The sequence below is a fragment of the Pan paniscus genome, chromosome X (assembly GCF_029289425.2).
Source record: "Pan paniscus chromosome X, NHGRI_mPanPan1-v2.0_pri, whole genome shotgun sequence".
Taxonomy (NCBI): domain Eukaryota; kingdom Metazoa; phylum Chordata; class Mammalia; order Primates; family Hominidae; genus Pan; species Pan paniscus.
In genome coordinates, this window is record NC_073272.2 from 101,134,314 (window position 1) to 101,184,896 (window position 50,583).

At 40.2% G+C, this 50,583-nt stretch overlaps 1 protein-coding gene and 1 pseudogene across 6 annotated transcripts; one reads left to right on the forward strand and one right to left on the reverse strand.

The window, feature by feature from the left end:
• Nucleotides 1–343: 343 nt before the first annotated feature.
• On the reverse strand, nucleotides 344–2,195 carry LOC134729768 (protein kinase C iota type-like; annotated as a pseudogene).
• Nucleotides 2,196–13,464: 11,269 nt separating this feature from the next.
• ARMCX1 (armadillo repeat containing X-linked 1) lies at nucleotides 13,465–17,604 on the forward strand. 6 transcript variants are annotated; one of them, XM_008962770.5, is made up of 4 exons: nucleotides 13,465–13,557; nucleotides 13,868–13,921; nucleotides 14,465–14,529; nucleotides 15,713–17,604. In XM_008962770.5, exon 4 carries the CDS (start codon nucleotides 15,835–15,837, stop codon nucleotides 17,194–17,196), a length of 1,362 nt encoding a protein of 453 aa, XP_008961018.1. In that variant the 5' UTR covers nucleotides 13,465–13,557; nucleotides 13,868–13,921; nucleotides 14,465–14,529; nucleotides 15,713–15,834; the 3' UTR covers nucleotides 17,197–17,604. The 6 variants fall into 6 exon arrangements, with proteins under 6 accessions (XP_008961018.1, XP_014198985.1, XP_054962738.1 ...); XM_014343499.4 differs by having other exon boundaries at nucleotides 13,535–13,557; nucleotides 13,871–13,921; XM_014343500.4 differs by lacking the exons at nucleotides 13,465–13,557; nucleotides 13,868–13,921; nucleotides 14,465–14,529 and adding exons at nucleotides 14,822–14,863; nucleotides 15,344–15,416.
• Nucleotides 17,605–50,583: the final 32,979 nt, after the last annotated feature.

A 50,583-nucleotide genomic window follows, 5' to 3' on the forward strand; every position in this document is an offset into this window, starting at 1 on the left:
AACCCTGAAGTGATTTAACACAGAATGACAAAAATTATGGGAGGTTTATGATGTAATCCCACTATGTGCCTTAATGCAACTGATACTTTTTAAATGCAGTGGTTTTCTTTGTTTTTTTTTAAACAAAAAAAATAACTTCATTACTCATCTGTAGGCCTTTTAAAAACTGAAAAACCAGTTCAACTAAATTTTGACATGATTGTCTGGAAGCTAGTATTAATTTATTTTTCATAGTAAAAAAGATGTAATAATTGATTCATGTAGTCTACGAGAGAAGATACTGGGTGTTTTTTTGTAGGTGGCAAATATAAAATGGTTAATTGTATCCAGGCTGGCAGCAAGTTTATCCATGCATTAAATGGCAACATGAGTAGAATACATGGTTGAAAAATGAGGATCGGACACATTCTTCTGCAGACATCAAAAGAGGATTGATATACTCAAAACCTTCAAATTCAGACTGATCAATCTTTCTCACAATGTCATCGACATCTGGAGTGAGCTGGACAGGTTCATTAGTAAACTGAGAATCAAAGTTGTCCAAACCAAATTCCCCAGAAATATTTGGTTTAAAGGGAGATACCACCTGTTTTTGCTCCATCATATCCCAATCAACATTTTGGAAGAACGGGTGTCCCTGAATATCAGCAAATCCTGTTTGAGGATGACAACCCAGTCTTTTCTTAGGGTCCTTGTTAAGAAAACTCTTCAGAACACTTTCAGCTTTTACAGACAGAGAACGTGGTATGTGAATTTGTTTTTCCACAATAACTTGGAAGAGAGAATCCTCTGTGTTCTGGTCAGGGTTATCGGAGCTCCCAACAGTATCAAGTGGAGTCCTTCCTGCCATCGTCTCAAACATTAGCACTCCAAGAGCCCACCAGTCAACACTGAAACCATAATCTCCTCCTCTTAAAATTTCAGGAGCAATGTAATTAGGAGTACCACAGAAAGTGCTGGTTGTATCTCCTGGCCGTAATCCTTCCTTAACACATGCCGTAGTCAGTGAGTTTAATGTGGCCTTCAGAGTCTAGTAATACATTGTCCAGTTTCAAATCTCTATAAATTATCCCTCACTCATGAAGATAATTGAATGCTAGACTGATTTCTGCAGAGTAAAATCTGGCATGTTCTTCAGGAAGTTTTCTTTGTCGCTGCATATGAAACATTAGGTCTCCTCCATTTACATACTCTATAACAAAGAACAATCTGCTTTCTGTCTGAAAGCAAGACTGCAGCCCAACAAGGAAAGGATGATTGGATGCCTGCTCAAACACATGTTTCTCTGTCTGCACCCAATCAATATCCTCATCATCATTAACAAGCTCTTTTTTCACAACTTTCATTGCATAAATACGATATGTTTTTGTTTTTTTTTTAATGGAACCAACAGTACTTTGGCTTAACTTCCTCTTCCTATTACCTGGAGCAAATCAAAATCCTGAAGACCTAGACTGGATGAAGCTTTGCCACTTTCTCTGGTGTTCATTGCCTCTTTTTCTTCACCAACTTGATCCAAACTCTCATGACTTGAAGGACTATATGGAATTACTGTCTGTGCATGGTCAGAATGCATGGATGACTGATCCATGGGCATCACTGGTTCCAGTGGCAAAGAATGCCGCCCACATTCAATTGTGAGGAGTTTATGGCACTTCTTATGAACCAAGAGTTTGCAGTTGATACACTTATATCCTTGGCATCCAAGTCCCCATATTCAGTCTGTGCAGATGGCACAGTGAGCACGCCTGTTGAAGCACTTGGCTTGAAAAGTGTGTCCATTGGCACAATAAAGCTTTCTCCAGTGACGTGCACCTCTACGGTAGATGGATTTATCTTCTCTTGGACAAGGCATCCCGGGACGTTCTGGTACACAAGGGAACACATGAATCAAGAGTTCAGAGTCCTTGTTTAGCTCATAAAGTCTAAAGGCTTCTTCTAACTCCAACTGAGATGATACTGTACACGGGTCTCCTTCCTCGTCTATCCATTTCATGGTGAAGAGCTGTTCGTTGTCAAAAGAACATGTCTCGAAACACATTGTAAAGGCCCTCAAAGGAGATAGAAGGTTCAAAATGTGTTATCATGATATCCCCGCGGTAGTACGCTTTCACCCAGACCTGGTGGGAATGGTCCCCACTGCAGCCGCCTGCGACCGTGTGGGACATGGTGCTGCTGTCCCTCTGGGTCGGCATCTCCTCACTCCCCCGCCTCAACGCTGGAGGCCGGGGGTGCGGGGGGGGGGGGACTTCGGACGCCGTGGGGGACCTCGCCTCCCGCGCCTGTGGGAGAACCGCGGCCATCCGCCCACCTACCTGCCCACCTCACCCGCAGCGCCGACCCAAGGGTCGCCTCGCCCAAGCAGCCCAAAGATGGCACTTTAAATCAGTGAGCTAAAGAGGGGATTATTTGATAATTAGCATTAGGACAATTTGCTAGCCATTTGGAAGAAAATAATTCCGTATGGACCAAAAATTTAAATATAAAAGGAAACATAAAAATTAGGAGAAAACACAGATCTCCCTAAGCAGGACACAAACCTCAAAAATGTAAAGAAAAAAGTTGGTAAATTTTACACATCTACAACCATCTGATCTTTGACAAACCTGAGAAAAAAAAGAAAGGGGTAAAGGATTCCCTATTTAATAAATGGTGCTGGGAAAACTGGCTAGCCATATGTAGAAAGCTGAAACTGGATTCCTTCCTTACAACTTATACAAAAATCAATTCAAGATGGATTAAAGACTTACATGTTAGATCTAAAACCATGAAAACCCTAGAAGAAAACCTAGGCAATACCATTCAGGACATAGGCATGGGCAAGGACTTCATGTCTAAAACGCCAAAAGAAATGGTAACAGAAGCCAAAATTGACAAATGGGATCTCATTAAACTAAAGGGCTTCCGCACAGCAAAAGAAACTACCATCAGAGTGAAGAGGCAACCTACAGAATGGGAGAAAATTTTTGCAATCTACTTATCTGACAAAGGGCTAATATCCAGAATCAACAAAGAACTTAAACAAATTTACAAGAAAAAACCAAACAACCCCATCAAAAAGTGGGCAAAGGATATGAACAGACACTTCTCAAAAGAAGACATTTATGCAGCCAAAAGACACATGAAAAAATGCTCATCACTGGCCATCAGAGAAATGCAAATCAAAACCACAATGAGATACCATCTCACACCAGTTAGAATGGCGATCATTAAAAAGTCAGGAAACAACAGGTGCTGGAGAGGATGTGGAGAAATAGGAACACTTTTACACTGTTGGTGGGACTATAAACTAGTTCAACCATTGTGGAAGACAGTGTGGCGATTCCTCAAGGATCTAGAACTAGAAATACCATTTGCCCCAGCCATCCCATTACTGCGTATATACCCAGAGGATTATAAATCATGCTGCTATAAAGACACATGCACATGTATTTTTACTGCGGTACTATTCACAATAGCAAAGACTTGGAACCAACCCAAATGTCCATCAATGATAGACTGGATTAAGAAAATGTGGCACATATACACCATGGAATACTATGCAGCCATAAAAAATGATGAGTTCATGTCCTTTGTGGGGACATGGATGAAGCTGGAAACCATCATTCTGAGCAAATTATCACAAGGACAGAAAACCAAACACCGCATATTCTTACTCATAGGTGGGAATTGAACAATGAGAACACTTGGACACTGGAAGGGGAACATCACACACAGGGGCCTGTCGTCGGGTGGGGGGAGGGGGGAGGGGTAGCATTAGGAGATATACCTAATGTAGGAGGGAGGAGCCAAGATGGCCGAATAGGAACAGCTCTGGTCTACAGCTCCCAGCGTGAGCGATGCAGAAGACGGGTGATTTCTGCATTTCCATCTGAGCTTTGAAGAGAGCAGTGTTTCTCCAAGTACGCAGCTGGAGATCTGAGAACGGGCAGACTGCCTCCTCAAGTGGGTCCCTGACCCCTGACCCCCGAGCAGCCTAACTGGGAGGCACCTCCCAGCAGGGGCACACTGACACCTCACACAGCAGGGTACTCCAACAGACCTGCAGCTGAGGCTCCTGTCTGTTAGAAGGAAAACTAACAAACAGAAAGGACATCCACACCAAAAACCCATCTGTACATCACCATCATCAAAGACCAAAAGTAGATAAAACCACAAAGATGGGGAAAAAACAGAACAGAAAAACTGGAAACTCTAAAAAGCAGAGCGCCTCTCCTTCTCCAAAGGAACGCAGTTCCTCACCAGCAACAGAACAAAGCTGGATGGAGAATGACTTTGACGAGATGAGAGAAGAAGGCTTCAGACGATCAAATTACTCTGAGCTACGGGAGGACATTCAAACCAAAGGCAAAGAAGTTGAAAACTTTGAAAAACATTTAGAAGAATGTATAACTAGAATAACCAATACAGAGAAGTGCTTAAAGGAGCTGATGGAGCTGAAAACCAAGGCTCGAGAACTACGTGAAGAATGCAGAAGCCTCAGGAGCCGATGCGATCAACTGGAAGAAAGGGTATCAGCAATGGAAGATGAAATGAATGAAATGAAGTGAGAAGCGAAGTTTAGAGAAAAAAGAATAAAAAGAAACGAACAAAGCCTCCAAGAAATATGGGACTATGTGAAAAGACCAAATCTACGTCTGATTGGTGTACCTGAAAGTGATGGGGAGAATGGAACCAAGTTGGAAAACACTCTGCAGGATATTATCCAGGAGAACTTCCCCAATCTAGCAAGGCGGGCCAACATTCAGATTCAGGAAATACAGAGAACGCCACAAAGATACTCCTCGAGAAGAGCAACTCCAAGTCACATAATTGTCAGATTCACCAAAGTTGAAATGAAGGAAAAAATGTTAAGGGCAGCCAGAGAGAAAGGTCAGGTTACCCTCAAAGGGAAGCCCATCAGACTAACAGCAGATCTCTCGGCAGAAACCCTACAAGCCAGAAGACAGTAGGGGCCAATATTCAACATTCTTAAAGAAAAGAATTTTCAACCTAGAATTTCATATCCAGCCAAACTAAGCTTCATAAGTGAAGGAGAAATAAAATACTTTACAGACAAGCAAATGCTGAGAGATTTTGTCAACACCAGGCCTGCCCTAAAAGAGCTCCTGAAGGAAGCGCTAAACATGGAAAGGAACATCCGGTACCAGCCGCTGCAAAATCATGCCAAAATGTAAAGACCATCGAGGCTAGGAAGAAACTGCATCAACTAATGAGCAAAATAACCAGCTAACATCATAATGACAGGATCAAATTCACACATAACAATATTAACTTTAAATGTAAATGGACTAAATGCTCCAATTAAAAGACACAGACTGGCAAATTGGATAAAGAGTCAAGACCCATCAGTGTGCTGTATTCAGGAAACCCATCTCACGTGCAGAGACACACATAGGCACAAAATAAAAGGATGGAGGAAGATCTACCAAGCAAATGGGAAACAAAAAAAGGCAGGGGTTGCAATCCTAGTCTCTGATAAAACAGACTTTAAACCAACAAAGATCAAAAGAGACAAAGAAGGCCATTACATAATGGTAAAGGGATCAATTAAACAAGAAGAGCTAACTATCCTAAATATATATGCACCCAATTCAGGAGCACCCAGATTCATAAAGCAAGTCCTGAGTGACCTACAAAGAGACTTAGACTCCCACACATTAATAATGGGAGACTTTAACACCCCACTGTCAACATTAGACAGACCAACGAGACAGAAAGTCAACAAGGATACCCAGGAATTGAACTCAGCTCTGCACCAAGTGGACCTAATAGACAACTACAGAACTCTCCACCCCAAATCAACAGAATATACATTCTTTTCAGCACCACACCACACCTATTCAAAAATTGACCACATACTTGGAAGTAAAGCTCTCCTCAGCAAATGTAAAAGAACAGAAATTATAACAAACTATCTCTCAGACCACAGTGCAATCAAACTAGAACTCAGGATTAAGAATCTCACTCAAAACCGCTCAACTACATGGAAACTGAACAACCTGCTCCTGAATGACTACTGGGTACATAACAAAATGAAGGCAGAAATAAAGATGTTCTTTGAAACCAGTGAGAACAAAGACACAACATACCAGAATCTCTGGGACACATACAAAGCAGTGTGTAGAGGCAAATTTATAGTACTAAATGCCCACAAGAGAAAGCAGGAAAGATCCAAAATTGACACTCTAACATCACAATTAAAAGAACTAGAAAAGCAAGAGCAAACACATTCAAAAGCTAGCAGAAGGCAAGAAATAACTAAAATCAGAGCAGAACTGAAGGAAATAGAGACACAAAAAACCCTTCAAAAAATTAATGAATCCAGGAGCTGGATTTTTGAAAGGATCAACAAAATTGATAGACCGCTAGCAAGACTAATAAAGAAAAACAGAGAGAAGAATCAAATAGATGCAATAAAAAATGATAAAGGGGATATCACCACCAATCCCACAGAAATACAAACTACCATCAGAGAATACTACGAACAACTCTACGCAAATAAACTAGAAAATCTAGAAGAAATGGATAAATTCCTCGACACATACACCCTCCCAAGACTAAACCAGGAAGAAGTTGAATCTCTGAATAGACCAATAACAGGAGCTGAATTTGTGGCAATAATCAATAGCTTACCAATGAAAAAGAGTCCAGGACCAGATGGATTCACAGCCGAATTCTACCAGAGGTACAAGGAGGAACTGGTACCATTCCTTCTGAAACTATTCCAATCAATAGAAAAGGAGGGAAACCTCCCTAACTCATTTTATGAGGCCAGCATCATTCTGATACCAAAGCCTGGCAAAGACACAACCAAAAAAGAGAATTTTAGACCAATATCCTTGATGAACACTGATGCAAAAATCCTCAGTAAAATACTGGCAAAACGAATCCAGCAGCACATCAAAAAGCTTATCCACCATGATCAAGTGGGCTTCATCCCTGGGATGCAAGGCTGCTTCAATATACGCAAATCAATAAATGTAATCCAGCATATAAACAGAACCAAAGACAAAAACCACATGATTATCTCAATAGATGCAGAAAAGGCCTTTGACAAAATTCAACAACGCTTCATGCTAAAAACTCTCAATAAATTAGGTATTGATGGGACATATTTCAAAATAATAGGAGCTATCTATGACAAACCCACAGCCAATATCATACTGAATGGGCAAAAACTGGAAGCATTCCCTTTGAAAACTGGCACAAGACAGGGATGCCCTCTCTCACCACTCCTACTCAACATAGTGTTGGAAGTTCTGGCCAGGGCAATTAGGCAGGAGAACGAAATAAAGGGTATTCAATTAGGAAAAGAGGAAGTCAAATTGTCCCTTTTTGCAGACGACATGATTGTATATCTAGAAAACCCCATTGTCTCAGCCCCAAATCTCCTTAAGCTAATAAGCAACTTCAGCAAAGTCTCCGGATACAAAATCAATGTACAAAAATCACAAGCATTCTTATACACCAACAACAGACAAACAGAGAGCCAAATCATGAGTGAACTCCCATTCACAATTGCTTCAAAGAGAATAAAATACCTGGGAATCCAACTTACAAGGGGTGTGAAGGACCTCTTCAAGGAGAACTACAAACCACTGCTCAAGGAAATAAAAGAGGATACAAACAAATGGAAGAACATTCCATGCTCATGGGTAGGAAGAATCAATATCGTGAAAATGGCCATACTGCCCAAGGTAATTTACAGATTCAATGCCATCCCCATCAAGCTACCAATGCCTTTCTTCACAGAATTGGAGAAAACTACTTTAAAGTTCACATGGAACCAAAAAAGAGCCTGCATTGCCAAGTCAATCCTAAGCCAAAAGAACAAAGCTGGAGGCATCACACTACCTGACTTCAAACTATACTACAAGGCTACAGTAACCAAAACAGCATGGTACTGGTACCAAAACAGAGATATAGATCAATGGAACAGAACAGAGCCCTCAGAAATAACGCCTCATATCTACAACTATCTGATCTTTGACAAACCTGAGAAAAACAAGCAATGGGGAAAGGATTCCCTATTTAATAAATGGTGCTGGGAAAACTGGCTAGCCATATGTAGAAAGCTGAAACTGGATCCCTTCCTTACACCTTATACAAAAATCAATTCAAAATGGGTTAAAGACTTAAACGTTAGACCTAAAACCATAAAAACCCTAGAAGAAAACCTAGGCATTACCATTCAGGACATAGGCATGGGCAAGGACTTCATGTCTAAAACACCAAAAGCAATGGCAACAAAAGGCAAAATTGACAAATGGGATCTAATTAAACTAAAGAGCTTCTGCATAGCAAAAGAAACTAACATCAGAGTGAACAGGCAACCTACAGAATGGGAGAAAATTTTCACAACCTACTCATCTGACAAAGGGCTAATATCCAGAATCTACAATGAACTCAAATAAATTTACAAGAAAAAACAAACAACCCCACCAAAAAGTGGGTGAAGGACATGAACAGACACTTCTCAAAAGAAGACATTTATGCAGCCAAAAAACACATGAAAAAATGCTCATCATCACTGGCCATCAGAGAAATGCAAATCAAAACCACAATGAGATACCATCTCACACCAGTTAGAATGGTGATCATTAAAAAGTCAGGAAACAACAGGTGCCGGAGAGGATGTAGAGAAATAGGAACACTTTTACACTGTTGGTGGGACTGTAAACTAGTTCAACCATTGTGGAAGTCAGTGTGGCGATTCCTCAGGGATCTAGAACTAGAAATACCATTTGACCCAGCCATCCCATTACTGGGTATATACCCAAAGGACTATAAATCATGCTGCTATAAAGACACATGCACATGTATGTTTATTGCAGCATTATTCACAATAGCAAAGACTTGGAACCAACCCAAATGTCCAACAATGATAGACTGGATTAAGAAAATGTGGCACATATACACCATGGAATACTATGCAGCCATAAAAAATGATGAGTTCATGTCCTTTGTGGGGACATGGATGAAATTGGAAATCATCATTCTCAGTAAACTATCGCAAGAACGAAAAAGCAAACACCGCATATTCTCACTCATAGGTGGGAATTGAACAATGAGAACACATGGACACAGGAAGGGGAACATCACACTCTGGGGACTGTTGTGGGGTGGGGAGAGGGGGGAGGGATAGCATTGGGAGATATACCTAATGCTAGATGACGAGTTAGTGGGTGCAGCGCACCAGCATGGCACATGTATACATATGTAACTGACCTGCACAATGTGCACATGTACCCTAAAACTTAAAGTATAATAATAATAAAAAAAGGAGATATACCTAATGTAAATGACGAGTTAATAGGTGCAGCACACCAACATGGCGCTTGTATACATATGTAACAAACCTGCACGTTGTGCACATGTACGCTAGAACTTAAAGTATAATAAAAAAAAGAAAAAAATGTTGGTAAATTTTGTAGTGTAAAGATAAAAAATTCTATATAGAAGTCCAAAAAATTATAAATCGGGAAAATATTTATAACACTTATTGAAGTCAAAAGACTCATTTGCTTAATTTGCAGAAAGTTCTTATGTATTAGTAAGAAACAGATGAACAACTTAGTAAAAAAATGAGGAAAGACAGTACACAGAAAGATAAATACAGATGCTTAACAAACCTCTAAGAAGATGTTTAATATCACTTATAATTAAATAAATTAATTATTTGGAGCACAACATGGAATTCATATATATATATCTATCTATCGATCGATCTATATATATATAAATTTAAGAGGTGAAAGTTGGCAGCATGGGTAAAATTTAAAATGAACACCCATTTTGACACAATTATTTTACTTCTAGGAATTTATCTTGAGGAAATTATATCATAGTTGCCAAAATATATATAGACAGAAGTCTTCACTGCGGCATCTTTGTAATAGATAAAGATTAGGAAGAGGCTAAGTATCCATCAGTAAAAGATTGGTTAAATTCTGGTAAATCCACGCTTCAGAATATTAGTGTGTCTGCTAAAAAGATTCACATGATATATCAGGTGAAAAAAATAGTTATGCAGAATAATATGCATAGTATAATCCCAAATTATTTTAGAAAGATATATGTGTACACACACACATAATGTATCTACATATATTTTTTAGTAATATATGTGAAACAACAACAAAACCTGGAAAGAGTCACCTGAAAAATTAACAGTGGTTTTCATAGGATTTATCCTAGGATTGAAGTAGATTGGTTATCACAGTAGTTATCAGAGGGGTGGGGAAGTTGAGATTTTTTATTTTCTGTTCCCCTCTTTTCCTAGTTACCACCTGCTTTTCTTCGTCTCAGCTGAAAACTTCACTCTCTCTGCCCCAGCAAGGAAACTTTCCCTGATCCTCAGACTATGCCCCTTTTTTAAAAACGATATTAACAGAGGTTTTTTCCTTTACAGTATTTTTCTGTGTGTGTGTGTGTGCGTGTGTGTGTGTGTGTGTGTGCGCTCATTTTATTAAGGTCTTATTTCCACCACGAAAGAAGAGTCTGTGTTGTTTTTGCTCACCAATACATTCCCCATAAGCTCAGCACTTGTGGCCGCTCTCCCTATTTCCTCTCCTTCCCAGTATTATGATGTGGACAATTTAATTTTCCTCAGTCTTATATAAAGGGTTATAAAAGTACACCTTTAGGCATCCCCCAAATCATCCATACACAGATGAAGAAGAACACATGAAAAACAAACAGCAAATGTCAGGTTGCACTAAACAATGAAATACTAAGGACACTCCCATTTTCTTCAAGAATAAGATCTGGAGGCCCTCAATCACCATTATCATTCAAACTAGTTCTGCAGGTTCTGGTCAATGGAATACATGCAGAAAATAAAAGAATAAAGAATATAAATACTGGAAAAGAAGAAATGAAAAATCATCATTTGCAGATATTATGCATGCATACCTGGAAAACCCAAAAGTATCAATGAAAAAACTATTAGAAATAATAAGAATGGTCACTAAAGATAAATATATCATAATTAATTACTTTACCTGAGACAAACAATTACCAGGTAGAATGTGTAATCATAATGGGAATGTCATTCATATAAACAAAACACAAACATAATAAGAAATGAGTATAAAGAAACATCACATTTATTGAAAATCTCAAAAGTTGGCATGGATAGAAAGACTCCATTTTTAAAGATATAAATTCTCCAATTAAAGTGCAGATTTATTGCAAGTACTGCAGTAAATGTCAATTGTTTTGTTTTGCATATTGTTCAACTTGGAACTTGACACATCCACATACATATACTGTATATTTGCAGGAAGAAAGGTCGATATCATTGAAAGTGCTTGGTGGTAGAATAGGCATTGCAGGGCAGTTTTGCATTCTACTCTACAGATTTCTGCACTTAAAAAAATAAGTATATAACTAGAGACAGAGAAGAGGGGAGAGGAATAGACTTTCTTTTTCTTTTTTTTTTTTTTTTGAGATGGAGTCTTGCTCTGTTGCCCAGGCTGGAGTGCAATGGCACAATCTCAACTCACTGCAACCTATGCCTCCTGGGTTCAAGCAATTCTCCTTCCTCAGCCTCCCAAGTAGCTGGGACTACAGGTTCGTGCCACCATTCCCGGCTAATTTTTGTATTTTTAATAAAGATGGCGTTTTACCATGCTGGCCAGGCTGGTCTCGAACTCCTGACCTCAAGTGGTCTGCCAGCTTCAGCCTCCCACAGTGCTGGGAAGGAGTAGATTTTCTATTGAGGGGATATATAGCTTTTTTTCAGGAAAGTATTAATAGTTCTTAGTTATTTTTTAAAAGTCATACATGCCTGTGAGAATCTGATGAAAGCTATGGCTCCTATCTCCACGAAAATGAATATACGTATGACCACAATTGCAGGTGGTCCACAAGGTTGTCCGTGTGAGAATGCCTACTCTGGGTTAATCCGTGGGGATTGTTCCTTAGGCATACATTTGGCTGAGCGGACACCAAGGTGGATATGGACTGGCAGGCAGTAACTCTGCAACAAGATTAGGTTCTCTTTTTAAGGAAGCCAGAGGCAAGAAGCCCAGCGGGCTGCACCTCTCAGGTCAGGTGGTGGCAGCACACAGTATTAGGAGCAATGCTCACTCAGGCACCATGAATAAGGGCAGAGGGGTAGGTAGGAACAGAAAGCCCTTCAATGCATTGCTGTTACCTCTGTGGGAATTTGGGGAAGGAAGGGAAGGAGCCAAAGGTATTTACTCTGATTGGTCACCTGAGTAAACGTGGCATTTACCACCTTGGTCACTCATCTATATATATTTTTGGAGTGAACAATAGATGGGTGCCTGAATACAGGGGATGAGAGGCTATGGAATGTGGAACGGTGGGAGGGCAGCACCTTCTTCCGCTCTTGACAGGGCAGGAAGGATTAGAACATCGCTGCATCCCTCACACCCTCAGGTGCCTCAGCCTTGGTAGACTGGAATTCAATTCAGAGGCAGGTGATCAGAGTAGCCATCGAATCACAAGAGGTTCATATAACAGTCGGTCAAGACTTTCGGACGTTAAATACATGCTTTTCTTTAATTTAACAAGACAGGGTTGTGTTGCTTTAACTTATCAAATTGCAAGTTGATTCAAAAATAGAAAAAGTAAGGAATTATTTGTGTAAAATGGCCAAGATTAGACAACTGGTCGTCTCTTTGTGGAGTAATTCATAGATCATGTAAAAAAAATCCATTTTTTTAAGAGATAGAGGCTTGCTCTCTGTCACCCAGGCTGGAGTGCAGTGGTGACATCATAGCTCACTGCAGCCTTAAGCTCCTGGGCTCCAGCAATCCACCCACCTCAGCCCACTTTTCAATTTTAAAATGAGTTATTTTGTTTTAAAAGCTACTAATTGGCTGTAACCAGTAGAAATATTTTCCTACTGTTACAAATAAAATAACGAAATTAATGAGGCCTTTTGGGTTTTCTCTCCCGTTTAAACTCTCCACTCAAAGGAAAATAGCATCATTTTATTTTCTCAATATAAAAGTAATGCGTTACTGATTTAAAAACAAATGAGCAGAAAAGTTTAAATAAGACACTCCCACGATCTATCTCCTTTTCTAACATCTTGCTCCACATTTTACAGGGGTGCAGAAGAAATTGGACATTCATGACTTGTGATGAGGGGAGGTATAGAGAGAGACAGTTGGACTGGGACTAGAGAAGATAAAAAATTATTCCTCGAAGAGGAAGAAAAGGCCAACGGACACGGGAGCAGACACAGCCTCTCCCTGTAAACCAAAGAAAGGCAAATTCACCACAAAGAGAAGCTACTTCTAGTCTCCGGGGTTGGCAAAGAGGAAAATGAGTGGCAGGACCTGATGTGTCAGGGAAGGAAGGGGAGGGCCGGCTTCTGCGGCGCTGCTGATGGGAGTGGTAATTGGGGTCCTGATCTCATGGTTGACGTGGCCCTCACGTGAGCTGGAGCCGACGCGTGCAGACGTCCTTCTAATCCTAGTCTTCGTTTGGTCCGGTTGCACTCTTCCTATCGCCCAGAGGGCGAGAGGGCCTGTGGCCTGGGGGAAGGAGGACGAGGTTCTGCCTGGATCCCAGCAGGTTTGTGTGTGGATGGGCGTTGCCAGGGGATCCCTGCGGCGCGGGCAGTGAACCGTGGAGGCCGAAGGGGGAGCACAGTTCACTTTCTCCAAACCCTTGCAGTATCCCTGGCCCTTTCTAGAACAAAAATGGTAGACCTTGGGGCCGGATTCCAGGGGCGACCCCAGACTCGGGCGTCGTGGGACCTTTAACATCCAGGGCCTTGAATCAGGGAGGGCGGATATTCGGATTCATGTCCTGTGTGCTGGCCCATCTACCAAGCCAGAATCTTGGGGCTGTGCGTCTGACAGTCATACCCCTTTTCTTTCAGTAGGACGCTGTGCCATTTGGGAACAAAGGAATAGTCTGCCTGGAATCCTTGCAGGTCAGTGTAAAGCTGGAGCTGTCCCGTGGCGCCCAGAAGGACTGGGATGACTGAGGTCCTTGCCTTAACTTGGGCCCTTTACCGACTCTCAAGCAATCTTCCTGCCATTTTTTTTTCTTCAGTAAAAGAGGATGTAACAGTGCCTGCAGGAAAAGTGCTTGTCATTGCGGGTAGGGTGCGTTGGGGAGAGGGATAGAAGAGATCGGTTGGTTTTGTTTTTCTCCTCGGATTTTCCATATCCCCCCTCGCCCCGCCCCGCTTCCAGTGGTTTGAAAGGGGTGTGGTTTTGCTGGGAAAATGGCCGACCGCTGGGGCTGCGGGAGGGAGTGAGGGCCGGGGGCGGGGACGGGGGTAGGGGAATACTACCAAGCAACAGGGCTGGTGTCAGCGGAGTCCAGAGAAGTGAGGGTAGGGTGAGAAACAAAAAGGTAAAATCCATTGACAGCCAGGACCCTGAATTAGGAGAAGTGGATATTGGGACTCCCCGAAGTGCTTTTCTGTCCGCTGAGCCTTCAGTTTCTGCCTTGTTGCCTGTGTCTGCAGATCTTGGGGCCGGAGGCCAGTCCAACCCTTGGAGCAGGAAGAAACGCAAAGTTGTCAAGAACCAAGTAGGTCATAATAAGGGTGATTGCATTATTTGGGGGTGGAGCATGGTGGCGACTGCAACTCGAATGGGCCCGTGGACCCCTTCCATATCCCCCTCCTTCCCTCTTATCTACACCATTTCGGAGCTTGCAAAAGAAATTGCTCTGCAAGTACAAGACAGGGAAGAAAATAGCTGAGAAGGGGTGGGCGTCAAGAGAGTCCAGGGGTTGGGAGGACGTTATTCCAAATTACTGTTTGGGGTACAGGGTCCTTGGTGTTGGTCCGTCGACCAAGCACTCACTTCTGAAGTTTGTCAGTCTTGAAGGTTTAGTGGAAGCGGAAACCGAGGTGAGAGAGGTAAGAAATTGCTCCGGAGCAGAGGTAGTTGGTATAATGACACGGGGTGGGGGGGGTGGGGGGGCGGCGGTGTCCTGGTACCTTTGAGATGGAGGAGTTGGCGGAGGCAAGGGCGGAGTTGGAGACCTTTAGGCATTTCACGCCAGTACGGCTTTTAGATATTCTCACTTCATTTTGTTACAAGGAAAATGTTAACGATGAAAATGTGTGGCGACATCTTCGGAGGATGCCAATGATGGGAGTAGGGGTGGAGGTGGAATGGAGGGTTAGAGGAATCATCGAAGGAGGAAGAGGGAGGGAGATAATGAATTCCAAAGCCGCAGCTCTGTGAGGAGAGGAGGGTAACCGAAGGCGGGAAACATTGGGCAAGGCAGTTGTAAAGGGCTAGGAATTCAGAAGAGGGATGTGTGTCCCGTCCCGGGTGAGATCTATATGTACCCCGAGCTCTCAGTACCCCTCTCCCCGCGCCCTTGTCTGCAGGTTTGCACGAAGCAGTGTACTTGGAAGCAAGAAAGAGAAGGAAAAAAAACTGCCTGGACCTCTGTGGGTGCATGTGAGGGCGCCACTGTTCACAGGACATCTGGAAGGGCAGGGATGGCAGGGAACTTTAACGTTCTGGGGTGGGGTGGTGGAACGTGAGGTTGGAGAGTCTTTAAGCGGGGAAAATTTCCAAACTTAGCTTCCGGGTGGAAGAAAGGAATCAGTGATCTAGATATCAAGCCCCGAGTCTCTGCCAGTATCTCTGTATTTTTGTACGTTTGTTTGTTTTGTTGTTGTTTCAGTCTGTTTGCGTGCAAAGACACAAAAGGAGGAGGAGCCTGAAATCTGAAATGCATCCTTTATTCGTAGGTCGAGCTGCCTCAGAGCCGGCCAGCAGTAGCTGCAGACTCCGCCCGCGACGTGTGCGCGCTTCTCTGGGCCAGAGTGAGCCTGTTTTGTGCTCGGGTTAAGAGATTTGTCCCAGCTATACCATGGGCCGCACTCGGGAAGCTGGCTGCGTGGCCGCTGGTGTGGTTATCGGGGCTGGTGCCTGCTACTGTGTATACAGACTGGCTTGGGGAAGAGACGAGAACGAGAAAATCTGGGACGAAGACGAGGAGTCTACGGACACCTCAGAGATTGGGGTTGAGACTGTGAAAGGAGCTAAAACTAACGCTGGGGCAGGGTCTGGGGCCAAACTTCAGGGTGATTCAGAGGTCAAGCCTGAGGTGAGTTTGGGACTCGAGGATTGTCCGGGTGTAAAAGAGAAGGCCCATTCAGGATCCCACAGCGGAGGTGGCCTAGAGGCCAAGGCCAAGGCCCTTTTCAACACGCTGAAGGAACAGGCAAGTGCAAAGGCAGGCAAAGGGGCTAGGGTGGGTACCATCTCTGGGAACAGGACCCTTGCACAGAGTTTACCCTGCCCAGGAGGCAGGGGTGGAGGCTGCCACCCCACCAGGAGTGGATCTAGGGCCGGGGGCAGGGCAAGTGGAAAATCCAAGGGAAAGGCCCGAAGTAAGAGCACCAGGGCTCCAGCTACAACATGGCCTGTCCGGAGAGGCAAGTTCAACTTTCCTTATAAAATTGATGATATTCTGAGTGCTCCCGACCTCCAAAAGGTCCTCAACATCCTGGAGCGAACAAATGATCCTTTTATTCAAGAAGTAGCCTTGGTCACTCTGGGTAACAATGCAGCATATTCATTTAACCAGAATGCCATACGTGAATTGGGTGGTGTCCCAATTATTGCAAAACTGATAAAAACAAAAGACCCCATAATTAGGGAAAAGACTTACAATGCCCTTAATAACTTGAGTGTGAACGCAGAAAATCAGGGCAAGATTAAGACGTACATCAGTCAAGTGTGTGATGACACCATGGTCTGTCGCTTGGACTCAGCTGTGCAGATGGCTGGGCTAAGACTGTTAACCAACATGACTGTGACTAATCATTACCAACATTTGCTTTCCTATTCTTTTCCAGACTTTTTTGCTTTGTTATTCCTGGGAAATCACTTCACCAAGATACAGATTATGAAACTAATTATAAACTTTACTGAAAATCCAGCCATGACAAGAGAGCTGGTCAGTTGTAAAGTACCATCAGAATTGATTTCCCTCTTTAATAAAGAATGGGATAGAGAGATTCTTCTTAATATCCTTACCATATTTGAGAATATAAATGACAACATAAAAAATGAAGGGCTCGCATCATCCAGGAAAGAATTCAGCAGAAGTTCACTTTTTTTCTTATTCAAAGAGTCTGGAGTTTGTGTTAAGAAAATCAAAGCACTAGCAAACCACAATGATCTGGTGGTGAAAGTAAAAGTCCTGAAAGTATTAACCAAACTCTAATTTGGAGTCTGTCCCAAACAATATTGAGGTATTTGCAGTTGGTACGATGTGATTTGTAAATTCTTTGTTTTTCATTGTGCGTATATGGTAAAGAGATCTTTTCAGCTGCTATTTTGGAATAATGACTGTCATATATCATAACAGTGACTGATGTTGGTTGTAACGGTTGGGTTTAGGATGAACCATTTTAAGGATGCCAAATGAAATATTAGTATTTGTACACAGAAAGAATTTATTGATTTGATCTTATTACCTAGATTGAGATTTTTTAATCTTTCCTCTACCTAAACTGACAATGAATTGGTTATACATCATGAATAAGCTACACTTTTATATTAGTTTATATTTGTTATTCTAAGACTTGTGTTTCATCAATAAAGTTGTGTTTTAAGCAGCAGAAAAAAAAAAGACGTTGTCCTTGTCCTTGAGTTTATGATCTGTTTGGAAAGGTAAGATATATGGAAACTAAAACAAAGAGATATTAACAAAACCGGGAGACCATCAGTGCTTAGAGGCAGCAGAAACAGCTGCAGGCCACAGTGCTCAAGGAAAGTTTTGCAGAGGAGAACTCTTAAGTAAGCTGGGTGTGAAGGATAGGATACAAAAAGTCAGAAGGGCACTCAAGATGGGAGGAGGGATGAGAAGAAAGGCATGGAGATGGGAATCCTTCTCCAGAGAGAGGTGCTGGCCTGCTGGAATGGAAATGTAGGGAGGGTAGTGACGAGAGAGAGTCAGGCAGTAGAGGTAAGTCCTGTTCGTGGAGCACCCCTAACTGCTAAACTGGGGTGTCTGAATATTATTGCATCCACCCCTGGGAGACATCAAGGCCTTTTGTGACCAGAGGAATGACAAGATGAAAGGAAAACGATATGGCAGATTTATGTGCAGCATGAGTCCAAGCTGGGGTGGGGATAGGAGTGGTGACTGGAGATTGGAAAAACAGGAAGCTACACAACTTAGTCCAGACATGAGATAATAAAGGTGTGAAATTTTACTGGTAGCCATGGGAATGGTAAAGAGAGGATGGAAATGAGAGATCTTTTGAACCAAAAAGTGCTTAAATGTATTCTGGAGACATACAAAGAGGACCAATTTTATTTTGGGTCCTGGGGCATTTGACAGGAAAATGTCCTCTTAGCCAGTTCTGGTATCTATGTAAGTAAACAGTTACAACTTTGAAATAACAAGAAAGCATAAGTTTTAGTGCTTGTATCAGATTTCCTTTATAAGGTTGATTAAGGTGGGGCCTTTATGGAACCATAGAGAGTGTTGTTGGGATACACATAGAAGATCTACCTCGCTCCTACGCCGTAGTGAGGGTGAGGGTGTCAGGGGAGGAGCACTCTCAAACTGCTGGTGGGAGTATACACTGGTACAAGGTCCATTGGAATATATGCACGTCCTTTAACCCTGTAATTCCACTTATAGAAATGTATCTTTAGGAAATAATCACATAATTGGCTTGTAGGAAGCTATGCATCTTCAAACTGATTGAAGGGTGAAAAGTTGTAAATGACCCAAGTATCTCAAGATAGGCAGTTAGCTAAATAAATTAATGTATGTCCACACATTTAAATATTATGCAGCTATTGAAAATGTTGGTGGACATCTACAGTTACCTATATTAGAAATTCAGCATATAGTTTTTTTAAAAAAATTAATTTTTAATTTTTGTGGGTACATAATAGGTGTATATATTTATGAGTTACATGAGATATTCTGATACAGGCATGCAATGTGTAATCATCACATCAGGGTTAATGGGGTATCGATCACCTCAAGCATTTATCCTTTGTGTTGCAAACAATCCAGTTGTACTCTTTTAGCTTTTTTACAATGTACAATTAAATTATTATTGACTATAGTCACCCTGTTGTGCTATCAAATACTAGATCTTATTCATTATTTCTAACTATTTAGTTTTATTTATTTATTTATTTTTAATTTTTATTTTACTTTAAGTTCCGGGATACATGTGCAGAACGTGCAGGTTTGTTACATAGGTGTACGTGTGCCATGGTGATTTGCTGCACCTATTAACCCGTCATCTAGGTTCCTTCTCCTCGCCCCCTACCCCCCAACAGGCCCTGGCATGTGTTGTTCCCCTCTCTGTGTCCATGTGTCCTCATTGTTCAACTCCCACTTACGAGTGAGAACATACGGTGTTTGGTTTTTTGTTCCTGTGTTAGTTTGCTGAGGATGATGGATTCCAACTTCATCCATGTCCCTGCAAATGACATGATCTCATTACTTTTTATGGCTGCATAGTATTCCATGGTGTATATGTACCACATTTTCTTTATCCAGTCTATCATTGATGGGCATTTGGGTTGGTTCCATGTCTTTGCTATTGTAAATAGTGCTGCAATAAACATATGCATGCATGTGTCCATATAGTAGAATGATTTATAATCGTTTGGGTATGTGCCCAGTAACAGGATTGCTGGGTCAAAAGGTATTTCTGGTTCTAGATCCTTGAGGAATCACCACACTGTCTTCCACAATGGTTGAACTAATTTACATTCTCACCAACCGTGTAAAAGTGTTCCTATTTCTCCACAGCCTTGCCAGAATCTATTGGTTCTTGACTTTTTAATAATAGCTGTTCTGACTAGTGTGAGGTGGTATCTCATTGTGGTTTTGATTTGCATTTCTCTAATGATCAGTGATGTTGAGCCTTTTTTCATGTTTGTTGGCCACATAAATATCTCCTTTTGAGAAGTGTCTGTTCATATACTTTGCCCACTTTTTGATGGTGTCCTTTGTTTTTTTCTTGTAAATTTGTGTAAGTTCCTTGTAGATTTTGGATATTAGACCATTGTCAGATGAGTAGATTGCAAAAATTTTCTCCCATTCTGTAGTCTAACCATTTTTTGTACCCATTAAGCATTCCCACTTCCCCTCAGTCCCCCACTACCCTTCCCAGCCTCTGGTAACCATCATTCTACTCTCTTATGAGTTCAATTGTTTGAATTTTTAGCTCCCACAAATAAGAGAGAACATCAGCATATAATCTTAAGTGGGAAAAGTAGGCTGTAAAATCACATGCCACACTTTTTATGAAGAAAACATATCTAAATTATCTCTGCATAAACTCTGCTGCATACTCCGAGAATGTTATTAGTTCTCTATGGGTGATTTTATCGACTTTTTACTCATAAAATTAAGATATATCTGCATATTTAAATATTCTGCAGCCATTGAAAATATTGATTGACATCTACATTTATTTACATGGAAAAAGTGCAGCATATAATCTTAAATGGAAAAGGTGGTTACATGACTATAAACACAGTATATCCCATTTTTGAGAAGTGTCAAGCTTTGTATGCATTGAAACTTCTGAAAGGCTATATACCCAAATGAGAAAAGTAGTTATTTATTGGTAAAATGATACTGTATTAATTTAATATTTATTCTTTTTTTCTTATCTATGTTTTGTTATCTATAATAGATGTTGAGTTGTGTAATTGTTGGGAAAGAAAAATGTCGAATTCAGGTAAGGTTGGAAATTAAGGAGATGATAGAATGGGCAGAGTTTATATGGATATTTTTGGAACACATACTGAGTGGAAAATATTTACACCAAAAAGGGAGATGCATTAAAATGATAGATGTATTGTGAAGATGTGGATAATGTCACATTGCAGTAATGTATGTAAAATGCTAAAACAGTGTTGGAACATAGCAGTTAATTACTGAAAGTGAACACCCTTAGTTTCCAAAAAGACAGAGTTGAAAATTTTTGGTTTACCTTTTTTTCCTAAGGTGTCATTCTACCATACACAAGCGGCATTTGATAAATAAGCTGTTAAAATAATTTTTCTTAGGAGTAGGGTCTTTGTTCTCTTTTAAGAATTGAGAATGCTTCCTTGTAGTGATCTTGTCAATTTCTACAACATTTCTGATGTCTCAGTGATGTTACTGTGGTTTAGACATGAAGCCTAAGTCAATGTTTCTCAAAGTAGTATTGGTGGAATATCAGGAATGCATGTACATGTTTTTAGGTTTCACAAGTTCCCTAGGAATGTCTTTTAAATGTTGTTTGCAGGTCACTGATAATTTAAAGAAATTCGTTATAAATATATTCTGTATTTTAACGTGTTACCCAGTGATTTTGGAGCCAAATTTTGGGTTTATATTAACTATTGTCATGGTATTAAGCAGTACTATTGTATTCATTGATCATAAGATAGACTTGTTTAGTATCTCCAAAATTATGATGCACTTACAATTGATGACACCTTAGCATTGTGTCATAGTTTAATTAGAAGTATTTTTCTTAATTTTAATTTAATTAATTAATAATTTATTTATTTATTTATTTTTGAGACAGAGTTTTGCTCTTGTTGCCCAGGCTGGAGTGCAATGGCGCGATCTTGGCTTACTGCAACCTCTGCCTCCCGGGTTCAAGCAATTCTCCTGCCTCAGCCTCCTGAGTAGCTGGGATTACAGGCGCCCGCCATCATGCCCAGCTAATTTTTTTGTATTTTTAGTAGAGATGGGGTTTCATCATGTTGGCCAGGCTGGTCTTGAACTCCTGACCTCAGATGATCTGCCTGCCTTGGCCTCCCAAAGTGCTGGGATTACAGGCATGAGCCACTGTGCCTGGCCTACTTTTCCTTCTTAGTGGTATACAAAATAATTATGCAGGCCGAGGGGGGCAGATCACCTGAGGTCAGGAGTTCGAGACCAGCCTGGCCAACGTGGTGAAATCCCGTCTCTACTAAAAATATAAAAATACAAAAATTAGCTGGGTGTGGTGGCATGCGCCTGTAATCCCAGCTACTCGGGAGGCTGAGACAGGAGAATTGCTTCAACCTGGGAGACGGAGGTTGTGGTGAGCTGAGATTGCACTACTGCACTCCAGCCTGGGTGACAGAGTAAGACTCCATCTCAAAAATAAATAAATAAATAAATAATAAATAAAATAAGAATAAAATAATTATGTATTTAATAATCAGAGGCATCATAGATTAATGAAATTCTTTTTCTAGTCAATGAGAAAAATGTAAAGATGTACTTAATATGCAACAGATGTATTTGCTCTATAATACATAAGTTTGTACTTACAGAGATTTTGCAGGAGTTTGAGTAAGGAAACTGGCAGAGGGTTGAGATTGTATCATCGGGCTCTCCCTAATGAAGGAATGTTTAAATTAAGAGAGTTCGTGTTGTCATCGGTACCATGTTCATGTTACAGATTGTGATTTAGGGCTGCCAAAGCAACATTATCAATCTCATGAAATTATATGTTATTTACATTTCTTTGGCTTTATAGCTTGGCTTATTTTTAATTTGTGAAGTTGCTTTGTTTTATACTTTGTGTGAAAGCTGTAAATAAACAAAGACTAATAGAATATAAAATTTTTTCCAAAAAGTATGCTATCTGTCTGGAAAAGATAAGTGTTCACAATAGATGTCTACTTGTAATATACCTGATTGTGTATAATATAAACATTTTTAAATAAAACATTAAAATGTGTGTACAAAATTCTTGAAGCATTTGTTTTTGGTTTTAGGTATGTAAATTTTTAAGTAACATCATAATAAAAATAATTTCAAACAATGATAGGGGACTTTGAGGAGTTTTCTCCTTTTTAGAATAATATTACTCAAGTTTTATAAGCAATGCAATTATGTCAAAGACATGCATATTATAGAAGAAAAGAGGTGGGTCGCACCTAATATTTATCAGACACTGCTTGGTGCTTCACATAATTTTTCTCTCCACTCAATTCCTTCAACAGCCCTGTCAAATAAGTACTATTATACCTTTATTGCAGAAGAAATAAGACTTGGAGAAGTTAGGTAAAATTTCCAACATCACTCAGTTAGTAAAATGCAGGGCTAATGGCCTTCCAAACGTGAGTAATTGGTTGCTTTAAAATCACTTCATATGGAGACAAACACCTGTATAATGCCTCCTTAGGTACTCAACACAAAACCACCTCTTGATGAAGATGAAGAAGGATATGAGATTCTTCTTGTTGAGCCCATAACTTTATAGATACCCACACAGCAAGATGTAGAGGAAACAGCAAAGTCTCAGGAATTGCCAATAGGTGAGACTCGGTTGAGGAACAGATAAACTACTATTTATATTGCTGCTTCTGTGTGACAGGATGAGCAGTTTGGGTATGGGGCAAATAATAATTTCTGTACTGATACATTGAACTTGAGATGTGGAATGACTTTTACACCTGAAGTGAAAATGAGGCTAACTTGAGCAGTAAAAAACCCCAGTGAGGCAGTTACAGGCCTGACTAGCACCCATCTGCTCCTTTCCCCTTTCCCTTGTTCCTTCTCATTCTTTTTTCCACTTCCTCCCTCCTACTTGTCTTTATTTCCTCCTTCTGGGAGGTCATTGGTGGTAGCCTCTCTGGGCTTCTCTGAGCCTTCAATTCCCATGACGCCATGCCATGTACCAGTGGGCATTCAATTCAGAATAACAACTGTTGTTGCTTTGGTCATAAGGTGATCCTGGGTGTGACTGGAAGCCAGGAATTTTTGGAACCTTTGTTGAACAGAACAGAGACTGAGAAGGAACTAGTCTTAGCTTGGCATGGCCACATGTGCACTGCATGAATTTTTGATGTCCCGCATTTGGTCTTAGACTGAATAACCCGGAGTCTGGGAAAGGTGGTAATAGATGTGTGACTGCCTGGTATAGGCAGCCAGGTCACATGTTGATGTCCCAATGTTTTCACATGGGAGGCTGTCACTCTCAATCCTTTTGGGAAGGGCAGAGTTCTAGGATTGTGGCTAATCGTGGCAGCCCATTGGGGCAGGGAGGAGGCAGTGTCCTCTACTTTAGAGAGGATGGCAGCTCCTGGGAAACCAAGGAAACTAGAAACTCAGAGGATGTCCTGCTATTTTGCTTTTGTTCTCATTTAACAGTTTTAGGACTATAACTGACTCTATCCCAGTTAAAATGTGATCAAAGGTGATTTTACAAAAGTCAAGTTTTTGGCAGGGCTTGGTGGCTCAAGCCTGTAATCCCAGCACCTTGGGAGTCTGAGACGGGAAGATCGCTTGAGCCCAGCAGTTCGAGACCAGTCTGGGGAACATGGTGAAAGCCCCCTCTCTACAAAAAATACGAAAATTAGCTGGGTGTGTTGGCATGTGCCTGTAGTCCCAACACCCCAGGAGACTGAGGTGGGAGGATCACTTGTGCCTGGGAAGGTTGAGGCTGCATTGAGCTATGATCATGCCACTGCGCTCCAGCTTGGGCAACAGAGTGAGACCCTGTCTCAAAAAAAAAAAAAAGTAGATATTTGTCCTGTTATAAATTGTCAATCAATATACATAATATTTCAAGATTTGTCTTGTTAAAAATTGTCAACCAATATACATAATATTTCAAGGCTCAGGAAATGTGTTTTTTCTTTAATTCACATTTTACTTGTCTTGTTTCAGAAGACATTCCAAGTGTATGTTTAGCAAATTGATGTGGTTCGGGCAAAATTTATGTTTATGGCTGTCGTCATTAATTTCTCTGCTAAGTTCCCTTGAAAATGGTTTTTTAAATAATGATTCATATTGTTTTCAATGCTAGCTTTTTACATTAATTTTGCATCACATCCTAGGATGAAGGTTTTCTCTGGTTTCTGTCTTTAAGCCATGGCTCTTCCTGCAACTACCTGACGAGTTCTTCCTGCTGTCTGTACAAATAAAATGAATCCATGGCATTGCAGTAAAAAGAGTTTAATTGACACGAGGCCAGCCATGCCACACCGGAGACAGAGTTATTACTTAAATCGATCTCCCCCCCAAATTCAGAGACTGGGGTTTTTAAAGGATAAGTTGGTGGATAAAAGGTCAAGGAGTAGGGAATGTTGATCGGTCGGGTTGGAGATGAAATCATTGGAGTCAAAGCTGTTCTCTTGTGCTGAGTCAGTTCCTGGGTGGGGGCCACAAGACCAGATGAGCCAGTTTATTGATCTGGGTGGTGCCAGCTGATCCATTGAGTGCAGGGTCTGAAAAATATCTGGAGCACCAATTCTTGGTTTTACAATAGTGATGTCATCTGTAGGAACAATTGGGGAGGTTTAGAATCCTGTGGCCTCTAGCTGCATGACTCCTAAGCCATATATATATATTTTTAGATAGTGTCTTGCTCTGTCACCCAGGCTGGAGTGCAATGGCGTGATCTTGGCTCACTGGTATGTCCGCCTCCCAGGTTCAAGCAATTCTCCTTCCTCACTTTCCTGAGTAGCTGGGACTACAGATGCGTGCAACCATGCCCAGCTAAGTTTTGTATTTTTAGTAGAGACGGGGTTTTGCCATGTTGGCCAGGCTGGTCTCGAACTGTTGACCTCAGGTGATCACCTGCCTTAGCCTCCCAAAGTGCTGGGATTACATGTGTGAGCCACCGCACCTGGCCCTAAGTCATAATTTCTAATCTTGTGGCTAATTTCTTAGTCTTACAAAGGCAGTCTGGTCCTCAAACAGCCCTTTCCCGAAATAAAGAAAGGGCGTTTGTTTTTGGAAAGGACTGTTATTATCTTTATTTCAAAGTTAAGCTATAAACTAAGTTCCTCCCAAAGTTAGTTCAGCTTATACCCAGGAATGAACAAGGACAGCTTGGAGGTTAGAAGCAAGATGGAGTTGATTAGGTCGGATCTCTTTCGCTGTCATAATTTTCTCAGTCATAATTTTTGCACAGGGGGTTTCATTCCTTGCCTTTAAGCCAGAGCTGTCTCACCACCATCCTGGGGGCCCTGGTCTGCTCTGCCCTAAGGCTGTGGTATTAGCAGGAAAGGGAATATTTACTTATCAGAGTAGCATAGCTTCATGCTTGACCCTCTCCATTGGGGCCCTCTCAGGCATTGTACTAAGGGCCTGGGCAATGTGTGTGTTTGGGGATAGACAGGAGAGGAGGGAGAAGGGAGGAAGGAGTGAAGAAAGCCTCATCAGAGGGGTACTTTTATCCTGATAGGGTCATGAAAATGTAATTCACTTCACCATTAAGAATGGGCTAAGTGTCTGTCTCTGGCCCTGTTGACCATCAATATTTTAAAAAGTGAAAGAGTAGGTGTGATACTAGCATCTTAGTTTTGGCATAAAGCCACTTCATTTATTGAGGATTTTTAAGTTTGCAGAGGACATGACATACTGTCAAATGGAGTAGAATTCCCTTTTGAAAATAAAAAAAATTCAGAATGATAATTTACATTACTGTAAAAAAATATAATTATCAAGCAGACCAGATCCTTAGTGTTTGCTGCTCAGAACATTCTCTCCCTAAGAACAATCTACATCAGAAACCACATTATCATTTACTTATTTATTTAATGCTCAGGAAACTTAACCAACTTAACTAGAGGTTGGCGTCAAAGTTGGAGAACCTTGTGATTCTCTAATTCATTTAGCTTTGTTCATGTTTTTTCCTTTATAGGTGATTACCTACTTGTGATCAAATCTTACATATTTTCCCTTTATGGCTTCTAGGTTTTTGGTCATGCTGAGGAAGCTCTAGGTTATAAAATAGACTGATATTCCCTTCAAGCATTTTATATACACATTTTAACATTTTGTTTAAATTTTTCTTCTATTATACACAATCATGTATATTACAAATAGACATCTATTCTCAACACTTATCTTTTCCCAGATAGATAGCATACTTCTTGGAAGACATATTATATTCTATTAGTCTTTGGTTATTTACAAAGTATTATTCTTTTCTATAAATAGGATCTTTATTTTTATGGTTGCTACTTTGGAGGCATGGTGCACTGAGTTACTAGCTACTATTGGTGAAGTCCTATACTGCAGAACTTGTTTTATTAAAAATAGAATTAATGGTCTGGGTGGTTTCTTAGCTCAGGACTAGAAAACAGAGCCTGGGGCAAAAGTTTACCTGGTGACACTGCTGGGGTGTGCAATACAAGTGAGGGGAAAAGGGAAGTGAGGCAACGAAAGATAGAAAGCAAATATGAGGGGGTGAGTTACTCATCTGGACATAACTTGTCAACAAAAACACAGCTGATTATTTTACCTCATGTGATGTCTTCAGTAAGTACATATAAAATTACTGCATTTAAGAACAGTTTATCTAAGTGGGAGAAATAAAAAAGATTTTTTCTGTCAGCTCTTTTGAGTAGCCAGATTTCCATTGATCAAAGTTAGCTCCATGGGACATTAATTCCCCTGTATTTCTATGCATCTAGTCTGTCTAGTTTGCAGCTGTAATATTCTCTCCTTGTTAGGTGACACTATGTTAGGTGACTTCAAGCTGTGGCTGGAACACCAGTGGCAGTGGCAGTGGCCTAGGCTCTAAGAATGTAGAAACAGCATGAATCATTGCTGCTTCCTCTGGTCAGGAAGTAAGGAAGTTGATCAGGGTTCAGGATAGGGAATTGGGGCCAAGTGAGTCTAGGATGGCACATAAGTTAGGAAAGGTTTTGACACTAATTGTGTCACAAGTCCATTATGAAAGACCCTAAAACACCATTGAGTAGGCTACAATATACTTTGGGCTATTAAAATTCTTCAGTTTTACAATTTGTAAAAGGTGGTCTGGACCAAAAAAATTCTGAGTCAGCAATTAAAGTACTCATAATATCTTCTGTCTCTGGATACATGACAATGAATGAGCTAATCAGTGTCTGAGCATTTTTCAGTCTGCTGGCTAATCTTGTTCTTCAAGTTACATATTATCTGTGCCTTGCAGCCAAAGGATGAGACTTCCCAGAAACACAAAATATGCTATTAGATCTTAGAGACATGAGTAATACTAATCAAGACATCTTTGCAGGCACTTGCAAGAGAAAGTGACATTCCACCTGACAAAGTAGATAAGATATAAATATAACTTTAAAAAAGGTATTGAGTACAAATAGAGAAAATAACACAAGGGATAAAATGAAATAAGTGAGGCTGGGTACAGTGGCTCACACCTGTAATCCCAGTACTTTGGGAGTCTGAGGCAGGTAAATTGCTTGAGCCCAGGAGTTTGAGACCAGCCTGGGGAACATGATGAAACCTCATCTCTACCCAAAAAGCCCCACAAAAACTGAGGTGGGAGGATCACCTGAGACTTGGGAGGTCAGGGCTGCTGTGATGGCACCACTGCACTTCAGCCTGGGCAACAGAGTGAGACCTCATCTCAAAAAAAAAAAAAAAAATTAAACAAGTGTAAGAAGGACATTGGAATTAGATGATTTAATTCTCATTGTAGCAATTGATTAATTTGTAATTTTTTGCCATACTTCTGGATTATATTTGTTATTATATTTAAAATTTTTCATGTACATTCATTGGTGGGATTAATGTATCATCATCAAGTATCTTTCTCATCATGAAGTTTTGATATTAAGGTTGTATGGCTTCATTTTTCACTATGTAATGGTGTCTTTTGATAGAGAGAAATTTATCAATATTTTCCTTCATTTTATTTTATTCTTTTAAAGAAACTTTCTCCTACTATAACGTCATGAAGATTATCTACGTTATCTTCTAGAAGCTTTATAATTTTGCCTTTCACATTTAGATTTATAATTCACCTAGAATTTATTTTTGTATGTGATGTGAGGTAAGGGTCAAGATTCAATTTCCCCACATATGGATATCCAATTGACCCAGCACCATTTCTCGAGAAGACCATTCTTTCCTCCACTACACTACAGTGTCACCTTTGTAATAAGTTATGTTGCTATATATATATGAATCTATCTCGGGACTTTCTATTCTTTCAATTGGTCTTTTTTTTAATCCTTGCACTGGTGTTCTTGTACCTTGTCATAATTACTGTAGCTTTATTGTAAAACTTGATATTTGCTAATATAAATCCTCTTTATTGTTATTTTCCAACATTATTTTGGTTATTCTTGGTATTTCTACATTTATACATAGATTTAAAAAATAAACTTGCCAAATTACACAGACACACACACACACACACACACACACACACTCTTGGGATTTTGTTTGGAACTGCACTGAATCTACAGACCAATTTGGTGAGAATTAACATATTTCACATTTACAATATTGAGTTTCTCATTCCATTAATATAGTTTACTACTCTTTTTTTGTTCTTTAATTTCTTTCAATAATGTATTGTAGTTTTCAGATTCAGACTTGCACATACTTTGTTAGGATAATTCTTAAGATTTTGTGGCTTCTCAGTGCTATTCTAAATGGCCTGGATTTTAAAAGTTCATTTTCCTATTGTTTGCTACTGGTATATAGGACTACAACTGATTTTAAAAAATAGATTGACACGAGGGATTGCTGGCAAGATGGCAGAATAGGAACAGTTCTGGTCTGCAGCTCCCAGCAAGATCGATGCAGAAGGTGGGTGATTTCTGTATTTCCAACTGAGGTACCCGGTTCATCTCACTGGGACTGGTTGGACAGTGGGTGCAGCCCATGGAAGGCGAGCTGAAGCAGGGTGGGGCATTGCCTCACGTGGGAAGCACAAGGGGTCAGGGAATTTTCTCCCTTACCCAAGGGAAGCTGTGAGGGACTGTGACTGAGGAACCGTGCACTCCAGCCCAGATACTGTGCCTTTTTCATGGTCTTCGCAACCCACAGACCAGGAGATTTCCTCCAGTGCCTACCCCACCAGGGCCCTGGGTTTCAAGCACAAAACTGGGCAGCCGTTTGGGCAGACACCAAACTAGCTGCAGGAGTTTTTTTTTTCCATACCCCAGTGGCACCTGGAACACCAGCAAGTCAGAACCGTTCACTCCCCTGGAAAGGGGGCTGAAGCCAGGGAGCCAAATGGTATGGCTCGTTGGGTCCCACCCCCATAGAGCCCAGCAAACTAAGATCCACTGGCTTGAAATTCTTGCTGCCAGCACAGCAGCAGTCTGGGATCGACCTGGGGTGCTTGAGCTTGGTAGGGGGAGGGGCGTCCGCCATTGCTGAGGCTTGAGTAGGCGATTTTACCCTCACAGTGTATACAAAGCCGCCAGGAAGTTCAAACTTGGCGGATCCCACTGCAGCTCAGCAAGGCTGCTGTGGCCAGACTGACAGATTTCTCCTCTTTGGGCAGGGCATCTCCGAAATAAAAGGCAGCAGCCCCAGTCAGGGTCTTACAGATAAAAAACCCATCTCCCTGGGACAGAGCACCTGGGGGAAGGGGCAGCTGTTAGGCGCAGCTTCAGCAGACTTAAACGTCCCTGCCTGACAGCTCTAAAGAGAGCAGTGGACCTCCCAGCACAGCGTTCGAGCTCTGCTAAGGGTCAGACTGCTTCCTCAAGTGGGTCCCTGATACCTGTGTATCCTGACTGGGAGACACCTCCCAGTAGGGGCCGACAGACCTCATACAGGAGAGCTCTGGCTGATATCTGGTAGGTGCCCCTCTGGGACAAAGCTTCCAGAGGAAAGAACAGGCAGCAATATTTGCTGTTCTGCAGCTTCTGCTGGTGATACCCCGGCAAACAGGATCTGGAGTGGACCTCCAGCAAACTTCAGCAGACCTGCAGCAGAGGGACCTGATTGTTAGAAGGAAAACTAACAGAAAGGAATAGCACATCCACTCAGGGACCCCATCCATAGGTCACAAACATCAAAGACCAAAGGTAGACAAATCCACAAAAATGGGGAGAAACCAGCGCAAAAAGGCTGAAAATTCCAAAAACAAGAATGCTTCTTTTCCTCCAAAGGATCACAACTCCTCGCCAGCAAGGGAACAAAACTGGATGGAGAATGAGTTTGATGAATTGACAGAAGTAGGCTTCAAAATGTGGGTAATAACAAACTCCTCCGAGCTAAAGGAGCATGTTCTAACCCAATGCAAGGAAGCTAAGAACCTTGAAAAAAGGTTAGATGAATTGCTAACTAGAATAAACAGTTTAGAGAAGAACATAAATGACCTGATGGAGCTGAAAAACACAGCATGAGAACTTCGTGAAGTATACACAAGTACCAATATCTGAATCAATCAAGCGGAAAGGATATCAGAAATTGAAGATCAACTTAATGAAATAAAGTGAGAAGACAAGATTAGAGAAAAGAGAATAAAAAGGAACGAACAAAGCCTCCAAGAAATATGGGACTATGTGAAAAGATAAAATCTACGTTTGATTGGTGGTGTACCTGAAAGTGACGGGGAAAATGGAACCAAGTTGGAAAACACTCTTCAGGATATTATCCGGGGGAACTTCCCCAACCTAGTGACAGGCCAACATTCAAATTCAGGAAATACAGAGAACACCACAAAGATACTCCTTGAGAAGAGCAACCCCAAGACACACAATTGTCAGATTCACCAAGGTTGAAATGAAGGAAAAAATGTTAATGGCAGCCAGAGAGAAAGGCCAGGTTACCTACAAAGGGAAGCCCATCAGACTAACAGCAGATCTCTCTGCAGAAAACCTACAAGCCAGAAGAGAGTGGGGGCCAATATTCAACATTCTTAAAGGAAATAATTTTCAACCCAGAATTTGATATCCAGACAAACTAAGCTTCATAAGGAAAGGAGAAATAAAATACTTTACAGACAAGCAAATGCTGAGAGATTTTCTCACCACCAAGCCTGCCTTACCAAGCTCCTGAAGGAAGCACTAAACATGGAAAGGAACAACTGGTACCAGCCACTGCAAAAACATAACAAATTGTAAAGACCATTTATATTATGAAGAAATTGCATCAACTAATGGGCAAAATAACCAGCTAGCATCATAACGACAGGATCAAATTCACACATAACAATATTAAACTTAAATGTAAAAGGGCTAAATGCCTCAATTAAAAGGCACAGACTGGCAAATTGGATAAAGAGTCAAGACCCAGCAGTGTGCTGTATTCAGCAGACCTATCTCATGTGCAAAGACACACACAGGCTCAAAATAAAGGGATGGAGGAATATTTACCAAGCAAATGGAAAGAAAAAAAAGCAGGACTTGCAATCCTAATCTCTGATAAAACAGACTTTAAACAAACAAAGATCAAAAGAGTCAAAAAGGGCATTACATGATGGTAAAAGGATCAATTCAACAAGAAGAGCTATCTAAAATATATATGCACCCAATACAGGAGCACCCTGATTCATAAAGCAAGTTCTTAGAGACCTACAAAGAGACTTAGACTCCCACACAATAATAGTGGGAGACTTTAACACCCCACTCTCAATATTAGACAGATCAACAAGACAGAAAATTAACTAGGATATTCAGGACTTGAACTCAGCTCTGGACAAAGCAGACCTAATAGACATCTACAGAACTCTCCACCCCAAATCAACAGACTATACATTCTTCCCAGCACGTCATCACACTTATTCTAAAATTGACCACATAATTGGAAGTAAAACACTCCTCAGCAAATGCAAAAGAACGGAAATCAAAACAAACAGTCTCCCAGACCACAGTGCAAGCAAATTAGAACTCAGGATTAAGAAACTCACTAAAAACTGCACGACTACACAGAAACTGAACAACCTGCTCCTGAATGACTGCTGGGTAAATAACGACATGAAGGCAGAAATAAAGATGTTCTTTGAAACCAATGAGAACAAAGACACAACGTACCACAATCTCTGGGACACATTTAAAGCAGTGTGTAGAGGGAAATTTATAGCACTAAATGCCCAAAAGAGAAAGCAGGAAAGATCTAAAACTGACACCCTAACATCAAAATTAAAAGAACTAGAGAAGCAACAGCAAACAAATTCAAAAGCTAGCAGAAGACAAGAAATAACTAAGTTCAGAACAGAACCGAAGGAGATAGAGACACAAAAAACCCTTCAAAAAATCAATGAATCCAGGAGCTGGATTTTTGAAAAGATCAACAAAATAGACCACTAGCAAGACTAATAAAGAAGAAAGAGAGAAGAATCAAATAGACAAAATAAAAAACGATATAGGGGATATCACCACTGATCCCACAGAAATACAAACTACCATCAAAGAATACTATAAACACCTCTATGCAAATAAACTAGAAAATCTAGAAGAAGTGGATACATTCCTGGACACATACACCCTCCCAAGACTAAACCAGGAAGATGTCAATTCCCTGAATAGACCGATAACGTTCTGAAGTTGAGGTGATAATTAATAGTCTACCAACCAAAAAAATTCCAGGACCAGAGGGATTTACACCCGAATTCTACCAGAGGTACAAAGAGGAGCTGGTACCATTCCTTCTGAAACTATTTCAAACAATAGAAAAATAGGGAATCCTCCCTAACTCATTTTATGAGGCCAGCATAATGCCAATACCAAAACCCGGCAGAGACAAAACAGAAAAAGAAAATTTCAGGCCAATATCCCTGATCAACATTGATGCAAAAATCCTCAATAAAATACTGGCAAACCAAATCCAGCAGCACATCAAAAAGCTTATCCACCACGATCAAGTTGGCTTCATCCCTGGGATGCAAGCCTGGTTCAACATATGCAAATCAATAAACGTAATCCATCACATAAACAGAACCAATGACAAAAACCACATGATTATCTCAATAGATGCAGAAAAGGCCTTTGACAAAATTCAACACCGCTTCGTGCTAAAATGAAGCTAGGAACCATCATTCTCAGTAAACCAACACAAGAAACAAAAACCAAGCACCACGTGTTCTCACTCATAAGTGGGAGTTGAACAATTAGAACACATGGACCCAGGGAGGGGAACATCACACACCAGGGCCTGTTGGGGTTGGGGAGCTAGGGGAGGGATAGCATTAGGAGAAATACCTAATGTAGGTCACGGGTTGATGGGTGCAGCAAAGCACTATGGCATATGTATACCAATGTAACAAAACTACATGGTCTGCACATGTACCCCAGAACTTAATATATATACATATACATATATATATGTATACACACACACACACACATATATACACACACTCATATATATATAATAAATATATAATAAATAAATAAACAACAGGCTGGGCAGAGTGGCTCACACCAGTGCCTCATCCTCCCAGCAGTTTAGAAAGCTGAGGCTAGAGGATTGCTTGAGCCCAGGAGTTCGAGACCAGCCTGGGCAACATAACAAGACTTTGTCTCTACAAAACAAATAATCATAATAAATAAAAATTAAAAACTAAATTTTGAAAATATATATTGACATTGCGTAAGTAATTTGTTAATTTTAATAGTTTATAGATTATTTCGGATTTTCTATATATGCAATCATTTTGTGAATGAATTATGATTTTCTTCCCTTTCCAATTCATATACCTTTCGTTTCTTTTTCTTCTCTTATTGCACAGTTTAACATCTCCAGTACGGTGATGAATAAAAGTGATGACAGTGGCCATTCTTTCCTTATTACTGATCTTAACTGGAAAGTTCCCAGTATTTCAACATTAACTATGATAAGTGTTTTTATATTGCTTATCATATTAAGGAAGCTCTCTTTTATTCCTGGTTTGCTAAGAATTTTAAATCATAATGGAGATTGAGTTTTATCACATACCTTTTCTGCATTTGTTGAGATGATTATATTTGTTTTTTCCTCTGTTATGCTAATGTAGCAAATTACATTGATTGATTTTCAAGTGTTAATCCAATCTTGCCTTTATACAAAAACTCAGCTTGATCATCATATATTATCTATGATGTATATCATAGATTTTACTTGCTCTTATTTTGTTTGAAATTTTTGTATCTATAGTCATAAGAGAGATTGGCCTGCAATTTTATTTTCTTCCCTTCCCAATTCATATATCTTGCATTTCTTTTTCTTCTCTTATTGCACAGTTTAACATCACCATAATAAATGCCTTATGGTGATGAATAAAAGTGACGACAGTGGCCATTCTTTCCTTATTACTGATCTTAACTGGAAAGCTCTCAATATTATCATATCTATGCTGGGATCATAAAACAAGGTAGGTGGTGTGATGGTTCCTTTTATGTGTCAATCTGGCTAGTCCGTGGTACCCATATAGTTGGTCAAATACCTGTCTGGATATTGCTGTGAAGTTGTATTGTATTGTATTTTTTTATTTTAATTTTTTTTTGAGACGGAGTCTCATTCTCAACCAGGCTGCAGTGCAGTGGTGTGATCTTGGCTCGCTGCAACTCTGCCTCCCAGATTCAAATGATTCTCCTACTTCAGCCTCCAGAGTAGGTGGGACTACAAGTGTGTGCCACCACGCCTGGCTAATTTTTGCATTTTTGGTAGAAACGAGGTTTTGCCATGTTGGCCAGGCTGGTCTCCTGACCTCAAGTGATCCACCTGCCTCGGCCTCCCAAAGTGCTAGGATTACAGGCGTGAGCCACTGTGCCTGGCTGTGAAGTTAAATTTTAGATGAGCTTATAATTTAAATCAGTAGACATTGAGTAAAGGAGATTCTCCATGATGTGGCTGGACCTCATTCAATCAATTGAAGGCCTTAAGAGAAAATAAACAGAGGTCCTCCAAGGAAGAGTGAGTTCTGCCTCCAGACTACATCAACTTTCTTTCTGTAGCCTAATTGCTGTGGCTAGGATTTCCAGTACTATGTCAAAAAGATATTGGGGTGGGCATGCTTGAGTTGTTCACGATCTTAGTGGACAAACTTTCAACTTTTATCCTTGAGTATGTTAGCTGTGGGCTTGTCATATGTGAGCTTTGTTATGTTGAAGTAATTCCTTCTATACCTAATTTGTTGAGAGCTTTTATCATGGAAGAATGCAAAATTTTGTCAAATGATTTTTCTGCACCTATTGAGATGATATGTGGTTTCTGTCCTTCATTTTGTTAATGTGGTGTATTACATTGATTGATTGGTATATGTTAAATCATCTTTTCAACTTTGGGATAAATCCCACTCAGTCATGATGAATGATCTTTTCAATGCTGTTTCATAAATCCTGTAAGCTTTCTTCATTTCTTATCATTTAAAGAGATTATTTCTCTTATGACTGTATATTTTCAAATAACTTGTCTTCAAGTTCACAGATTTATTCTTTTCCTTAATCAATTCCTGTGTTAATGCTCACCATTGCATTTTTCATTTCACTCATTGTATTTTTCCAGCTCCAGAATCTGTTTTTTTAAAAAAATAATTTCATTCTCTTTGTTAAATTTATTGTTTTGGTTGTGTAGTGTTTTCCTGAATTTGTTGAATTGTTTCTTTGTAATTTCTTGAAATACTGAGCTTCCTTAAAACAATTATTTTGAGTTCTTTGTTAGGCAGTTCATAAACTCCTATTTCTTTAGGTTCAGTTACTAGTGCTTTTTCTTGGTGGCAAGATTGTTCTTGATCCCTATGACCATGTGTTGGTGTCTGTGCATTTAAAGAAATAGGGAGTCATTCCAGTCTTTGGAGACTTGCTTTGTCTGGTAAAGCTCTTCACCAGTCTGCCTGTTCAGAGATTCTAAGCAGACTTGCTGCTGGAGTCATTAGGCAGGCTGGCCTGTGTGAACCCATGGGGTTGGGTCTGGAGCCTGGATCCACTGGCTTGGACCTGTTGATTGTGTCCTTTGTGGTGGGCATAAAACCTGTATCCATGCAGCCTGAAGCTTGGGTTCATAGAGGCTCACCTCATGCTCTGGCAGTTCCGGAGCCTGCTTCTGCAGAGATGAGCCTAAGTCCTGGGTCCACTGGGGCTGGTCTTCAGGAGTGGTCTTGGATTATTAGTCTGATGGGACCAAACTGGCACCAGGGTCTACTGGGGTATAGTCACAGGGCCTGGCATTGGCAGGTCTGGAGCCTGTGTCTCCCAGTGTCAGCCTACTGTCTGAGGCCAGGGGTGCTAACTTGGTCTTGGGGCAGGCCTGAAGCCTTGGGCTATGTGGGCCAATCTGGTTCTGGGCTGCCCTGGATCCTGAAGCACAGAAAGTTTGGCTTGATGGCTAAGACTGCAGGGGCTGGCCTGATGGTTGGGGTGGGCCTGAAGCCTGGAACTGTGGGGGCCAGCCCAGTGCTGGGGGTAGCCTGGGACACAGGGCCATTCGGGCTGGCATGGCCCTAGGGAAGGAATGGAGACTGAGTCTGTGGGGGCTGGCCTTGCGCTGGGCCAGCCCCAAAGCCCAGGGCTTCTGAGGCTGAACTGGAGCTGGGGCTGGTCTAAAGTCTAGGGCTACTGTGTTTGGCCTGGTGGTGGGGCAGCCTAAAGACCAAATCTGTCAGGCAAGCCTGGAGATGGGCTGTGGGTGACTGCCTGGTGCTGAGTTTTACTAGAGAAGGCCCAGTGTTGAGGCCCAAATGAAGAGTATCTGTCTCCATGCTGTGCTACCTGGGATTTAGGAAACAGGTGGCATGAATAATTGAAAACTATCCTTCCTACCCACTTTAGCGCATTTTTTATTTCAGTGCTTCACCAAGGTGCTATAATCTCTCACTTGGTTTCCTTATTGCTTGTGAAAGTATTTTCACATTTGGATAGTTGGATAGAAAAAGCTTATTCTGCCATCCTGATGACATTTATTAGGGTGTCTTTTTAAAAATATTATTACTGATTCAATCTCTTTTTTTGTTACAGGCCTATTTTCTATAGAAAGTAGATTTTCCTTTTTGTTGTTATTTATTTACTTATTTATTTATTTTAGCTTTGCTGCTTAAGAAGAAAACATATTTAAAAAAATAACTTTGGATTGGGAGGAGTCTTTACAGGCAAAACACAAAATTCAGAAGCTAAAAAGAAAATGTTGCTGGGCGCGGTGGCTCACGCCTGTAATCCCAGCACTTTGGAGGCCGAGGTGGGTGGATCACGAGGTCAGGAGTTTGAGACAAGCCTGGCCAATATGGTGAAACCCCATCTTTACTAAAAAATACAAAAATTAGCCCGGCATCGTGGCGCGTGCCTGTAGTCTCAGCTACTCGGGAGGCTGAGGCCGGAGAATCGCTGGAACCCGGGAGACGGAGCTTGCAGTGAGCCGGGATCGTGCCACTGTACTCCAGCCTGGGCGACAGAACGAGATTCTATCTCAAAAAAGAAAAAAAAAAAAAAGAAAAGAAAAAAGAAAATGTTATTAGGCTGCATAGTAAGCAAAAAATTCTATATAAAACTTGTTTTTTAAGTTTTAATTTAGATTTTGGGGTACATGTGCAGGTTTGTTATAAAGGTATATTGTGTGATGCTCAAGTTTGGGATATGATTGAACCTGTCACCCAAGTAGTGAGTATAGTACCCAATAGATAGTTTTTCAACCCTTCTCCTCTCCCTACTTCTCCCCTCTTTTAGTTTGTGGAGTTTATTGTTCCCATCTTTATGTCTATGTGTATCCAAAGATTAGCTACCACTTATAAGTAAAAACATGTGGTATTTGGTTTTCTGGTTCTGTGTTAGTTTGCTTAGGATAATGGCCTCTAGCTGCAACCATGTTACTGCAAAGAATATTATTTCATTCTTTTTCATGGCTGTGTAGTATTCTATGGTGTATACATGCCACATTTTATTTATCCAATTCACTGTTGATGGGCACCTGGGTTGATTCCATGTCTTTGCTGTTGTGAATAGTGCTGTGATGAACATATGAATGCATGTGTCTTTTTGGTAGGATTATTTATTTTCTTTTGGGTATTTACCCAAAAGATTGGGATTGCTGGGTTGAATGGTAGTTCTATCTTCAGTTCTTTGTGAAATCTCCAAACTGCTTTCTAGAATGGCTGAACTAATTTACAATCCCATCAACAGCATATAAGCACTCTCTTTTCTCCACAGCCCTGCCAACATCTGTTATTTTTTTACTTTTTAATGATAGCCATTCTGACTGGTGGGTGTGAGATGGTATCTCATTGTAGTTTTAATTTGCATTTCTTTGATGATTAGTGATGATGAGCATTTTTCATGTTTACTGGCTACTTGCATGTCTTCTTTTGAGAAATGTCTGTTCATGTCCTTTGTCCACTTCTTAAATATTTTTTTTTTTTGCTTAATGATTTAAATTCCTTATAGATTCTGGATATTAGACCTTTGTCAGAAGCATAGTTTGCAAATATTTTCTCCCAATCTGAAGATTGTCTGTTTATTCTGTTGATAGTTTTTCTCGCTGTACAGAAGCTCCTTAGTTTAATTAGGTCCTCCTTGTCAATTTTTGTTTTTGGTGTAATTGCTTTTGAGGATTTAGCCATGAATTCTTTGCCAAGGTTGATGTCAAGAAGGGCATTTCTTAGATTTTCTCCTAGGATTTTTATAGTTGGAGGCCTTAGATTTAAGTCCGTAATTCATCTTGAGTTAATTTTTTATATGGCAATAGGTAGTGATCAAATTTCATTCTTCTGCATATGGCTAGCCAGCTATCTCAACATTGTTTATTGAAAAGGGAGTCCTTTCTCCATTGCTTACTTTTGTTGACTTTGTCAAAGATCAGATGGCTGTAGGTGTGCAGCTTTGTTTCTGGGTTCTCTATTCTGTCCCATTAGTCTATGTGTCTATTCGTGTACCAATACCATGCTGTTTGCTTACTGTAGCATCGTAGTATAGTTTGAAGTTAGGTAATGTGATACCTCTGGCTTTATTCTTTTTGCTTAGAATTGCTTTTGGCTATTTGGGCTCTTTTCTGGTTTTATATGAAATTTAGAATAGTTTTTTTTTAAATTCTGTGATAAAATGACATAGTTTCATAGGAATACCATTGAATTTATAGATTGTTTTAGGCAGTATGACCATTTTAACAATATTGATTGTTTCAATTCACGAGTGTGGAATGTTTCCTCATTTGTTTGTGTCATTTCTGATTTCCTTTGATAGTCTTTTGTGGTTCTCCTTGTAGAGATCTTCCATCTCCTTGATTAGATGTATCCCTAGGTATTTTATTTTTTGTGGCTACTGAAAATTGTAACGCATTCTTGCTTTGATTCTTAGCTCGAATGTTGTTGTATAGAAATGTTACTGATTTTTTTGTGGTTTTTAAAAAATATAGTTTCTTATCATGTCCTTTTATTTATTTATTTATTTATTTATTTTTATTATACTTTAAGTTTTAGGGTACATGTGCACAATGTGCAGGTTTGTTACATATGTATACATGTGCCATGTTGGTGTGCTGCACCCATTAACTCGTCATTTAACATTAGGTATATCTCCTAATGCTATCCTTCCCCCCTCCCCCCTCCCCACAACAGGCCCTGGTGTGTGATATTCCCCTTCCTGTGTCCATGTGTTCTCATTGTTCAATTCCCACCTATGAGTGAGAACATGCGGTGTTTGGTTTTTTGTCCTTGCGATAGTTTGCTGAGAATGATGATTTCCAGCTTCATCCATGTCCCCACAAAGGACATGAACTCATCCTTTTTTATGGCTGCATAGTATTCCATGGTGTATATGTGCCACATTTTCTTAATCCAGTCTATCATTGTTGGACATTTGGGTTGGTTCCAAGCCTTTGCTATTGTGAATAGTGCCACAATAAACATACGTGTGCATGTATCTTTATAGCAGCATGATTTATAATCCTTTGGGTATATACCCAGTAATGGGATGGCTGGGTCAAATGGTATTTCATACATTGATTTTGTATGCTGAAACTTTACTGAAGTCATTTTTTCAGTTCTAGGAGTTTTTTGGCAGAGTCTTTAGAGTGTTCTAGGTATAGAATCATATCATTAGTGAAGAGTTTCACTTCTTTTTTTTCCTATTTGGATGTCTTCTATTTCTTTTCATTGCCTGATTGTTCTTCTAGAACTTCTAGTACTATGTTAAATAGGAATGGTGAGAGTGGACATCCTTGTCTTGTTCGAGTTCTCAAGGTGAGTGCTTTCAACTTTTGCCCATTCAATATGATGTTGGCTGTGGGTTTGTCATAAATGGCCTTTATTATTTTGAGGTATGTTCCTTTGATGCCTAGTTTGTTGAGGGCTTCTAATATAAAATGATGTTGGATTTTACTAAAAGCTTTTCCCACATCTATTGAGATGATCATATGGTTTTTGTTTTTAATTCTCTTTATGTGGTGAATCACATTTATTGATTTGTGTATGTTGAACAAACCTTATACCCCAGGAATTGAGCCTACTTGATCCTGGTTAATTTTCTTTTTGATGTGTTGCTAGATTCAGTTTGCTAGTATTTTGCTGAGGATTTTTTCATCTATGTTCATCAGGGATATTAGCCTGTCATTTTCTTTTTTCATTCTGTCTTTGCCAGCTTTGGTACCAGGATGATACTGGCTTTGTAGAATGAGTTATGGAGGAGTCCCTCCTCCTTAATTTTCAGGAATAGTTTTAGTAGGATTGGTACTAGTTCCTCCTTGTACATCTGATAGAATATGGCTGTGAATCCATCTGGTCCAGGACTTTTTTGGCAGTAGTTTTTTTTTTAATGACTGATTCAATTTCAGAACTCATTATTGATATGTTCAGGGTTTCAATTTCTTCCTGGTTCAAACTTGATAGGTTGTGTTTCCAGTAGTGTATCCATTCCCTCTGGATTTTCTAGTTCGTGTGCATAGAGGTTTTCATAATAGTCTCTGAGGATGTTTTGGTTTTTTTTTGGTGGGATTGGTTGTAATGTCATTTCTGATTGTGCTTATTTAGTTCTTCTCTTTTTTCTCTGTTAATGTAGCTAGGAGTCTATCAATCTTGTTTATCCTTTCAAAAAACTTTTGATTTCATTGATATTTTGTATGGATTTTTGGATCTCAATTTAATTCAGTTCTGCTCGGATTTTAGTTATTCTTTTCTTCTGCTAGCTCTGGGGTTGATTTGTTCTTGTTCTTCTAGTTCCTCTAGGAGGGATGTTAGAATATTAATTTGATATTGTTTCTGGCTTTTTGATGTAGATATTTAGTGTTCTAAACTTTTCTCTTAACACGGCTTTTGCTATATTCCCAAGATTTTGGTATGTTGTGTCTCTGTTTTTATTAATTTTAAATAAACTTTAGATTTCTGCCTTAATTTTCTTGTTTACCCAAAAATCATTCAGGAGCAAGTTGTTTACTTTCCATGTAATTGTGTGGTTTTGAGAGATCTTCTAGTATTGATTTCTATTTTTATTTCAATGTGTTCTGAGAGCACAGTTGGTATGATTTTTATTTTTTTTGAATTTGTTAACATTTGCTTTATGGTGGAGCAGGTGGTCCATCTTAGAGTATGCTCTGTATGCAGATGAGAAGAATGTATATCTGATGATTGTTGGGTGGAGTATTCTGTGGATGTCTATCAAATATACTTGGTCAAGTGTCAAATTTCAGTCCAGGATTTCATTGTTAGTTTTCTGTCTTGATCTGCCTAACACTGCCAGTGGAGTATTGAAGTCTCCCCCATTATTGAGTGACAGCCTGTCTTTTTGTTAGTCTAGAATTACTTGTTTTATGAATCTGGGCGTGTCAGGGTTGGATGCGCATATATTTAGGATAGTTAAGTCTTCTTGTTGAATTGAACCCTTTATCATTATATAATGCCGTTTTTGGTCCTTTTTGACTGCTGTTGATTTAATGTCTGTTTCATCTAACTTTATTATTGTTTTATATAGTTAAAAATTGTTTACATCTGCATAAATATTTACCTTTCCTTTGCACTTTTCTTCCTATTTTCTAGGAAGATAAATTTTTATTCTGCCTGAAGAACAACATTTAGTATTTCTTCTCTCATGAGTTTGCTAGTGATAATTTTTTGTTTTTGTTTTTTACCTTAGAATGTCTTTATTTTATATTCACTGTTGATATTGCCTATGAGCATATAAATCTAAGTTGGCAGTAATTTTCTTTCACCTCTTTAAAGATATCCTTCCATTGTATGGATTCCATTTTCTCTTGTTTGAGTAGTCATCTCTCAAAGAAGAGAAGTCCAATTGTTGCTCTTTGGAAGTTAATCTGAGGTTTTTGTTTTATGGCTGATTTTTTAAAAATTTTATTTTATTATTATTATACTTTAAGTTTTAGGGAACATGTGCACAATGTGCAGGTTAGTTACATATGTATACATGTGCCATGCTGGTGTGCTGCACCCATTAACTCGTCATTTAGCATCAGGTATATCTCATAAAGCTATCCCTCCCCCCTCCCCTCACCCCACAACAGTTCCAAGAGTGTGATGTTCCCCTTCCTGTGTCCATGTGTTCTCATTGTTCAATTCCCACCTATGAGTGAGAACATGCGGTGTTTGGTTTTTTGTTCTTGCGATAGTTTACTGAGAATGATGATTTCCAATTTCATCCATGTCCCTACAAAGGACATGAACTCATCATTTTTATGGCTGCATAGTATTCCATGGTGTATATGTGCCACATTTTCTTGATCTAGTCTATCATTGTTGGACATTTGGGTTGGTTCCAAGTCTTTGCTATTGTGAATAGTGCCACGATAAACATACGTGTGCATGTGTCTTTATAGCAGCATGATTTATAATCCTTTGGGTATATACCCAGTAATGGGATGGTGGGTCAAATGGTATTTCTAGTTCTAGATCCCTGAGGAATCGCCACACTGACTTCCACAATGGTTGAACTAGTTTACAGTCCCACCAACAGTGTAAAAGTGTTCCTATTTCTCCACATCCTCTCCAGCACCTGTTGTTTCCTGACTTTTTAATGATTGCTATTCTAACTGGTGTGAGATGGTATCTCATTGTGGTTTTGATTTGCATTTCTCTGATGGCCAGTGATGATGAGCATTTTTTCATGTGTTTTTTGGCTGCATAAATGTCTTCTTTTGAGAAGTGTCCGTTCATGTCCTTTGCCCACTTTTTGATGGGGTTGTTTGTTTTTTTCTTGTACATTTGTTTGAGTCCATTGTAGATTCTGGATATTAGCCCTCTGTAAGATGAGTACGTTGTGAAAATGTTCTCCCATTTTGTAGGTTGCCTGTTCACTCTCATGGTAGTTTCTTTTGCTGTGCAGAAGCTCTTTAGTTTAATTAGATCCCATTTGTCAATTTTGGCTTTTGTTGCCATTGCTTTTGGTGTTTTAGACATGAAGTCCTTGCCCATGCCTATGTCCTGAATGGTAATGCCTAGGTTTTCTTCTAGGGTTTTTGTGGTGCTAGGTCTAACGTTTAAGTCTTTAATCCATCTTGAATTAATTTTTGTACAAGGTGTAAGGAAGGGATCCAGTTTCACTTTCTACATATGGCTAGCCAGTTTTCCCAGCACCATTTATTAAATAGGGAATCCTTTCCTCATTGCTTGTTTTTCTCAGGTTTGTCAAAGATCAGATAGTTGTAGATATGCAGCGTTATTTCTGAGGGCTCTGTTCTGTTCCATTGATCTATATCTCTGTTTTGGTGCCAGTACCATGCTGTTTTGGTTACTGTAGCCTTGCAGTATAGTTTGAAGTCAGGTAGTGTGATGCCTCCAGCTTTGTTCTTTTGGCTTAGGATTGACCTGGCAATGCAGGCTCTTTTTTGGTTCCATATGAACTTTAAAGTAGTTTTTTCCAATTCTGTGAAGAAAGTCATTGGTAGCTTGATGGGGATGGCATTGAATCTATAAATTACCTTGGGCAGTATGGCCATTTTCACGATATTGATTCTTCCTACCCATGAGCATGGAATGTTCTTCCATTTGTTTGTATCCTCTTTTATTTCATTGAGCAGTGGTTTGTAGTTCTCCTTTACGAGGTCCTTCACATCCCTTGTAAGTTGGATTCCTAGGTATTTTATTCTCTCTGAAGCAATTGTGAATGGGAATTCACTCATGATTTGGCTCTCTGTTTGTCTGTTATTGGTGTATAAGAATGCTTGTGATTTTTGCACATAGATTTTGTATCCTGAGACTGCTGAAGTTGCTTCTCAGCTTAAGGAGATTTTGGGCTGAGACGATGGGGTTTTCTAGATATACAATCATGTCATCTGCAAACAGGGACAATTTGACTTCCTCTTTTCCTAATTGAATACCCTTTATTTCCTTCTCCTGCCTGATTGCCCTGGCCAGAACTTCCAACACTATGTTGAATAGGAGTGGTGAGAGAGGGCATCCCTGTCCTGTGTCAGTTTTCAAAGGGAATGCTTCCAGTTTTTGCCCATTCAGTATGATATTGACTGTGGGTTTGTCATAGATAGCTCTTATTATTTTGAGATATGTCCCATCAATACCTAATTTATTGAGAGTTTTTAGCATGAAGCGTTGTTGAATTTTGTCAAAGGCCTTTTCTGCATCTATTGAGATAATCATGTGGTTTTTGTCTTTGGTTCTGTTTATATGCTGGATTACATTTATTGATTTGCGTATATTGAACCAGCCTTGCATCCCAGGGGTGAAGCCCACTTGATCGTCATGGATAAGCTTTTTGATGTGCTGCTGGATTCGTTTTGCCAGTATTTTACTGAGGATTTTTGCATCAATATTCATCAAGGATATTGGTCTAAAATTCTCTTTTTTGGTTGTGTCTCTGCCAGGCTTTGGTATCAGGATGATGCTGTCCTCATAAAATGAGCTAGGGAGGATTCCCTCTTTTTCTATTGATTGAAATAGTTTCAGAAGTAATGGTACTAGTTCCTCCTTGTACCTCTGGTAGAATTCGGCTGTGAATCCATCTGGTCCAGGACCTTTTTTGGTTAGTAAGCTATTGATTATTGCCACAATTTCAGAGCTTGTTATTGGTCTATTCAGAGATTCCACTTCTTCCTGGTTTAGTCTTGGGAGGGTGTATGTGTTGAGGAATTTATCCATTTCATCTAGATTTTCTTGTTTATTTGCGTAGAGGTGTTTGTGTATTCTCTGATGGTAGTTTGTATTTCTGTGGGATCGGTGGTGATATCCCCTTTATCATTTTTTATTGCATCTATTTGATTCTTCTCTCTTTTCTTCTTTATTAGTCTTGCTAGCGGTCTATCAATTTTGTCGATCCTTTCAAAAAACCAGCTCCTGGATTCATTAATTTTTTGAAGAGTTTTTTGTGTCTCTGTTTCCTTCAGTTCTGCTCTGATTTTAGTTATTTCTTGCCTTCTGCTAGCTTTTGAATGTGTTTGCTCTTGCTTTTGTAGTTCTTTTAATTGTGATGTTAGGGTGTCAATTTTGGATCTTTCCTGCTTTCTCTTGTGGGCATTTAGTGCTATAAATTTCCCTCTACACACTGCTTTGAATGTGTCCCAGAGATTCTGGTATGTTGTGTCTTTGTTCTCGTTGGTTTCAGAGAACATCTTTATTTCTGCCTTCATTTCGTTATGTACCCAGTAGTCACTCAGGAGCAGGTTGTTCAGTTTCCATGTAGTTGAGCGGTTTTGAGTGAGTTTCTTAATCCTGAGTTCTAGTTTGATTGCACTGTGATCTGAGAGACAGTTTGTTATAATTTCTGTTCTTTTACATTTGCTGAGGAGAGCTTTGCTTCCAACTATGTGGTCAATTTGGAATATGTGTGGTGTGGTGCTGAAAAGAATGTATATTCTGTTGATTTGGGGTGGAGAGTTCTGTAGATGTCTATTAGGTCCACTTGGTGCAGAACTGAGTTCAATTCCTGGGTATCCTTGTTAACTTTCTGTCTCGTTGATCTGTCTAATGTTGACAGTAGGCTGTTAAAGTCTCCCATTATTATTGTGTGGGAGTCTAAGTCTCTTTGTAGGTCTCTAAGGACTTGCTTTATGAATCTGGGTGCTCCTGTGATGGGTGCATATATATTCAGGATAGTTAGCTCTTCTTGTTTAATTGATCCCTTTACCATTATGTAATGGCCTTCTTTGTCTCTTTTGATCTTTGTTGGTTTAAAGTCTGTTTTATCAGAGACTAGGATTGCAACCCCTGCCTTTTTTTGTTTCCCATTTGCTTGGTAGATCTTCCTCCATCCTTTTATTTTGAGCCTATGTGTGTCTCTGCCCATGAGATGGGTTTCCTGAATACAGCACAGTGATGGGTCTTGACTGTTTATCCAATTTGCCAGTCTGTGTCTTTTAATTGGAGCATTTAGTCCATTTACATTTAAAGTTAATATTGTTATGTGTGAATTTGATCCTGTCATTATGATGTTAGCTGGTTATTTTGCTCGTTAGTTGAGGCAGTTTCTTCCTAGCCTTGATGGTCTTTACAATTTGGCATGATTTTGCAGTGGCTGTTACCGGTTGTTCCTTTCCATGTTTAGTGCTTCCTTCAGGAGCTCTTTTAGGGCAGGCCTGGTGGTGACAAAATCTCTCAGCATTTGCTTGTCTGTAAAGTATTTTATTTCTCCTTCACTTATGAAGCTTAGTTCGGCTGGATATGACATTCTGGGTTGAAAATTCTTTTCTTTAAGAATGTTGAATATTGGCCCCTACTCTCTTCTGGCTTGTAGAGTTTGTGCCAAGAGATCTGCTGTTAGTCTGATGGGCTTCCCTTTGTGGGTAACCCGACCTTTCTCTCTGGCTGCCCTTAATATTTTTTCCTTCATTTCAACTTTGGTGAATCTGACAGTTGTGTGTCTTGGAGTTGCTCTTCTCGAGGAGTATCTTTGTGGCGTTCTCTGTATTTCCTGAATCTGAATGTTGGCCCACCTTGCTAGATTGGGGAAGTTCTCCTGGATAGTATCCTGCAGAATGTTTTCCAACTTGGTTCCATTCTCCCCATCACTTTCAGGTACACCAATCAGATGTAGATTTGGTCTTTTCACATAGTCCCATATTTCTTGGAGGCTTTGTTCATTTCTTTTTATTGTTTTTTCTCTAAACTTCCCTTCTTGCTTCATTTCATTGATTTCATCCTCCATCACTGATACCCTTTCTTCCAGTTGATCGCATTGGCTCCTGAGGCTTCTGCATTCTTCACGTAGTTCTTGAGCCTTGGCTTTCAGCTCCATCAGCTCCTTTAAGCACTGCTCTGTATTGGTTATTCTAGTTATACATTTGTCTAAATTTTTTTTCAAAGTTTTCAACTTCTTTGCCTTTGGTTTGAATTTCCTCCTATAGCTCGGAGTAGTTTGATCATCTGAAGCCTTCTTCTCTCAACTCATCAAAGTCATTCTCTGTCCAGCTTTGTTCCGTTGCTGGTGAGGAGCTGTGTTCCTTTGGAGGAGGAGAGGCGCTCTGCTTTTTAGAGTTTCCAGTTTTTCTGCTCTGTTTTTTCCCCATCTTTGTGGTTTATCTACTTTTGGTCTTTGATGATGGTGATGTACAGATGGGTTTTTGGTGTGGATGTCCTTTCTGTTTGTTAGTTTTCCTTCTAACAGACAGGACCCTCAGCTTCAGGTCTGTTGGAGTTTGCTTGAGGTCCACTCCAGACCCTGTTTGCCTGGGTACCAGCAGCGGTGGCTGCAGAACAGTGGATTTTCGTGGACCGCAAATGCTGCTGTCTGATCGTTCCTCTGGAAGTTTTGTCTCAGAGGAGTACCCGGCTGTGTGAGGTGTCAGTCTGGCCCTACTGGGGGGTGCCTCCCAGTTAGGCTGCTCGGGGGTCACGGGTCAGGAACCCACTTGAGGAGGCAGTCTGCCTGTTCTCAGATCTCCAGCTGTGTGCTTGGAGAACCACTGCTCTCTTCAAAGCTGTCAGACAGGGACATTTAAGTCTGCAGAGGTTACTGCTGTCTTTTTGTTTGTCTGTGCCCTGCCCCCAGAGGTGGAGCCTACAGAGGCAGGCAGGCCTCCTTGAGCTGTGGTGGGCTCCACCCAGTTGGAGCTTCTTGGCTGCTTTGTTTACCTAAGGAAGTCTGGGCAATGGCGGGCGCCCCTCCCCCAGCCTCGCTGCCGCCTTGTAGTTTGATCTCAGACTGCTGTGCTAGCAATCAGCGAGACTCCGTGGGTGTAGGACCCTCCGAGCCAGGTGCGGGATATAATCTCCTGGTGTGCCATTTTTAAAGCCCATTGGAAAAGTGCAGTATTGGGGTGGGAGTGACCCGATTTTCCAGGTGCCATCTGTCACCCCTTTCTTTGACTAGGAAAGGGAACTCCCTGACCCCTTGCGCTTCCGGAGTGAGGCAATGCCTTGCCCTGCTTCGGCTCGCGCACGGTGCACTGCACCCACTGTCCTGCGCCCACTGTCTGGCACTCCCTAGTGAGATGAACCCGGTACCTCAGATGGAAATGCAGAAATCACCCGTCTTCTGCATTGCTCACGCTGGGAGCTGTAGACCAGAGCTGTTTCTATTCGGCCATCTTGACTCCATCCTCGTGCCTATTTTTAAAGCCTGTAGATTTTTATCCAACAGGCCATTCTTTTTCTATGGCTGATTTTAACATATACTCTTTGTTTTTGTTTTTTAGCAGTTTTTCTATAATGTGCATAAGTGTGATTTAAAAAATGTATCTTGATTGACGTTTGAAGGGTTTCTTCAATCTGTGACTTTATGTTTTAGACAGTTGATGAAGTTCTCAGCCATTATTTCTTTAGGTATTACATCTGCCTGATTCAACAACAGAATCTCAAGTCTTCCTGAAGTTCAACAATACATATTTGTTAAACCTTCTCTCTGTATTCTCTTACTCTTAAATTTTCATCCTTTTGTAATTCTGTGATTCATTCCGGGTGGTTTCTTCTAATCTACCTTCCCGTTCAATACTTTTCTCTTCATCTATGTATACTCTGCTGTTAAATCCATTCATTTAGTTATTAATTTAGATTATTCTATTTTTTCAGTTCTAGCATTTTCATTTTATGTTTTTTATAGTTTTCTTTATCTGCAGAAATTCTTGATATTGTGTTTTATTTCCTTAGGCAGAGTAAGTATATTTATTTTAACTCTATGTTGGATAAGTCTAATATCTGAGGCCCCAGTGGTTCTTTTTCTATGGTCTGTCATTTCTGATGACTTTTGTTAATTTTGTCTTATCTTCTTCTGCGCTTGGTGTGTCCTAGATATTGTATTTTGCAAAACTTCAGAAATAATTTGAGGCTGATATTATCTCTCTCTAAAGAGGATTTGTATCTGTGTCTGCTAGGCATGTAGGAGCATTAGCACTTTGGAAGTATGTTCCATGATTGAAATTATTCAAAGTTGAACTGAAGTACTTGTGAGAGTCTGTCTACCTTTGGTTCACCCTGACTCTGAGGTGCAGCTCTTTCAGTGTCACAACCCAGGGACATTCAAGTTCACCAGGCACACTTCTTGGCAATTCCAATCTCTGCTTCCCTAGCCTCTAGAGGCTATCTAAACTTCTGCATAGCCTCTCAACACTCCCCTTAACAACTGCATATGCTCTACTGGGAAAGGTGGCCCTGACATTAGGCTCAACTTGCCCCACTCACTCCTATTCTGAACCAGTTATTCTTCACTATCTTGTTAGTCCTCCAATGCCTTCAGAAAACCTTTAAAAAATATGCTTTGTCTAGTTTCCCTAGAAGATCAGGAGGATTGGTTTCATTAACTCATCTTTCATTTATCTTTCTTTTTGTAACTTTTATTTTAAGTTTAGGTGTGCAAGTGCAGATTGTTACATAGGTAAACTTGTCTTATGGGGGTTTGTTGTATAGATTATTTCATCACCCAGGCATTAATCCCAAAACCGGTTAGTTATTTTTCCTGATCCTCTCCTTCCTCTGACCTTCCACCCTCGGAATGTCCCCAGTATGTTGTTCCCCCATGTGTCCATGGGTTCTCATAATTTAGCTCCACTTATAAGTGAGAACATGCGGTATTTGGTTATACCACATTTTCTTTATTCAGTCTACCATTGATGGGCATTTAGATTGACTCCATGTCTTTGCTATCG

Excerpts from the sequence above, each read along its gene's own strand:
- ARMCX1 (XM_008962770.5), top strand. The coding sequence starts at position 15,835 with ATGGGCCGCACTCGGGAAGCTGGCTGCGTGGCCGCTGGTGTGGTTATC.